A 71,678-nucleotide genomic window follows, 5' to 3' on the forward strand; every position below is an offset into this window, starting at 1 on the left:
CAAAACACTTTCTGAAGCAGGTCTCACAGCTGGCAAAAAGGAAGAGGCTGGATTTGTACTCAAGATGTTGAAGGCAATGGAGTTGTTCCTAGCTGTTGTACAAGTATCCTCTGCAAAGCTGGCAAATAATTTAAACTCATCTTTATGGTATTGGTCACTATTGCTTATTTTTTGTTTTCTCAGTGCTCCAGCTCTGATCCCTCAGGTGAAACTCTGGCCCTGCAGAAGCCATCAGGAGTGTCCCCGTGCTGGAATCCAATTTCCAAAAGTTTTAAATGCTCACAGTCCCAGCTGGAGGCAATCGGTGCTGTGGGTGGTTAACCCCTCTCCTGAACGCTGCTCTGTGGCTTCCACACTGGGCACTTCGTCACTGAAGAACCATGGTGCATTTGTTAATTCGTTATGAATTCTGGTCCTAGGAGGAAATAGTCACCCAGGAAATTAATATAATAATACCCATCTGTCTAACAATAATATTATAAAGAAAAATAAAATTCATACATTTTTTCTGAGACATTCAGGTACTGTGGCAGTAAAAGTCACAAAAAAAAAAAAAAAAAAAAGGCTATGAGGAAAAGGATAATTCTGTCCTAAGAATACTGTACAGGAAATTAGGCATAGGGCCATGGTATAACTAATGAGGAGAAGTGGAAATACTGAATAGCTGCCTCATTCACCACGCACTATTCATCCAGGTTGCTACTGGAGGCAAGCAGGCGACAGTAAAAACAGCAGGCAGTAATTTGAGTATGAAGTAACTTCATTAATGATTACTTCATGAGGCATGTATACAGTGAAGACAAATAAAGACAGGCTAAGTTCAACAACTACTAGAAAAACAGGCCCCCCAACCTTGGAGTACTTGGCTTTGCTAATTCTAAACATTCTTCTATAGAATTAAACGGCATATAATTAAACGTTAAACTTAACATATGGTTGTTGCTTTCATAGTATCATGTAGAGTGACCTGTGTCTAATAATACATATTCTTGTACACCAACAAGACCCCACCCAATAAAGGAAAGCATAAAACTTTGATTGAATTTATCAAAGACCAGATTTCTTCTCAACATGGATTCAATTAACAATACATGCAATATATATCCAACACTATTTTCCTCATAAAACCAGAAAAGATGAGAAGGCTAAATATGCTGTATAATAGGTTGGAAACATTCTGCAGGAAAACATATCTGCAACATTATTATATTTTCATGTCATTGTTCAGACATAATTAGATAAATATATGAAATAGTATTTCTCATTTTTTGACTACTGTTTTATTTTCTCAGTCTCTAAAAGCTACAGGCATAACTATGTTGGGTAGGGAGCACAGGAAAATTGCTAAGCCACCTCTGAAAAGCCTGACATGTAGAAGTGAGTTTGCCACCAAAATTACTATTTTGGTTTCCAATATCTAACTGATGAATTTATTTTAAACTAAAGAAACCTGTTGTCAGTATGAACAGTATCTCCCTAATGGGAATTTGTTGACATAACTCCACTGGCAGAACCAAACTGGGACATGTAAAAGATGTGAAGAAGGCTATGGAGTGACTTCTGAAGTCTCTCTAGGCACCACCACAACCTTTTCTGATGTTCAGTGAATTTAGTTCTTCTTCTGCCTCAAAAATTACACCAAAGAGGGAAAAAAGAGGAAGATTATTTTTACATGTATGTCTGAAAAGTGAAGAAGTTATTTTCTGGGAAGATGAAGGAAAACAGCAAGGACAGATCTGAACTCTGCAAAGACAGATTTGAATTCAGTAAGGACACTAGCCATGAATGAAGACTGGCAGTTGGTGACTAGCCCAGAGTATGTCGTTTTCCATCCTTGCAACATCACCGAACACCACCGTTACTTCCTGATAATGCATGCGTTCCTAAAAAGTGTTTTGATTGTTAGAATTATCCAATATTCTAAGTCTCCCATACACTACCCTCCAGATATTTCAGTTTTCAGACATAAGATCCTGTAACATCAGAACTCACAAAGAAAACTTCCTCAGGTTAGACCAAAGGCCCAGCATCCTGTATGAATGAGGACTTGGTCAGATGTGATAAAACTTACAGTAAGTAAGAAAGTAGGCTTGTCTAGGATAATCCACTCAGATACAGACAGAGTTTCCCATGCTTTTTTGTAACAGCACTGTGGTGCTGTTACAGCATTTCCCACAGCACTTTCAAGCCCATATTCTGTGTTGATCTATCCCAGTTCTCTCGGTGCTGGGAGGTGCCAGGGTGGCACAGGGGTGACAGTGACAGACCTTTGTGGCAGAAAGGAGGAACTCACTGGCAGTACCTGGTGCCAGGAGCCCTCCACGATGTGCCCCTTCACGTAGTCTGTGAAAGTACCAATCTGGAGGTGGCGGACTGAGGCCGTGAGGACCAGCCCCACAAGACCCTGCAGCATGGGGTCACAGTTGCCCTCAGGCCTGATGTGCACCTCCAAATCTGACACAAGCAGCGCCCAGGGCCCTCCTGTTTACAGGACAGCAGCTGCAGCAGGTTATCTATCAGATGAGTAGACTTTCTCGTGTCGCAGAGGAATCCCCCCCCCCCCCCCCCGCCAAATCCACCTTGGAAAAGCCGGCGCTTTGCCCACAATCAAGAGTCAGAGCCAGTTACGCTCCCACAGCAACAAACGCAACTCCTACAACATGCCCCAGCTTTTTGGCAGAGCCTGACCTCCTCCTGCCAGGACCCTGCCTCAGACCCTGGCCGGGCACGGTGAGAAGGGAGTTGCTGTGCAACCTGACTGCCGCGCAGCCATCCTCGGCAGCTGGAGGCAGCGCTCCTCAGCTCCAGCACGCTTTGATGACTGGATCCATGCATTTTTGTGCGAGGAGTCATTTGTTCCCTTAGCAGCTAACATTTCTGGCTGGATCTTGTATGTGATCAGGCGCAGTTTCCTTCCTCTCATACCCGCTGGAAAAAGCCGTGCCCAGCTACAACATTTTTGTGTCAGGTTACAGCCAGTATTTATGAACACGCAGGCACACTGAGAGATAAAGGCCAGGCAGGAGTGGTTTAAGGTCCCAAGTGTTCCCTGTGCCACACAGAGCACTTCCTTGCCCTGGATGCCTGTTTGCTTTCTGTTGCGTCTCTTGCTGTCCCCCCATTCTCCGCACAGCCACGTAGAGCTGTCTTCTCCCCCTGCCCCCAAGTTTTCCAGCTTCTCAGTTCAGCCCCAATTATTTCAGGACACCCGCAGTGCGATTTGGGGGCAGGAAGCACAGGACAGCTGCAGGCAGTCACATCTCTGTTTCCTCTCCCTTTCCACTCTCTCTCACAGGGTAGTCCCTTCACATTTCAGCCTCGGCTCTGCTCCAGGGCTTTCTGCATGTGGGGGGGAGCCAGGGTGGACGTCTCGGAGGTCCTGCAGAGACTCCTACAAGGCCTGCGGGGTAGCAGGTTGCAAAACTCTTGAGCCTGTGAAGCCCAATCGCTGAAACAGCTCGTGGCACATCCATACAGCGTAATACCCTCTAGTGATCCGACTTCTTTAGGCCAGTGACCACGCGAGTAGAACTAGGCTACTACTGCGGTATTTGCTGTTCTTGACGGGTAGGGAGGTCACCAAGTAGAACAATAAATCAAAAAATAAAAACGTAACAGATGGAACTCTCCCATCTGCTACGATCTCATCTTTTGTCTTGAAAAATACAAGTACTCAAACGTATTCGGATCACCTCACTGGGGCCCTGGCCATTGCTCAGTTGCAAATCCCTGTGACAGTTATTCCAGGACATCATAATAAACTGTAATATTAAACACAGCCTGAACCCAGTGACTTAAGAATGATTCTTTATCAGATGGAGGGTTTGCACATGACAGAAACTGATCAGAAATGGATAGTAACACAATCTCTGATACTCGGCTCAGCTTTCCTAGCCCATGTGGAACCAACGTGTGTGCACAGAACTCCAAACAGAAAAGTTTTAAACTTTCTAAACCTCTGAGGGTAGGTGCAATAAAGATTAAAACTCTCCCCCATCCATCAAAAAGCCCACAACAAAACCAAAACCGAACCCAAACTAATTTCGGTTTCACTGTGCTTTATGCCGATTTTAAGCGACTGCGCCGGCGAGGCCTCCCTCACAGGAAGCCCAGCGGTGGAAGCCCACAGCCGGGATCTCTCCACAGCCGCCCTGATTTACGCCGACCCTCCCCGACCCCACGCCCACGAAGCCGGGACGAGACCGAACGGCGCCCGCCGGCCCCCGCCGCGGCTCGGCCCCGCCCCTCGGGCCTCAGGCCCCGCCCCCTCGGGCGCCGCGCGGGGGGTCGTTGCTAGGGGAGCTGCGCGAGGTCGCGCACGCGGCGGGGAGGAAGATGGCGGCGCCCGTGGAAGTCTGTCATGTCGCCTGCTGCGCTAACCGGGCGGGCGGCGGGGCCGTGTCCTGGGGGCGGCGGGGGCTCCTCGCCTTCGGCAGCTGCCACGACGTCGTCCTCTACCAGCCGACGGTGAGCTGGGGCGCTGCGGGCCGGGGCCGGGGCCGGGGCCGGGGCCGGCAGCGCGGCCTGACGCTCGGTGCTTTCTCTCCCCGCCGCAGGTGAGGCGGGTGGCCGCCGCCCTCCGCGGCCACGCCGGCAGAGTGAACTGCGTGCGCTGGGTCCGCCGGCGGGACGGCGGTGAGTAGCGCGGCCTTTTTGCCCTCCTTCAGCCCAGCTCCCCTGGAGGGGTGTCACCAGGCGGCTCCGCTCGACTCGGGCCCGCCGAGCCCGGGTGAGCTGCCCGGTAAGCGAGGGCACCCGGCCGGGCTTGCCTCCTGCGGGCCCCGCAGCCGAGGCGGCTGCTCTGGCTCTGACAGATCGGCGGCTGTGATGCTTGTGCTGCCACCGGGCTCTTTAGTAAGGGTTTGGAGTTTTGCGTGTTTTGACTTTGTAAACCGATTTGCAACGCCTCTCAGGAGATCTCTGACAATAAAGCTGTAAATTGCACAGAAGTCATGTCCATGAAAAAAAATCACCTTTCAAGACAGAAAGGTTTGGGACTCTTATGAGGCTTTTGCTTGATAGTAATTCCAGGATTTAAAGCTGTTAGTGCAGGTTTTTTAAAGGCACGTATTCCTGCCCCTAGTCATTTATAGACACACATGACAAAGAGAAGTGGGGCTGTTGATCAGACTGTTAATGTAACGTGCCTGTTGCTTTTTTGGGGGGGGGAAGATCTGAGGTGAAAACTACAATTTTTAATAGTGATGTAAACTGCCACCCTTTCAACTGCTTGCACTAACACATTGTCATCTTAAAATGGATTAAAAGAAATTATTTTCAGGGAACTTGGAAATTAAATTTTCACGTGAAGCTTTGAATTCTCTTTGGTTAGGTTTCTCTTGCTTTATTTTCCTATCCTCCAAACAGACCAAATAGTAATAATTAAAAAAAATATTAAATTACACTGTTGGATTTGAGAATCTTTTTGGAAAGACGTATTTATCACATTTATACAAAACTTTAAATATTCCTGTCTCTTCTCTTTATGTTGTCTTAGAGAATGCCTTTTCTCTTAAGCTGTCCTGCACAGTGCAACTCATATTAGCCATACTTTATTTTGATGGAAACTTTGCTTACAGTTGATACAGGGTATTTTGTGAGTCATAGCCAATATAACTGCTTATGCTGTTACAAAGTAAGTGTTTAGAAAACTCACCAAAACTTTTTTTTAGCTTCTGAAACAGAGTTAATTTCTGGTGGGTCTGATAAACAACTCATTCTTTGGGAATGGAATAAAACAGCAACGTGGAATAATCAGGTAAGCAGGAATAACCTCTTTTTAAAGTTTCCCCTTTCCTCCAGCCTGGTTTCTTATATACAACAAATTGTCCGTTTTGTCTTTATTTCTTATTCATATCTTTTCATTATATCTTCACTATTGAATGCCGTGTGTATCTCCTTCAAATTGTTGGCATTCTGTCATGGTGTGTTATACTTTGAATGTTGTTTCTTCTTTTCTGTAGTTTCTTTTTCAGATCAGCCTTTATTAAGAAATTAGCTACCCAGTCATCAGGTCTGCATGTTGAGCATGTCTAAAAAATCCTGTTTGTCTGTTCTCGAGTCATCAGATTTCTGATCTCAAGTAGCACTTTCCTTTAAACTGCCTTAAAATCTTCAAACCATGAGGTGTTTGAGTTGAGATTTCCTGTACCCTTCTTCCTTGTTTCTTGATATCCATTTCTAGTGATTTCCAGTCAATCTGTGTAACAGTGTAGTGTTTGTATATAGGAAGTCTTACCAGGATAATATACAAGTTGGGTAGGTGTTTAAAAACAAAACAAAACAAAAAAATCTGCAATAATTGATTTTTTTTTTTTTTTCAGAGAAACAGAGAAGTAAGGAGACATGCTAATTTATTATTCATAGTGTAAAATGTAAGGGAAAAGATAGAGTATGGTGTAAAAGAGCCTTCAGAATTACCTGAAATTTAGATAAAAAAATACTTTATTGTCTAACTTTAAAAATCTTACTTATTGGGCATTAGTTTGTGAATGACTATGTAGGCCATCTGAAACTAGATTAGATTTGGCATTTTAAAATGCACGAGAATGCATACTAGGGGGAAATACATTTAGTTTGATGGGGGGATGTTCTCAGAAATAAATGATTTCTGATCCTGATCTATTGTAACTCTTAACGTGTTTATTTAAAATAACTTGCAGATTTCTTTAACCTTTTCCACTGATGTGGTGCACAGCCTTATGGCAGTCTTGGAAAAAGAATGTAGCTAAATGTGCACGTTTTAACGACAGTTCTAGACTAGTGTGCATCCTTGAAATCAGGCAAAGTTCTACATCAGAACAATCAAAAAACCTTACTGGGGCCTACGAGGCTGTATTTTGGAAAGAAATAGCAAGTGTGTTTTATGACAAAATTTGGATGAATGCTAAATGACTTCTGGTCACAGAATTAAAAGCTTCTCATTTCGCTCTTTGTGTTTATGAAGGACAGATTACAAATTGAATCACTTGTATTTATTAATTCATTAAGAAAGTAGGTACTGAAGTATAAATTTAGAGTTTTTGTTTGTCAGTATTTTGAAGGAGTAAAAAGCTGTTTTGATTTGTGAGAACACACTACACACTGCTGCTAGAGCTGCTGTAGCTACTATTTACTCCATTGTGTTCTCTGCTCTGTCTCCTTCACTAAAGTTCTCCAAACTTTTATGAGATGTTCCTTAGGGTGAGGGGCAAGCAAAGGAGAAAAAGGAAGAAAAACTGCTGCTCTTAACTTCTGTGGTGGAATGGTGAGGTTTGTATAGTGTACACAGGAACAATTAATTCCGTTCAGCTTCGAACGAAATCTTACGAAGTTCATACACCTTACTGCTGCGTCCCTCTCTGTGTTTTCCTGGAATATGCTATAGCTTAAGCATAGCTTGGCAGGTGCTCTGCCATTGCAGGTGTATGACTCGTTTTCAGTATTAAATTATTTTATGTCTTAAAATAGCTTTAAAAAAATATCTGGAATAAGTTACTGGAATTTACAACTTTATAAAACTTTCTGATATGTTCAGCTTGTGAAAAGCACTCCTCTCAAAGGCCATGCTGAAGCTGTTTGTGCTGTGGATGCTGTCTACCAGTCAGATGAACCTGATTTAAATCTGCTAATAGCTTCTGCGGCTTCTGACTCTACTGTGAGAATCTGGTCTTGGCATGGTTCAGAAGGTAACTTTTTTTTTAACATTAGGGACAACATACTGCATTAATAAAAATGATGAATGCTTCAATCCATTGAACTACTTGGCTAAATACTAACATTTTTTAATGCAAGTACGTTGATTTCTCTTCAAACTTTGGTACATCAAACCACTGTATTGCTCTTTGAAAGCTGAGGTTTACACTAGTTTAACAGCTTTGCGTCAGACTTGGTCTGCAGAATGATTTATCTTTGTTTTTCATCAGCGTTGTGTTGGCTGAACTTACTTGTTTCCTTTTAATATGTATTCAGGATCTGATAATCTGAACCATTATTTTGCCCTGTGATGTGAGGGCAGACTAGCTGTATGTGTGTGTGAAATAAAATTACTCAATAAAATTATTAATGTTGACATTAGAAAGGTGAGGTTAAACTAGTCACTTGTTATTCTTCACTTGAGCCCAATGAAGTTTGGGATAGTAGTTTGGACCTTCTGGTGAACTAGGCCCTTGCATGGACACATGGGAGAACAGCTCTTTGAAATCCATAAATCTAGATTATCCACTCTATTTATTTCTTAAAGTGTTATTTGCTAGTTTAGTTTTACTGACTGCGTCTCTCAAGCTACTTTCTTCCTGGAGTACTTGAGGATTTCACATTGCCCTGCCTACATGAGAGAAATAAGTGGGAGCTGCCAATCTTCAGTCCCACGTTCTAGAAGGCATTTCTCATGCTCCCAAAGAACACCATGAAGTCCTGTCCTTTCTTTTTTGTCTTAGGGTTATGGGTTCCAGAGATGGAAGGACTAATTCTGCTCCTCTAGAAAGGTTTTTCTGCTATGCCGCTGGTTGTTCTGATCTTGATCGTTTACCAATTTAACTGCTTCTAGGGTCTCAGGGGTGTTTGCAGGTTTTTACTCATCTCTCTGTCTGCTCTTGTAGCAAATGGATTCAGTTTTAGCTTCCTGTGTGGTGAATGCTGTTGCCACATGATACAATTTGCAATATTTATTGCTTCCGATGTGTTACCACAGTAAAGCTGTATTCAGTAGAGAATAGGGACTTACCTTCTAACTCTGGATGAATTTCTGTGGCCCCACAGAAGAAAGCATTATTTAGGCTTCTGAAAAAAGTAGAAGTTTTTCAACTCCTTAAAATAAGTTTGAGAGATTTTAACTACATAACGTAGTAGGAAATGGTAGTGTAACTGTAATACTTAACGATGAATGAGAGATCAACAGTCTGTTCTTGTTTTCCAGCTAAATGCACTGAAATTTTGCAGTTTGGAAATGGATTTGTTATGGATGTCTGCTTATCCTTCTTGCCTGGCAGCAATGGTGAGTACAGCTGCACATCATGAATGTCAATACAGGAGATGTAAAATCTGAGAAATTCCCCAAATAGACTTTCATTTGACAGACTTGTGCCATATTTTTTGTTTTCTGTGGAATCAGCCTAAGCTGCTGCTTGTATCTAAAGATTCTCACTGAACTTTTGGCAGTTAGGAAAATATTAGCTGATTACAGTGTCTTCAAAATGATGCTCAAATGGAGTTCTTTTAGTTGAACTCTTGAGACAGATTGCTTAAAAAGGGGGTAATAGGGCTGTAAGTGAACAGGGTAGGATAATGCTGTTAGTTTTGCCGAGTCCTTGTGGTTCTGCTGTGTGTGTTTGTTCTTGTTTGGGCTGAAGGGCAAGATCCAGAGAGTCTGCAGGCCTGCATCAAAAGTTGCAGGTTAATGAGCAATGTTTATCACCTGTTCAGTCTTAAATGTGAAAAAATTGAGATGCTGCACAATTTTAATCTGACTGTTCAGTGTGGTTTATATAGTTTTCTATTAACGTAAGTGTTCAGAATTTGCAGCCTGCCACAGGCGCTTTTGTCCATTGCAAATCTGTAGAAGCTTTGTGTGTGTTTTATTTTGTTTGGTTTGTTTTTTGTTTGTTTGGGTTTTTTTAAACTAAATGTATCATCAAGAAAGATACATGTGTTGAATTAGGTTTGTGTTTAAGTATCGTGAGAGCCTTTCACCTGGATGGAGGACTGCCAGGCTCCTGGGAGAAAAAGTGCGGTTTCTTACTGTATTTAGAGTTTTCAACTATTTGCTGCATGAGTTGCATGCTGATGTGGTGTTTGACTGTACGCTTCCAGAGCAGTAATACGGAAGCTTATTTTATTCTTTGGCTTGTGATAATTCTGGGAGATACGACAGCTCTATCAAGATGTGTTGTCCCATTTGGAAATGCTAATGTCCATTTCCAGAGTGTGTCTGATATCAAAAGCAGCATCTGCACTGATAAAGAACTTTAAATGCCTCTCTCTAATTTTCCTGTAAATATACTAACGGGTGGTTGTTGAGATGAAGTTAAAAGACTTGAGAGTAAATTAGAATCTTTACCTTCAGTGTGAATTTTCATTAGAAGTGTCTGTAGTGCCAGTTTAATGAGTATAAAATTCATATTGCAAAGCAATAGGTTATTTCTTCATTTATGGTACTGTATAGGTAAGACATTCTCCCTGTAACACTCTAGAGTGGTGCATTTGTTTAACGTTGAAATCAGGTTGTATATGAGAAGTGACCACTCATTTTGGAAAAACCTGAAATGAAGATTATCATATTAATTCTTAAAACTAAATTCTTATGAAAGCAAAATTGCATGGAATGTTGGAAGCTTCTTTAATGTTGGAATAGAAAACATTTTGTTTTGCTGTGAAAATCTCCCAGAGTCCCCAAAACCCAGTGTTGCTTAAAGTTGCATTTAGAGCAGGACAAGCCTTTATTATGGCCTCTTCCTATGCCAATTCAAATTAGTTATCCAAATCAACACAGTGCTAATAACCTGAAAAACAGTACTTTACTTCTCTGAAGATCTGAAATTATTTTCAAATGATAAATTATTTTAAAAAAATATTTTAAATAAATAATAATATTTTAAATTATTTTAAATAAATGTATGGTTAGAAGTGTTTCCCCTAGAAATCTGTAAAGGGGCTTTTAATGTAACATAGCCATATTCTGTGTTTTTTCTCTAAACCTGACATAGTCCGTATAACTGAAGTGGTTTTGTTCAGAGGAGTACGTTCAATCTGAAATCTAAATAAAGTAGCTTAAAATATATTATTAAAAATATCACTGCTGATCATTCTGTCAGAAACATTAATCTGTAATGGCAATTCGGAATTTTAATGAGCTTCAGGGAAAAATGATCTATGATAACTTTAGGAGTTGCTCTGAAATCTTTATGAAGGCTATGTTGGCAGCTATATTAAGATTTAAAGAAGCTTTTCTCTTGAGGACAATCTGCAGTTCTTAAGACAGGAATTAAATATGTAATTACTTTTCTGAAAGTTCTAAACTTCTGAACTAGAAGCTTTTACAGTAAACTAACTTCACCAAGCAAAGGAATTTAAAGCTTGCATTGAAAATTGATTCATATGTAATGGATGCTTTAACTTTCAAAAGACACTGAAGTTCATGATGTCTAGTATTTTAACTGATTGTCCTTGAAAAGAAACGATTTAAAAAAAAAAAAAGTAACAAAGTGTTTTTGTGACAAAGTCAAATGGGGAAAGTCAATAGACTGCTCAAAAACCTGAGCAATCATTTGCAGCTGGAGTATAGCTTAAGCACTTTACTAGCGGCCTCTTTGTTAAGGAGTTTTTTTACAGCTGTGTTCTGAGTCTTGAAGAGGTTCATGTTTGTCTTGTTGCTTTTTGCCTTGCAGTGTTTGCAGAAACTTTGTTTCTAAAATTCTGGGAATAGGATTTACTATTTTATAAATATTGCTGAACTCTTTTGTCATATACTCTGAGTCTCCCTGCCACCTGGATAATTGTGGTGCTGTAGCTTGGCCTCTGACAAATAAGAATTGTCTCCTCACAGCTGAATTGCAACAGGTGAAAAAGATAGTGAGCCAACTTGAAAAGGCTTGGCTGATGACACTGTCCCCATTGCAATTGGACCACAGTTTCCAACTAATTTTTCATTTGCAGGACTTCATCTCAGTCAGAACCAAATTCCAATACTCTAGATCATTTCTGTGACAAACTATACTAATCAGTTTTTGCTAGTTATATACTTCTCAATATAACTCTTTGCGTGAAAGCTTTTGCATTTGTTTGAATAAGCAACTAGATCAATATTCTTTTCTTGTTTTTATTAGTCTAACTTTTATATCATTGCATAAGGATGTAATTACTATAATGGCCCCTAAAAAATATTTCTAAGGAAAGGATGGTACAGACTCCATGAACATACATTGTATTGTATTTTGTGAAAAAAATCCCTCACTGTTGCCCAATTTCCATGGACCTAAAGATCTTTCAAAACGGCTCATTACCTCCAGTCCAAAGCAGTCTTTTTTGGCCCCATGTACAGCAGGGAGGAGGTGGAGGTGAAATGTGATTCAGACATTGGAGAGAAGCAGGTGGAGGTGCAAGAATGTGAAATGTGACTTACAAGTCTGAGTGGAACAGCAGACAACTAGACACAGATTTGGTACAGGCAGAAACAGGAAATTAGCATAGAGCATAAATTTATTATGAATATTCAAGTTGATTTTTTTTGGTTTATCCATAATAAAGATAAAATTATCTCTTTAAAGGGATTACATTTATTTTTTTTTTTAAATGAAGTAGCTTATTTTTGTGAAATTTAATACTTCGTTTTCTACCTAGACTTGAGAAACACAAATGCCTAGCCCTGATAACTTATTTCTTCATAAGTTTCTAATTAATTAATTTTCTTTTGCTATTTCCGTCCCTAGTGGTGGTACTACATCCTTATGACCCAAAAAGAGTGGAGTTGGGATTAACCATTTTTCCCCACCACCTTCTGTAGGAGAGATGAACTAATATGCTGCCTAACTTATCTTGTCTTCCCCTTAGATGTAACTTTGTCTGGTTTGATTCAACAGACTTGTTTTTTGCACACTTTCTAGATAGCTTGTAGAAGTAAACTACTACTCAAGACTTGAGTAGGTGTATAATAATGTTAAGTGCTTCCATATCCTTGTGTACAGTGAGTAGTGGTCTGTCTTGCTTTTTTGGTCTGTCTTTGTATTTGCTGTGTAATAATTATGCTACCTCTGTCTGTCTATATACTTATTTCAGTTGATTCAGGACTTGAACTGTATTAGTTCGGAGTCATTTTGTTTTGCTGCTTGCTCCTTTTGTATTTGGAGCAAGTGCCTGCTGATATCAATAAAATAAACATAATTAAAAATCCCTAATACTTGAACTTCCTACAGATATGTGAGCTTGAAGGAAACTACTCATTAGCATCTTAAGTATTTGTAGATACTATTTACATGTCAAAATGACTTGTAAGTTTTGTGTTCTTGAAACATTAGTTTATTTCAGTGTTAGATGTCTAATTTGGAAAACATAAAAAAGTGTTATCATGCTTACCTGTCTGTTTATATTAATGTATTTGATGATACTATATTGATTTTTGTTATATAAATAACTTTTTATGTCCTAGAATATTGTATTTTGTAACTTGAGTAATGAATACCTTTTTTGTTTCCTTTCCAGTACCAATACTGGCTTGTGGTGGTGATGACTGCAAAATACATTTGTTTATACAGCAGAATGGCCAGGTAATTACAGTTTTTGTCTCTTGCTCAGAACATTAGTCACTACTTCTGCTTCTTTCCATATGTGCTGCTGATTTTTTTGGGGTTCTTCAATAACTACTATCTGTCTCTAGATAGCTATCACATACAACTACCTCTGTTCAAATAGTTCATCCATTTTTCTAGGTAATGATGAAATGTACATACAGAATATTGAAGTTGGATTCAGTGCATTAAAGTGTTATTTCTTTCTTATTTTCTTCCCTGTGTGAATATAGCCTGTATTTCTATTCTTGCTGACATAAAATAGCTATAGCTGTCCTTCTTTACTGAGTATCCATGTATTGAATGGTTCGTATGGAAATTATGTTACTTTCAATCTACGAATTCTTACAGTAGAACTGATACGATTTCTGTGGAATTGTATGTTTGTTGCTAAGTATACCCTTTGTGTTGAATGCTTCTGAATGTCAAGAGCAACCTTTAAAGGAGTGTCTTATCTTCTAAAAGCACACATATTTTTCATGTCTTATTTGGAAGCTGTAACTATCTTTAGTTTTTAATACAGTTAAGTGTTCCTTTGGAGCACTGTAAAGTAATTCTGTCCTCTTGCATCTGTTCAGAAGTTTTCTCAGACTCTAAAGCATGTGTTGAATGACTGACTTCCAAAACAGAAGTCAATGTCTCTTCTTTCTCTCTATTGCTCACTTAACAAAACCCTCAAACCACAAACACCTGCTCAGCAATGCACCCCATTGAAACTAATGTATGTAAGATCCACTTTTCTTTCTTTTTGCTCTTTGAGAGAGAGAAAAGCCACTTTATAGATAATTTTGCCTGTTCATGCTGCAACATACAATAGTAAGTTTGTTGTTTGGTTTTTTTTTTGTCCATAAAATAAATACTTCACCCTTTATCTGTGATGTTCAGTGATTTCTTGACCACTAAACTGGAAAGAAAGGTTGCTTTCTTAGCTTTTTTTTTTTCCTTTTTTTTCTACATAGCTCATGAGTTAAATCAGTTTGACATTCTCTGGGAATTAGCAATGGCAGACTACCACCCATGACTCTGTGTTAAAGGAAGACTTTTATGTCAGTTGGTTTTCCTCATTCAAAATCTGGAATTTGCTAATCTGAACCATACAAGAAAACAAATACTAGGCAGTTTGACTGCCAAAAGTGTTCAGAGATCCATAGCTTATTTTGCCAATTGTTGACTAAACTTTTGAGCATAGCAGCAGTCTTAGCCATTCTTAAATGCAGTCAGTCTGTAAAGGATAAAGGAAGGTAATTGGAATAAAAACCCTCCCATCTTCAGCTTCATAAGCAAATTTATGCTGCTGTCTTTTTTTAGAGTTAGGAAACTTTAATCATGCAAGGGATGAGGAGTTTTATTTTACATATGTTATTTTTCACACATTTTCCTTCAATTTTAGGAAGTATTTTCACCAGCTGTCCTGGCAGAGTTGGGGTTCAGAGTGTCTCTTATTTAAACGAGGTAGAACTTCTGGTTGCTATCTATCTTTTCAGAACATCTCTTTTGACTAAGTAGGGTGTACAGAGCTCAAAGAGCAGAGCCCTAATTTGATTCCTTGTGGAGTAAAAATGTCTGTGTAGTGCATTACAGCTATTAATGTAATGAAAACATCCTTGTGAGCCTTCTGATGTAAATTCCTTTCTAGCTGCTAAAGGGAGGTTCTCCTTTTTAGTCAGATTCTCTCAGATCTGCTGACATCTTTTTATGGCTTCTATAGTTCTACTTTTAGAGGTATTTGAAGGTAATGTTAGTGTTAACCTGTCATTTTTCATAGGAACTTAGTGTAGAAGGGTGAGTAGAATCTAAACATCTGCATCTTTTCTATCTGGTAAGGTCCAGTTAGTTGTGACTCCTGGAAACCTCTTCTCTTAGTTAAGGTCCTAAAAAAGACTATATGAACCCCAGGATAGAATGTAAGTTCATAACGGGACATTTTAATGAAACTTGGAGGGCACTGTTATACTCAGGGAGGATGAGGCATCTTCAGTTAGCTGGTAAAGACTGCATTTTGGTAAAGTAATGAATTTTACAGTTGAAATATATTTATTGATAAAAACTGTTTGCTTTTTGAAATTGAGTGGGCAGACTTTAAATCCTTTAAGACTCTCTACCCAGAGATCCCTTACTGTGTTAAGCAGTAGAGAGAAAATGAACTGTTTTCTTATCCGAGTTCTTGAAAGAAGGTATTGATTTATAAAAGTTCCCAGGGAAAAATCTTTCAGCAAACCATTATATGTCTTGCTGCTTGAGGTATTATGGGCCTATGGAGGGGAAGTAACTAAACCAGAAGATCACAAACCAAAATATCTCTATGCTGAGCTTGATTTCTGAGAGAAGATTTTGCTGTGCATGTTTGTTTCTCCGAAATAATTTGGCCTAGTTGAAAAGTGGAATAAGGGACTCAAAGATAATTCAGGCTAACAGCTGGTTAGAGGAGGGACATCTAGTGTCTGGTGGAGAAAAACTGAGAAGATTTGGACCTCTGTTATGCGACAGTTGCCAAATTTGCCAAACAGTACTGCCAGCTTGGTCTTGAAAGACATGCACCCAAAGTGTGGGTAGGGTTAGCTGTGCAGTGTGCTGGGCATGTCCACAGACAACCAGGCTTCATTAGTTCTGCTACCTACATAACAGCTTTTATTCTTTTCCTAAAAGAAAAGAGACCAGATTGCTGCTATGTGAAAATGTTCAAAGATTAGGTAAGAGGCCTGGGAAAGCCGTGAAGTAGGTGACTCGGACCATAAGTTTTTGTTAGATTCAGCTGTTGGTACTGTAACTTCCAATAAGCTTATGTATCCTGTAAGGAACAAGGAGAAAACTGAAATTGAGAAGGAGAAAGCTAAGACTATAGAAACAAAATCTAAAAAATAGAAGAATGACAGCTCAAAATACTTGCAAATATAACCTTGGCAATAATAAAAACTCTGAATCATTTAAAAATAACGACTGTGTGCATCTGTAAGAAGCTTTAAATTGATGCAGTTTTAGAACAGAATACATCTGAAGAAACTGAATGTGTGATACCAAGAGACGTCAAAGAAGACAGCAAAAACAATACAAAAAAAATGCAGGCAGAGGTCATAACATCAGCAGTACTCCTTGGTCAGTTTCAGTGGACAATTTTTATGGGAAACAATGTCTTGGAAATTTTGTGTGCTTTTACTATAGCCCAAAAGAATTGCATGCTTGACTGAAGGCTAAGTACTGCCTAGAACCCTATTTGGGAAGTGAATTAGAAACCTGGGGTGGTACTAATAACCTCAAAATAATTAGTTTTACTCTCTTGAAAGAGAAAACAAGTATCTACTTTTCTTAATGGTTCCCTTTGAAGTGAGAAGATGAGGGTAATTTAAAAAACCCCACCCAACACCTTGAAATTAAAAGTTACTAGATGTATGTTTAGATTAATATTAAAGTCAAGCTTCAGGAGCTATGCACACTATTCAACATAAAAGGAACTATAAAACACAAGAATGTTACCAGCAGTTCAGCCTGAAACAGTCTTTGACTTGGGAATAATTTTACCAGCTAACCAGCTAACTTTGGTGAATGTAAAATACAGAGCATTATGTCAAAGATCATATAAATGAATGAATAAATAGGTGTTTTATCTATTATCTGAAATGTGAGTTGCTAAAAAGATTTTTTTTTTTTTTTTTTTTTTTAAAGTATTGCTAGAAATACATAGCCTTCAGAAGAATCTGTAAGTCACTGTTTGATCTCACTTTCTGGGCTGTTCCTGCCTTTATTTACGGATAACTAGTTTGATGTTTAACATAAAAATCTATCTGGAATACACATCCAGAAGTGTCAGTGAGTGCAGAAATGACAAGCCAAATGAAACTTAAGAATGAGTTCTCTCAGCCACCTAAGACCAAAACTTTCCCATTTGGAAGTTTCTGTTAAGCTGTTTTGGTCATGTATCTCACATACAGATCGTTCTGGTAACATTAAGGATGGAAACATAGAATGAGGAGAAGCTGAGTAACATTTTTTGATGGGAAAGTGATTTTGGGGAACACCCAGGAAGGTCTACACGAAAGAGAAGAGGCAGTAATTTCTCATTATGTTTAGTTAGCTGTAAAATTGTTCGGATGAATTGCCATTGCTATCTTCTCTGAAGTTGAAGACAGATTTTTGAGAGAGTTTTTCTTGCTGTATTGTTCTTTTAAAAGTTTTTTTTTTTTTTTTTTTTTTTTTTAATTACAGATGGGGAATGAGAACTCAGTTACACTCTTGTGCTGAGAGCAAAGATTTTAATCTTAACTCTTAGTAGGCCTAGGTAAGGGATTTAACAGAATGGAATGCAAGAAATAATGTAGTAGTTAATAAATTGTACTAAACTACACTAAAATTTTTAACTAAAATGGTTATTTCAAACCTTTTAAGTCAACATGGGATCAAAAAAATGTCATGAAGTCAAGCTTTTTCTGGGCAAAGAAAACCAGAATTGGTTTAAATACCAATTAAGCAATAAACACTTCTCCATTACTTGAATCAAAACAAAATGGTAATATACATTTTATGAATTTAAACGTACTACTAGTGAAAGTTCTTACTAGGAAGTATGGAGTGTGTTTGTGTTCATCTGAGCCTGTGTTCCTGCAGAGTTTTCCATCAGCAGATACAGTTCTTGATGTATGCCTTCCTTCGAAACTTAGTCAATAAACTTACAAACCATAGGGAATATTTCTGGCCCCATAAGTAATTCTTAGTATTATATTACAAATTAATTTTAGAAATAATTTCAAAACATCTACTTCTTTTTACACTTGATTTTACCTGTATTCATTTTCCACATCATCTGCGGCTGCATCTAATTCAGACGTGTAATACAAATTATTTACCATGTCATACCTGCATTACGTTGTTCTTTATCAGGCTTATGGTAGTACAAAAAATTAAAAAATTTTTATCCGTATCAGAGAGAGACTATAGCCTCTTGAAGGTAAGCATCTTGAATTCTTACTCTTTCCCGCTCATATATGCGAAGTGCTGTGATGGGACATATGTTTACCCAGTGGTGGCAAAACCAAAGAAGCCTATTTAGAATTTGTCAGTAAATTGCAATCCTTGGTAGCAGCTTAGTTTTCTAGTTTTAAACAATAGAAGCTGTGAACATACAGGACTTGAAAACCCAAAGCTAATTGCTCATATGTGAGTGGTAATTAAGTGCATTTCTATGATATAACAGGAACTTTTATTCAGTTTCAGAAAACATTAATACTCCCTGGCCATGAAGATTGGATAAGAGGCATTGAATGGGCAGTCTGTGGTCAGTATGAAAGATAAATAGAGTACTGGTTTAACAACAGTACTACTGTTTATCCCTCCAACAGATGGTTTTGATGCATGGTAGTGCCTAAGCTCTTGTGGCTGTGAATTTTTTTTCTGAGATGGTGGTGGAAATGTTAAAAATCAAGGTAGAACTCTTTGTTCTGTTAAAATATAAGAATTGTAGAATTGTTTTACAGTTATATTTTAGTTATCGCAATTATGACTACAGTAAGATTGATACGGAACACTCATATCTTCTGTTTGCATTCCTTATTTTGTCTTGTCTGCTTCAAGTATGTACTGGTAGCTAAATGCAAACAAATAGTTTTAGCAACTTGTCCTTTTCAATATGCAGATGTCTGTATCTGAGTGAGGAAGTGCTGGCTGCTTTTTGAAGGGGGGGCAGAGTAGGGGGAAATAGTACTTTTCTTCTCCCCTCCATCTTTTTTTTTTTTATTGTAAGAATAGGAGATTAGGAGGACACTGTTGAGATGTTAGCTAATTAGATAATTCTTGCAATGGCAAAAATAAAATAGAAGGAATTAGAGGATGCTACAATTCTGAAGAAAGAAAAAGTAGAAAGGAGTTACTGAAGAGTATTGAGGATGTCAGAAGTGAAGGCTGTAGGTAGTAAGGAAGTATATGTACAATATGTACAGTATTTACCATGTCTGACAAGCAGGATAATAACCTTAGTCAGTACGTTCTAGTGGAGAGTTTGAAATGGGAGAGTAAGTTGATGTTGAAATAAAACAGCGGTTTATGATACTGTGTACAATAGAAAAAATTAGGATAACACTGTAGTATGTTTGGAAGGATAGTAGGTTAGTCATGGCAGTGGTTGCAATGAAAGCATGGCTCTAATTATATATATATATATATATATATTTTTTTTTTTTTTTTTCTTTTTAAACCAAATAGGTGAAGACCTTTTTTTAGCAAGTTGTGCTCAGGATTGTTTGATAAGGATTTGGAAAGTGTGTTCAAAATCAAAGCCACTTCCAGAACCTGAAGATGATTCCTTAAGACTGAAAGAGAATGTTTTTACTGTCAAAGGTAGGTAAAAGCTGTAAAATTCTTTTATGCAACTTCTCACTTGTGTATCTGTTTGTGGTTTCAGGGTGGCTGACAAGGTGGTTACCATCTAATTTGTTTTGTTTCATGTATTAAAAGAATCTGAGGCTAGTTTTACTTCATTATTTTTATTCAGCTATTAGAAAAAGTGGAGTTATTGTTTTAAAGCTGTTGACTATGTAAAGTTAATGTTGTGTTACAAAAAAAACTTAGTATCAACATACATTGTTACACATATTCTAAGTGCAGTATGTAGTCAGGAGATATATTTGTCCGTGGGAGGTAAGCTGTTGTGCAGTTTTCCAGTTTAATAACATACTTTTCATTTTCTTTTGAATTCAATGCAGTAAGAGGTGCTACTATTACTTAAATCTTAGAAAAACACTGGAGATAACAGATAAGTATGTGCAGGCTTGCTTTTTGGTTATTTAATATACTGTTTGAGTACTGTAACATGAGAGACTCGCAATGCTGACATTGTGGGCTAAATTGTTAAGCAACTTAAGTAATATAATGAAGCTTCTATGACGTTATATGTAAAAAGCGCTCGTGCTACTTGCTGCTAATCCTGATTCATTGTTTGAAGTATCTTAATGCTTGTATTTACAGTCGTTTTGGAGATGTAAATATGCTTAAGTTAAGAGTATGGTTAGAGCCAGTGTCAGAGAGTTTATTTCAAAATTGCTTGAGAGTTCTCCAGGAATTCCATGTTACCGCTCTGAGGCAATAGGCTGACCTCTTAGTGTCAGCCTGGTGCTCGAGGCTTGCAGCAAAGTAAGTTTTCAAGGAGCTGTTCAATGTCAACAGGCTATTGAGGTATTAGTAGATGATGAAAGCAGTTGATATTTTTCACTGTCGATACCAGAAATGATCTGCTCTTTCTTGGCTTTTAGAAAGAAATGTGCTTTTCTCTGATTTGTGGTAGATACTGATACAACATATGCAATTACTTTGGAGTCTGTGTTGGCTGGTCATGAAAACTGGGTGTATGCAGTTCACTGGCAACCTTCATTTTCCAAAGGTAAAAAGCTACGAAACACTTAGCAGTTATGTTAAGTGTTGTATACACAAGAGTACAGTCATGTGTCTTTGTATTGTTTGTTCAGTTGTCACTGTGGATTATGAAAATGTTTACATTCTGCAACTGATATTTTATAAGTAAATGGATGTTTTGGCTGAGTGTGCCACAATAGCACATCTTACAGCACAGGCTCTGTCACTGTGTATTGCATGATGCTCTCTCTTACTCATGTTTTGTTTAATGAATGAAAAAAAAAAAACCTGAGCTGTGCTGGCTTTATTGTAATTGATTTGCTGTTTGTTGAATAAAAATCAGTTTAATCAGTATGAATTAATATTTTACCTTGATACATGTATCTGAAATGTCTGTTCTTTAGAAAGTCTGCATTAATTCAATATCACTCCTTTCTTAGACTAGAAAGGAACAAAGAGCAACAATCAGAAGATTAATCTTCAGTCATCCGTGCATTAATATAACATGCCACAGATTCCTTAAGTATCAGTTTTCTCTAGCTAGCATGTAGCTTTAAGGCATTTATGCAGACATCGGGGAAAAAAATGATATTTACAGTTTAATTCTGCATCTTTATTTTTTTTTTTAAATCCTTAAATTCTGACAGCCTTGTTTGTGGTGCTGATTTGCTGGTGTGTGTTTGCCTGGAGTGTAAGGGAAGGAGATTCTTGATTTGACATGCTTGCACCATCAGAGTGCCATTGTGTATTTGTATTGGCAAAAATGCCTTTTTCTCTGAGGTGATTTAGAATTACTGATGGCAGGTGACTTCACCTGTACAAAGCACAGCGTTTTTCCAGTGTATATACAACATTTAAGCTGTAGAATGCAATTAGAATGCCAGAATACCTGCAGTGAAAAACAGAAGACTTGATTTAGAAATATTGGCTTAGTTATCTATTCTTTCACATTTTTTTAAGTAGCAATAAAAGATTTTGCCTGTTTAAAGTAAGGTTTAGGCAAAATATGATGGCTTTCACTGTAATCTCAAAAAACCTGAACTGTCAGACCATAAAGTTTTCCAGGTGTCTTACATCATGTTTCTGCATACATGCAGCTGCTTGCATTCTGTGGCCTGCCCCGTTTTGGGTTCCCCAAAATAGATTTTCTTCTTCAGTAGAAAGACATTGATCTGAGAGATGCATTCTCAATGCAAAAGGTAAAAGGTTTGGTGTGACGTAAGATACTGTCTCAAGAGATGCCCACCAATGTCTCTGTTCTCAGGAAAGATTCCCCAGCAGTTCTAGGGGAATCTAGTTTCCCAACTGAATGAAGAACCCGTTTCTTCTTCCCTGTTCTGGCTGTTTTGGGCAGTTGTCTGGAGCATTTCACTGCATTTTGGGGAGCAGTCCTTACTGTTGTATGTATTACTAGATTCTAGAGGCTATTGAAGTCTCTAGTGAATCTAACGCTTAAGCTGAAAAAAATACAGTGAATATTGGCCTGGAGATTATTTGGTTTTAAACTGGAAATCTTTCTGTAGAAACTAATTTGAGGGCTAGAATGGAGAACTGCTCTGCAGTCTGCCTGTGAAACTATCTTTTCCTCCAAATTACACTTGTTTCAGTGTAAACTTGGAGTGAATAAACAGGAGGATATGGTTGGTGTCATGTATGTGTTTTACATTTCCTTTGAGAGATTATGGCTGAAAAATACAGCACCTCCTAATGAGTGCCTAGTAAGAACGTAGAGCCTGTTAAGTCTGGCATTTAAGTACTGCATTGTACATCTCTGATGTTGAACAATTTTCTTAGTGTGTTTGGATTTCAGTATGACCAAATTATTTTAGAAAGTATTCTCATCAGTTGTAGGGTAATTGCTCTTCTTGTACTGTAGATGGCAGCATGCAACAACCAATGAGGATATTGTCTGCATCAATGGACAAAACTGTGATCGTTTGGGAACCTGATAAGGAATCTGGAGTCTGGCTAGAACAGGCAAGTGTCAGCCTTTCTCATGATATGTACTGTATTCAAGTTGTACTTCAGCATTGTGTGTGCCCTGGAGGGAACAAAAACTATAAAATGCTGGGAGTGAAAGGCAAAAGCGTTTTTTCTTGCAAAAATACTCATTCTGATGCTACGTTGCAAGGAAAACTATATTTTTCAAAAATGATGTGATGCAGCATGATTTTTATTGCTTGTTTACTTTTGTATTATCCTATCTGGGAGTTTGTGCTCACATGGCATTCATAGTACAGCAAGCCAGGTGCTGCATAGTAACACACACTGTAGTTAATCACTGTGGGAATGTGTACCCAAGCAGTTACTACAGAGCTGCTGACATGCAATTCACAAGCATGGTTCTACAGTCACTTGTTCACAAGCTGTGCCATTAGGGTTTTTCTTCCATTTGAGCTGGATACTCATGTTTCACTATAGTATTTTGAATGCTGTTCTAATGGGGATCATCCTAAATAAACAAGTAGTACAACCAGATTTATCTAGTGCTTTGGTAGATGTCTGTTTTCAGTTGACTTGCTTTTCCAAATGACAGTAGTTCAGCCAAACCTTGTGGTGGGTTATGCCAACTGTTGTTTATGGTCTTCCCAGTGACAAAGAAACTTCTAATCCTCTCTTGGGAGAAAAAAAAGAGAGTGGCAGCAGGTGGATTTAATTTCTCCCCCATTCCACTGAACAGTTATCGTCCCTTTTTACTGGAAGTAAAAATTAGTTCATAATAGGATGATCACATTGAGCTCACATTTGTTGTCCCTAGTTGTAACGCTTAGGTGTGGCTAAATTTACAAGCTTCTAAAAATCAGCTGTGTAGTAAAGCTTGTTGCAAGTTGCTGCTCTTTCTTTGTACATTCCTTTTGCATTGGCTAGACCTCAGATGTGAAGCTTGCAGTTTGGATGAGACATTTTAACTGCAACAATCCTTTTTGCATTGAGGGAGGGAAATGTGAGCTGGAAGCCTGCAGGGTGGGAGGGTGCAAGGGAAACATCCCATTTTCTTCCTTCCATTTTGGTATGATGAATAAGAAGTCTCCACAAAATCATTTCCCTTCTCAGAGGTAAGACTAGAATTCTGCCTCTGGCATGGGATATCAAAGTCGCTTCCATAGGAGGAGTATTTTTTGGAATGTGTGCTAATAAAATGGACATACTAGTCGATGCTGCCATTTAGAGTGAGGTATAGATTAATTTTATTGTGATTTTAAGAGCAGCTGTATAATAATGGGGGAATTGGTAAGAGTCCAGCTTGGAAGGAACTGTGTTCTCATCTCTTGCATAACACTTGAAAATGTAACTATAATAATCTTCTAATGTAATGAAAATCTTGGAAGAGCACTGGAGTAACTTTAAGGCACGTATGTATGCATGTATACACACATGCAAAGTCACAAGGGAAGCACAAAACAGAGGCCAAAATAGGCCACAGAAGGAATGTGGAGCAAGTTGTAGGGATTCATGGAGGAAGAGATGGAAATATAGTAGTGAATCTTGGAAGTTACAAAAGAAAGGTCATGGGAAACTGCTGTTCCTTTGTGCCTTTTTTTTTCCATTATGTGCAACAGAGCAATAGGAAAACAACATATTACAAGAAACTGTAACATCCAACAGACTGGACTGAAACATGGAAAGGTTGGGTTCTCCTCTCAGCTCATCTAATGTAGTGTTTTCCTCCCTTGGGTGATTGAGCGAGATCCTATCCTGAGATGTTTACGAAGGGAGGCTCCAATGAAGTGGCATGCAGCTTTAATTCCCATTATATTTATTTGCAATTAAAATATTCTCTGATTGTATTTTTGTACGTAATGTGAACTGTTGCCTATAGCTCATGGGATGAAAATTTAGATTAGGATGAGTTTATATGAGTGAAAGGCCATTTTCATGAATATTTCACTTATGATCATTAATTCAGGTGCGGGTAGGTGAAGTGGGTGGCAATACCCTTGGATTTTTTGACTGCCAGTTTAGTCCAGATGGTTCAATGATCGTTGCTCATGCTTTTCATGGAGCACTACACCTTTGGAAACAGGCTACAGTTAATAAGGTACGTTGTTTTATTATTATTATTACCTAAAAGAATTACACTTACATGTCACATGAGGTAAGTTATGTTGTTAATAGAAAAGTGTAACAGTACAGTTTAAAATTAATGATTGAAATAGTCCTCTGAATAGAGTATTCTGTAGGAGTCATGCTCTTGCACAGAGGGAGGTTGCAGTCTTGGAGGCTCAAGTACTTGTTGCTTCCCTGTGGGAAGCATGAAGTGGAATAGACTGAACTCCTTTGTGGTTGTTCTTTGTTCAGAAGTGGCAGCTGAACCAGTAACACAAATTTCTTTTAGATTTGAGCAATAAATCAGTGTTTGTGTCTCTTTGGGCACTCTGAGTTCTAATAATTTGCTGTTTTCAAATGTCTTTTTGCTTTCTTAGTAAGGACGTTGATACTTCTATTTTAGTCAGAATATGCCAATCAGTCAATTGAAAACTTCTTGCTTCTTTGGTGACTTTTTTGATAGAAAGAGTGGACTCCAGAAGTTATGATTTCAGGACATTTTAACAGTGTAGAAGATGTAAAGTGGGACCCAGAAGGAGAGTTTATCATCAGTGTTGGTTCTGATCAAACTACTAGACTCTTCGCTCCATGGAAGAGAAAACAAGAGGCAGAGGTACTGTCTTCAAAGATTTTGTGAGCTTGGTAAAGAGGGCTTATCTGTCCTGAGTTTGGAACAAGTCATCTGAGTATAACTCATACCTTAAATTTCCCCAAGCTATGATCTGTTCAAAACTGCTTGTATATATGCTTGGTTTGGTCGTTCAGTATGTGCTGTTTTCACTTCAAAAATACTAGTGTCAGAGTTTTAGCAATCACATAGCATGACTGCTGTTTAATCCTAAATTCACCTGTGCGTTACCTTCAGCAAGTGTTCTCTCAGGGCCTTAAAAATGAAGCTGTGTGGTAATTCAGAGTCCGAGTAGCATCAACACTTGTTGCTGTATGGGGTGTGGGAGAAAGCTAAAGTATCCTGTTGGTAGGGAGAGGTAGAGGGTTGAGGTAGAAATGGGTCATTTGAAGGCATATGTTCAGCATGTCTGAACTCTGAAGAGCAGGTAGGTAGTTCTGTTGCTTATGAAGTTAGATAACTCAGGCTTTTAAAATGCATTACTTTCTTCACCATAGTGAGTTCAGCAACTGAAAAATTACAAGAAGTGACATCTGATGTTCGTCTTAAGGCACAATGGATGGTTCAGATATCTATGAAAAGTTACTATTACAGCTCAATATTCACGTTCTTTTCTCTGTAAAAAGAGAACTAAGTGTTAAATGCAAATAATTATCCCTTATTAAAATATCAATTATGATATTGTACTGGGTTCAGATATCAGAAACAAGGGATAGCGGTCATCTTCAATTTGTCATGCAAATTCACACCTTGATTTTTCTCTAAGAAGCTTATTGTGTGACTTCTGCAGCCCTCTGTCTGTTTTGGGGTTTGGGGCTTTTTCATTCCTGTTGTGTTGTGTTCTAAAAAACACAAAGATGCACCTAGTAAAAGGTAAAAAGGGTTTATTGCACTGTTTTTTTGTTTAATTTTTGTTTTTAAAGAATTAATGTTGTTTTTCTCAGTGGAAAATAATCAAGATCATGTGAAAATATGAGGTTTTACAGAATCTCTCAAATGTCTCATTCACGTTTTATCGGAAGCTTTGACATTTGAAACTTAATTGGATTTTTAGTGTCATATATGCAGTTTAAAGCCAAAATAATGCCTTTCCTTATGCTTGTATGATATCTAGTACAATGTAAATTCTGTTCTGGCTGCAATTTTCCAGGAATTGTAATACTGTAGTATATGTAGTCTAAATGAATTCTAATTGATTAAATTAATTCTAATTCTGTTAGCTGTCAACTCAGAAGTGCATATTGTATTTTTCCAACTGAAGTATCATGTAGGAGTAGTAGCAAATGACACTAAAAAACGCTTCATGAAAGTGTATTTGCTAGAAAATGGAGGCCTTTTTTTTTTTTTTGAAGGATCAAGTTTTTTCATATGTAGAATAAACTATATTTTTAGAAAAGCAATATAAATCATTTAATATCTTTTTTTGCTAATATTCTTTGCTTGGTGTGACTATAAAACTAACTTGTCTATCTAATTTCTGGTCAGCTGTTAATTCTGGTTTTCTTGGGATAATACTTGAAGTGTGGGCTATGACTATTTCTGGAAACTAGAAAAAAAATACTTCAAATGAAAACACTTCTAAAATCGTTGGGATTTCCCAGAGGCTCTTTGATAAGAAGCTATTTTGGTTTTGCCAGTTTTTTGCAAAGCTTCTATTAAATGGTCTCACTAAAATCAAATATTTAAAGAAAGGGGGAAGTAGGAACCTGTAGCCTGCTGACAGCAGCACTGCTGTGCATTGTGAAAGACAGGTGAAGAAAGTGAGGTAATTATCACTACCTTTCTTACATCTTTCAGAGCTACAGCTTTGCAAGTAGTAAACAGCATACAATCCTCCTTCTGCTTAAGCAAATTGTGTCCTCTTCCTGACTGTCTAGCATAAAGAAGTCATAGCAAGTACAGTGTGCCCTTAGTAATAAAGGGAAGCAAGTGTCTCAAATATATCTGTGCAGGGACACAGTTTACTAATTACAGGAATTGTTTGGTGGAAAAATAGGGTTTAACTGATGTATGTAAGCATACATCAGTTTTCTGAATGTCAGGAGAAGGTTGCTATTAACTTTCCTTTGTGTTAATAAAGTCAGGAAGTAAAGTAATAGTACTGTTTCGGAACTCAAAATCTTGCTGCTTCTCTGGTTAAGAATTGTGTTTTAACTGTGTGTCTGTTCATTTAGGTAACCTGGCATGAAATTGCAAGGCCTCAAGTACACGGATACGACATGCGTTGTCTGGCAATGATCGGCCGGTTTCAGTTTGTGTCAGGAGCAGATGAAAAAGTGCTTCGAGTTTTTCGTGCTCCCAAGAATTTTATAGAAAACTTCAGTAACATCACTGGTATTCCAGTGGAGAAGCTGTCCTCCCATGTAAGTGTGCTAAATATATACTAAAAGAAGACACTCCTCTTATGTAAATAAAATTAATGCTTTAGGAAATGTTAAATTGCACTGAACTCCATAAAAGTTATTTTAATGGTTCTGAAACTTTAGCCTTGTTTTCTTTCCCTTCTATTTCCTTCCACGTGTGTTGTTTTGTATGTTTTTTTTATGGAGTTGTCTTACAAAACAGGTTGTAGTTGAAACTAAACAAGACCTAGTGTCTGAAGATGGCAGAGAGTATGGGTAAATTTTTAATAAGTCAGACTAAGTAGACAACTGTACACACTTGGTGATTTGCAAGCAAACAATAAAGCCTGGGAATGTGATTCTCCTTAATTTAAGGGTGTAGCAGTCTTGTCTGGATGTAATTATCGTTGTGTGGTTATGTGTTAGTTTTTTTAATTGTGTGCTTGGAAATAGCGGAAAGCTTTCAGCACTGTTGTTAGTTGTTACATATAAATATTTATAATTATGTACTTGCTCATGCTTTATTTCCTCTTGACATTGAACATTTTCTTGAGGCCTTTACAATCTCATTCTTAGTTGTTAAGTATACTTTCCTACCCTGTGGAAAGATAAGACTGCAGAGTTGCTATCCTTTGCTCCCCGTTTGCTTTAAGATCTGATTCTCATTTCCTCTGCATTCTGTAGAGCAGACCTTATTCGGCATAGCTGCCTCTGTACAGTTCCTTGCATGCTCTTTGCATTTCTGGCTCTGAAAGTGGTGTTTTCATGCAGCCTCTCAGAGACAGATTAGCCCTTCCATTTCATCTAACAGTTGAAACATCTGGGAAACAAATTACTTGGGTTTGGTAGCAAGAAGTTACGTAATTAGCTATTTAGTGCTTTAATTCTGTAAGACTTTGTAAGCATTTGTGTTAATGACGTTGTACAAATAACACTGTGCTTTTGTAATGCTGGCAGATGTCATTATTTTACTTTTATGTAGACTTTACTTATCAGCTCTTCCTTTGAGTGCTGTTTTTTGATCCATGATACCACAAAGTGTTTCACGTGGGCTTTGGTTAAAGAGGAAGGCTTTATGAGCTCTAATGATACAGCTACTCTTAAATAGCTTTATTGAAATTGTTTTCTGTGAATGCTTTTTTTCATTAAAGTGGGTAAGCTTTTTCTTAATTGCACTCAAACGCCTTCCCTAAAAAAATACTTAAAACCAAAAAAGCCAGCTTTATATTCAGAAAGGGTTGAATAGGATTATATTCAGTTCAAATCCATAGGATTGTATTATACTTTGGGTTGTAATGAAGAACTGTTTTTGTTTTAGAGGCTTTAAACTGGTTAGTGTGTCATCCATTTTCTCATCAAATTATGAACACTTAAATAAAGAACACAGTGTTTTGAAGCTGTCACCTAAATTATTCATCCAGTTCTATAAAACAGTCTTCCTTTGAACTTTACAGACACTGTAAGGAAGGGGTTTTACAGCTATTAAATCTAATCTTTTTCTATCCCTCCACAGAGGGCCCCAAGTGTCTACCCTAGAATAAATAAAATTGTGGAAGAAAACCTGTAATTAGGGCTAAAGACACATGCTTTACAGCAAAACCTTTGAACTGAGGCTTTGGAAAAGATGCTTTTTTGTTTGTTTGTTTTTTCCTGGCAGAGTACTTATTTTGTCCAGGATATGTTCTCGGTCAGTTGGGAATTTTTCAAAGTGCCCCCCTTCAATGCTTTAGAAAAGTCACTCTCTTTATTACAGGGATTCCTTAAACTGTGGCCTTTGAAATCTGAAGAATCTTTAAAATCTGACAATCTGTGTGTGTAATGTTGTAATTTTTTCTTTTTTTTTTTTCTTTATTCAGCAATCATCTGATCTTCCAGAAGGTGCAACTGTGCCAGCTTTGGGATTATCCAATAAAGCCATTTTTGAAGGTACAGCTAATGAGAAATAATGATGATGGTGTTTCATGTGAAACTTTTTTTTTTAAATCATTATTCTAGTGTACATCTTTTTGTTAGGTCTGTTATTGTAAGCTTGACTGCAGGTTAGGAGCCTAGAAATAAAATTGTGCAAAGCATTTGTTTATTTCTCTGGTAGCACCTAGATATGGTGCTTAAAAATAAAAGCACAAGTGAGAATCTTTCCTCCCTTTCTCTGCCTTTGGCTTCTCACCTGTGCATCCCCTAATGTTTTGTGCAAACCCAGCATGCTCTTTCCATACCGTGTCCCACACCCCTGTAGGAAGTGACCCCACTCAGTCTGCGCAGTGCTCCCGAGAGCCTCTCCTGTTGACAGAGCTGGAGGAGTTTCACGTGGATGCAGGGCTTCCTTGCTCTCCTGTGATGGGTCTGGGAGCAGCTGGGACAGGGTATTATTTGAATTCCCCCACCAGCCATTGTTCCTTTGTTTTCTTCATGCTCACTACCCGTGCTGCCCCTCCCTCCCACCACCCCCAAGACTGATGACTTTTAGCCAAAAAAATTAGTATTGAATAATGGACTGTGAAATCTAGGTTGAGTTGTTAAAGCAGAACTAACTGTTCCTACTTGTGGTTTCTCTGTAAAAAACCTTGACCTCTGAAGCTATATTCTGGAGTCCTTTTCACACTCTCCTCAAATGTTAGCACCCTTGCAGAGGCTTATAGAAGTAATGATGTTTTGAGAGGGTTCAGTCACATTTTCTGTTCCGGTGAAGAGAGCCATAAACCTCCAGATAAATGATGCTTTGTGAAAGTATTTGGGAGGGAAGAATTAGTTAACCAACAGTAACTAATGTTCTGTCAGTAAAGACTGGTGAGGCACCAGATTAATTTACTGGAGAGGTGGAGGGGATTGCATTGTGGGGGAACAAGGAAGGAAGGACAAACATCTGTCTAGAATGATAAAAACAACTGAGTAGTGTCTTGAGACAGGATGGAACTGCTAATCTGGTGTTTAATAAAGCCTCTAGTAAAAATGCACTTACACTGGAGTTTACAAATTAGGTCAGACCTGATTTTTTTTTTTTTTCTCTGCTTAAAGCTTTATCAGAAGGTGTGAATTAAAAAAAGGAAGAATTTTAATAAGCTTTGTCTCCAGGGTCTTCAATGGCAATGCAGCTAAATTTTCCTAAATCTTCTGTTGGAGAAGAGTAGCTTTGTTGTACCTGAAGTAACTCATAAAATATATTTTGGCTAAAACTCCTTTTCCTGCTTTCTCATGAGTTCTGCTGAGAGGCAGGGAAAAAACTTCTCGTAGAGTATCAACACACAGAGAATACCTAATTTCTGTTGATTTCATGTGGCACACCTAGAAGCAGCACCACGAGTAGAAAAGCTGTCAAGTTTTCCTGCATTGTCCACCACTGCCCACCCGATGCTGTCAGCACTGATGGCTTAGGCTAAAGCCCCACAGGCCTTTCTTGCTTACGCTGCAGAGGAATGGTGAATGATGATCAGATAGCGGTCACAAATCAGATAAAATGTTGCTAATTTCAATTTCAATTGCAGTCTTTCTGTTCTGCTTTTTCTGTACCTGCTTTTTTAAACTTCTGTATTTGAAACGTGCATTTGGCAAAAAGTTAGATTCTGTCTGAGAACAACTGTTCCCAAACTCTGTACCTTTTTCTTAAATAATACCTTTGAAGTGAAGGACAGAATTGAAATTTAACTTAAAATCAACTGGAATAATTTCAGTTACTTCTGGAATTTTTGCCTAAAGCTACGGACTGAGCCCTTGGCAGTTTTGCCAAAGTTTGCAAATTGTAGATGGACTTCTGCAAGTATGGATTTCTTTATTTAGGGGTCTACATTAAATTTAAGAGTTCATCACTTGTATCTAAGATTTTTGCCTTAAACATTTTCAAATAAAGAAGAAAAGGTTTACTGTTGGGGAAGCACAGGTTCAACTTCTGGTGACTGCTTCTTCCAGATAAATCAAAGTCTCTTTAAGAATCTATAACAGACTGTGCTGATGGAGTGGGATCAGTCTCAGAATGGAATTAGTCCAAAGGTTATATATGCTTTTTTTTTTTTTTTTTTTAATTTTATTTTCTACTCTTGGTTCCCATGTGCATTGAAATAACTAGGTTTTAATACGCATGTTGTTGTAACTCTGGAAGCAGAGAATCCTGATTTTAATTACTTACATTGTAAAAACAATAGATGATTTTTACTTGTATAATAAATGCTTATATTTTCCCTCCTGTCAAGTATGTTCTCACTAGCTAATGAAGTCCTTTCTTTGAATAGGAGACATGGCTGCTCAACAAGCTGAGGATGAAGAAACATTTAATACCATTTCAAACCAGTATCCTGAGATTTATTTTCAACCCATGATCCTTACAGGTAAAAGGTTCATTTCTGTTGTACAGAGATAGAGAATTAGGGTCATTAGATATAAACTTGGAACAATATTTAGCTGATTTTATATTTAGTACCATGTTTGAGTACGTTGTACAAATGTCTTTTAGAACCTCCCCCAGAGGATCACTTGCTGCAGAACACCTTGTGGCCTGAAATTCAGAAGTTGTAAGTTTAATTTTTTTGTTTCTTCATTTAATTTGCAGAATTTCCAGAAAGCTTATTTGTCACCTTATTTGTTCCTTAAAGATCCCGGTAACATTAGGCTACACTTCCACAATCTTCAGAGTTTTAGTATCAGTCTTCAAGTACAGCACAAAGAAACAAATTGTTTCAAGGCCTTAAGGGTTTATTTATCTGAATCTCCTGAAAGAGCGATCTCAGGCAGGAACAAGCAGAAAGTTGAACCTTTGCTGTTGATTAACAGCTACCTTCATACATTACCAGTTTTGTGACTTCAGTTGGAGGGGATGGGAAATAAAAAACCTTTGGAAAAACAGTTTGCAGATTGCTTTCATTTGACCAAGCAGGAGGTTTTGTAGGAGCTCATCTTTACCTTCAACTGGACAGTTAATCTTCTTTGCATGCTTTTAAGCTCTTTTACTGTGTTTGGACTCAAAAGTGCTTCTAAGAGGGAAGCTGGTGGGTATTAGACCATATCTGCATATTTTGTAATTTCCAGCTGTTACATTAAATGCTTCTGTGCTTGCTATGGCCGCTAATGCACCCACTCGCAGAAGTAGTTTGATGAGGGATCTTTAAGTAGTGAAAAGGTGCCAGGGCCAAATTTTTTTTTCATTTGCCTTTGACATTTCTCAAAGTCTACTGAGACATTAATCTTTGATATTCTGCTACAGGAGTACTGCCTATCTGCTTTTATATTCTGCGTTAATTAAAATAACTGCATTTTATGATGGTCATCAAGGGACTTACCTGAGAAATTTTTCCTGTTTTTAGAGATACTGCTCATGACAGAAGTCCTTTTATGCAAGGGCAAGAAGATGTAAAGCATTTGTAGACTTTCAGTTTTTTTTGCTCAGAATAATCTTGAAAGAAGTAACATGAAATCGCATAAATGTAGATTTCAAGTTGCCATAGCAGCAGAAAAGCAGTGTGAGGAACCGACTTGCTAAAAATAGCTTGTTTGTCATTGACATTTGTGTATACCCAGCTCTAACTTGACACTGAATTTTGAAGGATTAGTGTCGGGTTTTGAAAAGCATTTGCTTGAGTAGGTTTTAGTATGAAGAACTTGCTGAATTTTTTACATAATCTAACAACTTTAAAATAAAAGTATGATAAATCCTGTGAGAGAATGCTAATCTTTATCCTCTTGGAAAGTCACCATAGAGGGTTTATATGCAGCAGGCTGAGATTAAAGCCTAAGTGTTGACATAAATATGTATGTTTATATGCATGTACATTTCATATAATACACTTGGAAGTCTTGAGAGATACTGTTTGACACTAGAAAATTACTGTAATCATTTGTCTGGACACTTTGAAGGTCCAGTCAGTTTACCTGTGCATAAAAAATTGCTATGAATTGCACATTGCTAAGGCAAAATTGCTTGTGGTTGAAAATGCAATTTCATTATTCATTCATGCCATTGCTTCTCTCCATTGCGAAACTTTTTTGGGTGTTTTGCTTCATAATGAAGGGATTGGATTGCGTGTATGGGGGCAGGGGAAGGGATTGTACTTGAGCTTCTATACTTGCAAGGCTCATACACTATTATAAACAGCATCTCCAGTTGCCACTAGCTACTGTCTTTACTGGAGACAGCACTGGACTCTGTAGGCTGTTGGTCTGAGCTGTGATAGTCCTGCTTATGTGACTTTGCAAAAGACAGTATTTTGGGTTTTATTTTAATTTAAAGAGAAAGATTACATTTTAATGCTTCTGTTTAGCAAGAACAGAGTTGCATGCAGAAGCTCGGAATGTTTCTGTCAAGTGTTCTTCAATACTACATTTAGGAGATAAAACCAAAGTGACTGAGGACTTGTGAAACAAGTTGTTCCACAGGTGATTTTCTTCCTTCACTGAAAGGAAATTTGTACTTTTTGTGGAATAAATACTTTTCAGTTTTAGAAAATTGGCTTTCAATGGTTTTCACTACAAAATGGTCTCTAGGAATATGCTTTAAAAGTAAGCATTATGATAAAACTCCTGCTGGTGACAGATTAAGAGGAAGACACACAGGATTGCCTTTATCATTTTAAGATACAATCAAATTTGCAAATTAACATCCCAATTAAGCTCAGCCACTAGTCCCTCTCCCCCCTGAAGGCCCAGGCACAGTTACTCTTCATTAAAAGCCAGTTCATCCTCAGACTTCAGACATGAGTGTGGCGATCTGTCTATGGGATGTGCCCAGCAACAACTCTTCTGGACCCTGTTCGACAGACACAGGCAGTAATTTGTCATTTAAACAGATGGCTGCTTCGGCAGCAAGTGAAATCCCATGAACATCAATCCCATATAAGAACTTGTTTGCAACGCTGCTGACCAAAAGAGTTTATTAAGATAACTGACCATCTCTTCAGAGCTGGGAATCAAAGAAAATCACCCCCCTTCAATGGGTATTTAGCTGTTAGTTGTCCACTGTTTATAGATTGCATCTCCAATTTTATTTTACATCCGGTCCATTTTGTGACTGATTTTAATTTGTGTTAGTCTGTGTGGCATTTCTGCTTATTAGCTAAATCCCAATCTAGATATGTGAGCTTGAATTCCAGCAGAACTCATGCAAAGACTGATTAAAAATCTATTTCTGGAGAAAGCTAGAAGTTTTGGGTTTTTTAGAATGTTGTTTTCCTTTCCCAACACGATTCTTGTCCTCTAGTTCAGAAATCAATCTTTCAGTATTTCACAGAACAGGCATCCCTTCGCTGGGTGTTTGTGGTGTATTTCTTCGGTGATCTTCAAATATGTGGCTTCTGATTTTTATTGGTGTTAAACTTGCTTTCCAGGAAAATAAGAATACATTCAATGCTGCTTTAATCTGCTTTGTTAATCATTAGTGTAGCTTCTGCTGTGCTGATGCTTCAGGACTATGGAATGGGCTGTAGAGATTGTTCTGTAGTCAGTTCCTAAATGTGAAAATTTATACAGATATTTAAATTGAATGCTGAACTTCATTAGGAATTATTTGGGACATAATACTGAAACAGTGGTGAGAAGCTCCTGGCAGGTGCCTTTCGTTTTTGCAAGGGGATTTAAGTTAGCATAAGAAACTTGATGCATACTGCAAAAATGACTGTGATGTGTCATAATATCTTTTCACTTTTATTTCAGATATGGACACGGATATGAAATTTTTTGTGTTGCTTGCAATAATTCAAACACTGTAATTGCCTCAGCATGTAAGGTAAGAAAAGATTCTAGCACCATCTAGTGAAAAGTGCCACCAGATTTCTAGGGTTGACAGAGCAGGAGTTGGAATTCAGTTTGGTCTGAATTCTTTTCTTTCACTTAAATGTGAAAGATTTTGTATCGATGACAGTTGCCTTGCAAAGGTTATAGGGAATGCAGATAAGTTATTATTCATAAATTACAAAATATTAATTTGAAGATATTAGTAAGATAAATTCTAACAAAGATGGGTATAAAACATTTTTTTACTCAGATATTGTCAGCATTAGTAGAAAGTAGTGAAACTTCCCAGCTGGGGGAACTTCCCGGGGGAAAACTTGGTCGCAAGCCTTAAAACAAGCCCCCTAACATCTCAGTATTTTGGAACGTGTGACTTTTATATTTGCTTTCATTAACTCTCACTGATATTTTTTTCCATCAATACAGGCTTCCAAAAAAGAACATGCAGCGATTATTTTGTGGAGCACTACTTCTTGGAAGAAACTGCAGAGTTTGCCATTTCACAATCTGACTGTTACTCAGCTGGCATTTTCTCCTAATGACAAATTTTTATTAGCGGTTTCTAGAGACAGGAATTGGTCACTGTGGAGGAAACAAGACTCATCAGAGTCAGGTCAGATACGCGAAATGGATATACGTGTTTGAAGACTTTGCGGTTTGTTCAGTATTTTTGGCTTCAAAATATTTGAAAGAGAATTGGTAAAATATTTTAATGGATGTTTTCCTTACAACTTTTAAGAATTAATAGCGTTGTATCCTCCTGTGGCTTTAAGAAGTGCAATTAATGGAGTATAGAAGAGCTAGAAAGGGAATGAAAATGTGGATAAGAATATAATCAGGCCTTAAATGCTGTTTAATTGATGGATGTAATGAAGTCTGATGTTCGTCCTCCTGCCTTCTACTTGTGATTGTATGTTTCAGACTTACTGAAATCAAGTATGCATGCTGGAGTGTAATGCCTGAACTTCAAACTAGTATTCTGTCAAGGAAAACCTTCATCCCGGTGTTGTGTGCAGGCAGGGCTGGAAGGTTCATTGCTACACCCGTGTCCTGCATAGAGCTGCCTTGTTCCTGTTTGCAGGGCATGACACTTGGAGACTCTTGGCAGGATTAATACCTATCTTTGGTGTGGCTTTCTGGTAATCCTACACAATTGATGAATTTGACTAGAACTGGCTCTGTCTGGAAAAGGAGCTGATAGTAAAGATTCAGTTGACTTTCTCATTAAGACTTTGAGCCTTGCAAAATCATGAGGAGATTGCTTTTGAACACTTTAATGGATTCCTAGAACAGATGCTTGTGCTGAAAATTATCATCATTGCACTGTTGGCTTAATAGCACATAAACACTATTGGGCTCTATAGTTTTCCTAGAGACTTGGCAGTGTGATTTGGCCCCTTCAGACATGTCCAGTTGTATCCTGGCTTGAGATTTCTGTTCTATTCAGACTTCTATTCTAAAGCCTGGCATGTTGTCCACAGTAGTTACACAATGTTTCAGGATAAGGAGTGTGAATTCTCATAGGAAGTAGAGGAAAACCTCTTTTCATTAGTTCATCAATAACTTTTCTGTCTACAAAGAACATCATTATCAGTGTAAAACAACACTGCTGATATTTGCATCCCAAGAAGTGGTTGTTCAAAGTCTGTGCTCCAAAATAACAACCTTTTCTACTTAAAAGTATTCCCATTTACTGATCTGATCAGGTTTATTGCCTGATTGTATGCATATTGAAATGGCAGCTTGTCTCTTTGGGACCAGATTATTCTTTACAATTAGATCATTCGGATTTGAATTCTTGGGGCTTTACTGGTAAATGGAAACTGTAGTGAAATTAATGGGGATACGTTTGCACGTGGTAAATGTTGCGCTATACTAAAACTTCAGAAAAACTTGTATAGAAAGAAGCTGCAGGTCTTATACTGGGACTTAAATTCTTCTGAAACAGATATGTGTGTAAAAGATCAAACTGTCCTACTGTTTTAGTGCTATAAGGGCTGACTGATGTGGTCTTGAACAGGTGCTCATTAGTATAAGAAGTGTTGGAAAAAAAAAACATTTACGTGGTGCTAAGTATTCCCAGTTACTTTGAGGATGAGTGGAATAATGTCAAAATGTTCCTGCAGTTCTTACATAGAATTAAATAAGTGTAACAATTACTTTTAATATGCAAAGTAGTTGAAGCAAGGGTTTTCCTCTATATGGTTTATTCCAGGACCAGTCTTCAGTTGCTGTGCATACACAGACAAAAATACAGCCATTCACAGTCGAATAATTTGGTCTTGTGATTGGACACCAGATAGCAACTATTTTATTACTGGCAGTCGGGACAAAAAGGTAATTAATATAAAAGGAATTTAAAAGCCCAGAATTATTTTAAATGTGTATTAGATCAGTAAATGCTGTGTTCTAAAGGGCCCATATTCTATAAATACACAAAAAGCTTACTGTGTGTATTACCACAGAAATCGGTGAGACTTTCATATGCTAAATAAAGTGCTTGAATATGTATGTACAAGACTGGTCTGCCAGTTGGACTTCTGCTGTTTTTTCATACAGTAAGACAAGCATATGTCACATAACTCTTATGGGTGTCTGAGTTTTCCTTCAATAACAAAATCTGGTTTTGTTGTCAGGATCTTTAATGAAGTCAGACTGTCTAAAAAGTTGAGTCTTTCAGGTAGACATAGTTAACTGTCTTCCAGGTCATCCACTTTGTGCTCCTGGAAGTATTTTAACTCAGTTATTCCTTATGTTTTTGTAAATGCATTTAAAATTCCTAGAGGATTCTCTTTCTTACAGGTCATTATCTGGGGCCAGTGCAATTTATCTGTGACTACTGAAGGGAATATGCTGGATTCAGTCAAGCCTTGTTCGACAGTACTAGATGCTGGGGATTCTGTTACTGCTGTTAGTATCAGCCCTGTGGTTACTCCTGATGGAAGGTATTGCTGTTTTTCTGTAATGTCATGTTGTGTTTAATTTGAAATTAGCATTTTTTCCACCTTTTGTCAGTTTTCTGTGGCTAAACAGCTCCTAAAATTTACCTGTCAAATATTTTGAGCATTCTTTGACTGAATGACCTCTACTTTTTAATTTCCTAGCCTTCTTTTCAGGTGTATGGTGACTTCTTGAAACAGTGTAACAAGAAAGAAAGGGGAGGAGGGCATGAACACACATGAAATACATTAATTCTATCTATAATATTGACTTGATCTGATGTTGTAATAACCTCCGTATTTTTTTCCTCGCCAGATATATTTTGCAGGTTTCTGCTCTGCTCGTTTTTTATGAAGAAGCATGATTTAAATCGTGATATATTTTTTTTTTTTTAAAATTTCTTTATTTTCATGGAACAGCAGATATTGATTTGAAGGGCTAGATGCAACACAGTGTTAGAGTGCTAGTTCCTTTTAGCTTGCATTAGAGCTGGCTTTACTGAGCTGCGTACTGAAATGTCTTTCAGAACTAATACATTTATTATCTTGATAGGTATATTGTTGCAGTAGGCTTAGAGAATGGGAAGATTATCTTGTACACATGGAAGCAGAGTGGGCAAGAACCAGCACTAGCTGATTGGACCATGTGTGTTGAGATGGATAGCAGGTATGTCTTTTGAAGTAAGTTAGGAGCAAGGAAATATTATTCTTGAGAGTAATAGTGCTGGAGTTCTGTTTTTATAGTATAAAATCCTATGAAACTGGTTCATTTCTAAGACAAAAATTGTTATCCTTTTAGGAAAAGTTTGAAAAGTCTGAAAGTCTTCAGATATCTTTAAGCAAAACCTGGAAATAAAGATACTTGTTATTTAGATGTATTAAACCCCCCCCCAAAAAAACCAACAACAAACCAGAATGAAAACCAAGGGGGGGTGGAGGTTAAACCCCCAAATACTTTGCTATGCAAATGCTTAGAGAAGTATTACCCTTGGCCCCACGTAAAGCAAAGTAAGATAAAATAAAAAGGCTTTATTACCTTTAGCCATAAAATAAGGTGATAGAAAACACTAAAGAGGGGTGGAGAAGAACGTCTGTCTAAAAACGTCAGCAAAACATTTTGGAGTGGATGACAGCAAACTTTCAAGAGCAGTTTTAGCAGAAACGAAAGGAAAAACAAGCTATATGTGGTGCTGCTGGAGAAACTCTCTGTAGAGAGACTTTGAGTATTTCACTTGAAGCACTCTCCCGGATTCTTCTTGCACTTACTGGCATTGGTATGTGACCAGAAATGAAAGCTGATGGTGGCTGTGGCTTGTGTGTGCTTGAAGTGAATTGGAAAGAGACAGCAGATAACAGGAAATCACAGGCTGAAAGCCAGGGATCTGTCATATCTCAGTAATTGAGATGCTCAACCTGCAGCTTAATGTGGTAAAACTTGAAATCAATAGCTTTTTAAATTATTGATGAGTGAGAAGATAAAATGTCATTAGTGTTAATGGTCCTACTTATTTTAAGAACTTAATACCTGCTGTTGTCACAAGTCAGTTTTTCCTCAGTTGGTGATGTTAACAGAAGAGTACTAATTATATAAATGTTGATGTTTACATTCACATGCCCAACTGTGTTTGACATTTTGCAGTTATGTATGGATGTCTTATTGTTGCAGCCAAAGCCATGCTCTTGCTGTGAAACGTTTATGTTGGAGACATCATGCGGGCAGAGCTGGACATAATGATCAGAACAGCAGTGAGTGGTTGCAGCTTGCAAGTTGTGGAGCTGATCATTCTGTTAAGATATTCAATGTCAACAGATCTGCTCTTTAGCAAAGGCAGCAGGCCTGTGTCTGCAAAACAGATTCGTAACACTTTATTTCAGCTTTTAGCTGATTTGGTGGTTGAATTTTCTGTTTTTTTTTTTTTTTTTTGCTGTGGAAAGCAAAATATATGACATGTAACTTATTAAAGCAACTTTTGTGGTAGTTTGAAATGTCAAATATTTTTCTAATTCTGCAGTTCCAGGAATATGAAGTATTTTTTATATGTTTTGGTTGGTGAATATCCTGGAACTGAGGGGTGGGAGGCGGGGTAGGGCATGGGAGAAGGATAATGAGACACCTTTGTTCACTGGGACTCCAAGGGCAGGTGGGAAGCTGCCGGTACCTGGGGGCTTCTGTGCTAGGAATTGCAAGTGGAGTACTGATTTTTTTTTTTTTTTAACTCCTTATTGCTATTAAGTGTCAGTTGGCTTGCTGGTGCTGACATTGAATGTTTAAGCATGTACAGTTAACCAGAGGTCAGAGTTAAATATACAGCCTTCTCCGGTTGCCATCTGAATGTGTACTACAGTCCTGGTCCAAGTGTTAGACTGCCTTACTTTAGAAGGAGTAGTTTGTGTTTGCATGCTTGGACAGGCCTGCTTGTTTCTTTTTAATTATTTTTTCTGCTGTGCAGAGCACTGGGCTCGTGCTTCTTGGCCACGTGGGGCTTAAAGCCTTGCTCACAGACCCTTTAAACCTTCCACTGTCTCCCCTGTGTACCTGTGAGCCCTCCCTGATCAGAGTGCTATAACAGAGCCACCTCTTACTCTGCTTGAGGGCTCTCCTCTACAGTTTGGTCTGGAAAACCCTACAAATATCACTAGGCAGGAGCTAAAAGGTGGCAGCCATCCCCTACACTGCCTTTGGACTCTGTGACTTTTGAGCTCCTTATCTATTCTGGTGAAAATAGGTTAACTTTGTTGTCAGATAGTGTTGTAATTTAGAGTGGTAATAGATGGTGAGTACTTCAGAAAAAAGTGTTTACCTCAGCAGATCTGTATCTGATTACAACATCTAAGCTAGAAATGGGTTAAACCTTGGGAATTAACTTATTTTTGTTCCAGAACCACTTGCTACCTGAACTGATAGTGCAGAAGTAATTGGAATTGTGTTTAACTTTTTACTGTGTTGCATCTTTAGATAGAGTACAGTTCTTTCAGAGTGGGCCAAACTCTTTTCAGAATAATTATAGTTTGTTTTAAAGGTTTTTATATTTTAGCTTTTTATTTTCAAATCTGTTTTTCAGCATTAAAAAAAAAAATCTGTACCGTTACTTGGGGGAATAAAAATGTGATTTCTTAATAAAGATGCTTTGCTCCATTTAACTTGTACCCAGTGCTTTCCTTACATGTGTACTTTAAGCATTTTAGTGTATTTTACTTGTCTGGGAATTTTTGAACCACCACAGACTGTGTCCTGGCAAAAGGAAGACACAACTTATCACTCATGAGGTTTCAAAAAGCTGCCAAAAGTGGAACTTCTTTCTGTGTCACAATTGTAATTTGGTGTCTTACCTACAATTTTGATGATAATCGTGCATAATAGATTCCAATACTAGTATGTCTTGCCATGCTGCCACTCTTGCATATGGGCAAAAGCGAAACATCTTATTAGTTGTCCCTCTCTTTTATTTTGTGAAATGTTCTCATTAAACAAGCATCAGCTATTACCTGATTTAGTAATCCATTCCATTACCCCAGGGTCTTCTGTGACTCAATCACATTGAAGAATATACTTTATTGTTCCAACTTTAAGTACATCAGACTAGTCTGTTGATTTCCCAAGTCTAAATGTTTGTAATAGACACTTTTTATTTTCAATTAAGTTAGAGGTTGTCAAGAGACATCTTGACACATAACACCTTACATAAAAAAAAAAAAAAAAAGAATTAATCATCTTTGTTCACATATCACTTTGCTATGCCTTTAGTGGGTGTGACTTTATTACATACGCCTTCATCTTCTCAGTAAATCCACTAAAGTCTTTTCAAATCAGCATGTAAATCAGCATGGGGGAAACAAGTCAGATACTGATTTCATTATCTCAACTAATACCAGAAAGTTATTTGGATCGATGTAAGTGTGATGCCAAGGAAATATCAGTGTAATTATGGAGATCATTCTGGGGGTAGCGCTGGCTGTCTAATGAAGAATAGAGTTCTTTAAACAAGCAAAATAGTACCCTTTAAGATTATTATAATGAGTCCCTAGAAAATTTGGTTTTTTTACTTGGTTTGTTTTAAAAAATGGAGAAAAGCAAGCAATTGCCAGACATTTGCTAACATTTCTGCAGTATTTGTTTGATAAATACTGCTGGAATCAAGTGTCATCTTGCTATATTTCCTTTTTGGTTTGTTCCCTAAAACTGTCTTAATTAGGTTTTTATCTGAAAGAATCTACTTTTTTGTCCACTGAATGGCTATCACTTTTATTTTATTCCATGTGCTTTTGTTTTGTATATACTTAGTCAGAGAGACTGTGTTTAATTCAATAAAAATAGTGCATACGTTAATGTAGTATTTCATGCATTAAAAATAATAATTATGGCTTCAGTCATGTATACCTGACTGACTTGACTATAGTCCCATTTACCTACAGTGGTGTCTAACTGCTACATGTATCCATTTTTATTTCTCTGTTTTCTTCTATGCTTTCCTGGTGCTCTGTCATTGTTATCTCTTGTGAAGTGCCATGCCTCTTTCCATTCCTACCCATCTTTTCGTTTTTTTCCTCTAAAAATGTGATTTATTTTTCATGGCCTCCCTTCAGTGAAAAATCTAATTGTGCTCAGGTGTATTTTGGAAGATAGAGTTACCCTGTATACTTCACAAGTTGCTTGTATTGCTCTTTTTATAGTAGATAGTTCAATGTCATACAGTAAAATCAAAGTTGAGGTAAGTGTAATCTTATTTATTTCTCCCCATTCATCTTCAAGACTATCAAATAAGCCCTGCCAACTCCAATCTTGGGAAGCTCCAACTTTTCACAACACAGCCCCTGATATTGCATTTATTTTCCCTTTGCAGTGTGATGCAAGACCATGTCCCGTGGTCAGGGGTGAAAGCTTGCTGTCTAGACTCGCGATGCTCCCAGCTTTGCACTACCCTTTCCTGCCAGTCCTAAAGGGCAAGGACAGTATTCAAGTGACGAAAGCCCAGAGGCAGACAGTACACAGCAAAATGCAGCCGAATCCCCTGCATGAATTTTCTAACTCTAGTCGTATTGCTTATTTCTGAGTTTCTGTCTTCGTTTCTGTTACTGGTTTGGACAAGGGCAGCATGTTTATATTAAGCCGCTGTGATCCAGCAGGATGCAAAGCTGATGCAGCATCGCCTGTAACCTGAGGCCCCCCATGGGGCTCGTTACACTTTAGGGCTTTTTTTAACCAACTTTTGCAGCCAAAACACACAGAACTGGGTCTACGCAGGTTCGGTGACCCAAGGTGCTTGGTGCCCCTGCAGCCCTCAGGCACCACTTGCTGAAGGACCGTGGGCTGCTGGACGTATGTGCTCAGGTACCTCACCACTAAATAATAGCGGCTGTTTAATTAAATGGTGCCGTCAGCACTGATGCAGGTGAGGCCTTGTTTGCCACGGATTCGGGCCCTTTGCAGATTGTGTGTTTTCATTAGTTTCCTTGTGGTTGGTTGATTTTTTTACAGCTTGCTTTTGTGTGGATTTTCACCTCCAGTGCGTAAGCTCAAGGTGCAGCTTCTTGTCTAGACTGATGGAATTTTTTTCTATTTCAAGCCTATAAAATCTGTGGAGTTTTACCTTTGAACACTCTACCTTTCAGACCAACCTGGATTGAAACGATCTTGTTGATTAAAATGATGCATAAGGATGTGTGCTCATGTGTGTAAACTGAGAGACAAGGTTGGTGTGCTCTTGTCCTTATGCAATTAATGCTTTAATTGTGGGTTTTTTGGTTGGTTGTTTTTCTTTTTTTTTTTTTTAATGATGGACCAATAGATGTAAAGCTTGCATGGTACCAAAAGAAAAACAACACAGAACCATCTATCTTTAAACCCAGTGTATTGTTTTGTCCATATGGTTGCTATGGGGAAATATCACAATAGTGGTATTGGGTTTTATCCTAAAATCTCACTTCCAGGAAGTAAATTGCTTCGTGCACTGCGGTTGGTGGGTAAGTTTCCAAATCTTATTTATTTATTTTTTTTAATTTTAGAATATGAACTCTTGCATCTTTCTGCATCAATTACAGCTATAAATATATTTTAAAAGCCTGTAATCATCCCAGTCTGAAACTTTGTGGCATCTGCTTTCACATACTACACACCATAGAGTTTATTTCCACTCAAATTTACATTGCTGCTTTATATCCCCCCACCTGAATCAAAGGCAGTGTAAATAAGTTAGTGCCATTAGCCTCTCCAAGGTATCCCATTAAAGACCATCTGGAAAATGCACCATTAGGAAGGAGAGTGTCGTGTTCTACAGGGGGAAATATCAATTGTGGCATCTTTACATGGACAAAAAAATAGTCTATCACTGAGCAAAGATGTTTAAAGACTTATTTAAGCTTACGATTTAAAGAGCTAGTATACAGGAAAGACAAAAAGATAAAACAATTTGTAGTTGATTGGAAGTTTTTTCATTTGTTTCAGTGAACATATAAGAGCCCTTATACATCTGCTACTGAAAGTGAAGCTCTAGAATTATTTAAAGATCAAAACTTAAAAGACTTGACAGTAGTCAACTAAATAACTGAAACTTATTTTTGTATTGATTATAAAACATTATGCGTTAGAAGAAAGTGTAATAAACTAGTCATTTGGACTAATCTGAAATAATACTTCAAGAAATGAACTGTTGGCAATGTACGTGGTGCTGTGAAATTCTCTGCTCATTGTACAGTGCCATTGACAGTGGAGTTGAAAAAACGGGATAAACTACAGTTTTGCAAAGAGTATTCTAATACGTTTTGGTATATTTGAGGTAAAGCCATCCCATCAATATTTTGGATGCACACTATCAAAAGTATTTTACTGGTTTTATGCTTGTTTTGAGGAGACTTCATGGCCAAGGATATGAACAGACTGTTTTACGTAGTCAGATTTAAAGCAGTATTATTGTCTTGTCTTACAGTAGAGGTATTGGTGAAAAAGCATGTAAGCAAGAAATGGCACGGGTATTGTTGTTTATTATCTGAGATCTATAACCAAACCCAAATGATTATTGAGATTATCCAAAGCCATCTTAAATCTGTCAGTTCAGGATGTAGGCACCGAAAAGGCGTGCTGACACTGACTTTAGTGGCGAGGGTGCTGTGGAGTCCCCTGGGATCTGGAGGACAGAACGAGCTCCTTGTGTAAACTGGGAAGATGGGGAAGATACTGGCATTCAGCCCTAGGAACACCTGCCTGGGCTCCATGTGGCAGGCTTGCTAAACACTGCTGCCAGCAGCGAGCTATTGATTGTGCCCATTTTTCAGTTATGAAATGGGAAAGAAGGAACAGTTTCCATGTTATGCAAAGCCTTAAAAAAAAAAAAAAAAAAAAAAGTATAATTTGCTGTCATCTGTCTTGTGGGCTGGGACTCCAGAAGTAACTAGAAGCTGGTGAAAATTTCAAGGAAGTCAATTATTGAGCTCTCAGCTATTGAAAACATTACTTTGGCAACTCTGAGTAATCTCTGTTTTCCCAAATATTTAACGGGAAGAAATGAGAATGCTCCGAGACTCACTGCCGATTGCAGCTATTGCAAAGATGAGGGAAGAGGAGGAAACAGCTGTGTCCTCATTTAGACTTGAATCTCACTTTAAAGAAGTGGCTGTTGCAAATAAGGAAACTTTAAAATAACTGAAATGGGCAGCAAAAATACTGCTTGCTCTGTTTTAAGGAGCATCTGGAGCTATACAAAGGATGAGACAAAATCTCTGACAGTACAAAAATTAGAATTTGCCTTTAGTGCATTAGGAAGCTGTTGGAGGTGGGAGTTGCTGAGCACAGTTTAGCAATGCTCTACTACTGCTATTTTACGAGCAGTACTTAAGCAGGACCTACAGCGGTCGTTTTGAGGCGGCATGTTTTCCCCATGACTTTCCCAGCCTTTGACCCCCCCCAGCCATTCCCACTTTTGCCCTGTGTGCCAGCACATCCTTGTACACTTGTGGGACCTTCCTTCAGATGCTCCTCTTTCCTGGGCAGGGGCTGCCTTTGGGCCCGTGCCAACCACCAGATTCCCCGTATCCTGCTTCTGCCTTTTCTGGTAGAAAGCCTGGAGGGCTACGGGTTCTTTTTGCCGGTCTCTGATCCTCGCGCTCAAGCACAGCTCCTGCTCTTGCCTTGTGTGACCGGCTCTGGTGGCCGTATTCGAGTAGCTTGTGTTCAATGGCATTTTTAAACTTTGCTGCTATCATCGTTTTATTTTCTGCAGTAACTCATCTATGCTGTAGTGCAGTAATAAAACTAAAAATGATCTCTCGCTCTTTCTGGAAGGAATTTGGAGTAGACCGTATGACAAAGCCTGGTGCTGTACCATAATAACAGGGCTAGCTCCAGTACCCCAGGGTACCTGTACCACCCAGGCATGCCCTGGACTTGAAGTCCTCTGAGAGCTGCTCCATGTAATTGGTGTTTGCATGATTCAACCAGCGTTACTGCTGTACAGATGAGAGGAGAGGAGGTGTTATGCCTGAGGTAATTGCCATGTTACAGTAGTGTCACCCATATATAGACTCTAGCTGATCCCAACTGAAAGAACAAGGGATGCAGCAACCAGATTTTTTACTGCAAAGGAGCCATTTCCCCTTGAACCAAGAGCTTGTGCAAACAAGGATGCCTGTTATGTTTTTTTTTCCTAAGCCTTTTCTCTTTTTACTCATCCACTCTTCTTCTAAGAAGACATTTTGCCTTCTTAGTCCCTTCTCCATTCTTCCAGGCCCCTTAATCCTCACGTAATCAATCCTTATTTTCTCAACATTCTCTTTTCCTATTGTTCTTGTAAGATAATCCTATGCTTTTTAATACATGATCTTAAGAGAGTTTATATGTATTGAATATATCATCCCCTTAGTATTTTTTTCCTCTGCCTTCTATGTCTCTGTGTCTGCTTCTTCCTTTGCAGGGTTTTGGGCTTTTGGTATTTACACAGGCTGTCTAATCTCATTACCTCCTTTTTCCCTGACAGCAAATTACTGGCGTATGTGTGAGCAGCATACCCTCCCTTCCTTGCTAAAGCATGAGTTGTCTACCTGCCACTGGGGGGAATTTTTCTCCTCTACAAAAAATGAATTGACTGCAGTCTCCCCAAGGGAAGGTCTCCTAGTGCTTTTCAAGATAAAGCAATCGTTATGTTTGCCTTTCTGTTTCATAATCTTGGAGAGCCTCCATCCTAGGAGTTTTCATATAAAGATGTGCCTCTCTGAGAGAGTAGCTGTACTCCACAGACACTTTTTAGAGCATAGGAGCCTTCTGCTGTTTAAACTCTTTGCTTTGACATGGCAGGCGGTTGCCTATCGATTCTCTGGGTGCCACAAGTCTTCACCACTGTCCACAGGCAGCGCTGAGCTGCGCCACGCGTTTCTCTTTCTCTGCAGGAGAGGTTCAGCCAGGGTGGATGGAGAAGCTGCAGCTCAGGGAAGCGCCTGAGATGCCTGCAGGTTGCTCTCCGTGGGTCTTCAGGGTGGGTCTGTCTGACCTACACCAGTGTTAAGGGTGCAACGTAGGTACCTACCATGCATGCTTTGCTCCAGCTTCAGCTTCTTCGGTGCGTGCAGACAGTCTCTCTGTATCGCAGACACCGCCGTGCCCTCAGTAACAGTTCCAGTTCATTATGCCTGTTGGTATTAGCTGAGATGGGAGCATCTCTAGAGACAGTGAGCATTGATTCAGGCTGGTAGGCAGCCCCTATAGTTACAGCAACACGAAATGTTATCTGGTAAAGCAAATAAAAAGGTGTAAGTGCTGGTTTTGGTTAGCTACTACTAGGAAAAGGACAGCTTCAACTTTTTCTACCCATCAAAAAGGATTTGGGTATGTTTTATCATGTAAAAAGTATTATCATAGCTCAGAACAGCAGATATGTCTGGGATGTAAAATTCTACAGTTCCCATTAATTGTTTAAGAGTGCATTTCTGCAGGTTAGTAGTACTGAAAATTATTAGCGCAGAGCTTTTGTTAACTGAAATAAAACCAGATCATGGTTCACAGAGTAATGGGATCACGGGATTATTAAAATTGGAAGGAAGGTCGGGAAGTCTCTGGTCCAAACTCCTGTTCAAAGCAGTGTCAGCTGTGAGATCAGACCAGGCTGCTCACAGCTTCATCCACTCTAGTCTTGACTATCTAGAAGGGTGGAGACAGCACAGCTTCTCTGAGCAGCCTGTTTCACTGCTGATTGTCTTCACGGTGAAAAAGGTTTTTTTTTCTATCAGCTCTGAACCTCTCTTGTTTCGGCTTACGCCCTCTCTCTCATCTTCCTGCAGCTCACCACTGTGAAGAGCTGGGCTTCATCTTCTCTTCTTCACAGTGTCCCAGATACCAGAAGGGCGCTACCAGGTGTCCCCAAAGCCCACTCTTCCCCAGGCTGAACAAGCCCTGTCTCTCTGGCTGTCCTCATAGAGAACTGATCCAGCTCCCTCAGCACCTTGGTGGCCTTCTGCCACACTTGCTCCAGTTTAACATCTTTCCTGTATTGGGAGACCCAAAACTGGGCTAGTACACATGGTCTCATTACAATAGATCACTTTAAATTCTATTGTACAGTTTCCTCCCCTGTGAAGTCCAGGTCTATAATGATTTCTTCTTTAAACTAGCCTTATCACGTCCCTTTCCTCCAATATTCTTTTGTGTGCACTTCACTGTGTGTGGTGACAGAGCTGGGGCCTTCCCTGTACCCACTGTGCAGCATGCTCGGACTTCTCTGTGAGGTGTGAACTCGGGCATCGCTCTGACCATGTGGCAAATGTACGGGCAGAAGAAAGAGATGATGGTTTGGCTCTGGCTGGAAGCTCTGCTCCTCTCCTGCCTCCAACTGAGTGCAGGGCACCCGCCCAGGGGAGCACGGCACCCAGCCCAAGAGGCTGTCTGGACTGGACTGCACCGCAGAGCTGCAATCCATATTAACCATTTCCCTGTGAGATGGGGGGGGGGGGGGGGGCAGTGAAGCTATTTATTTAGATAATCAAGAGCTGACTACACTACACACAGGAACTACCATATTGGTGGTAAATCCAAACAGACCCTCACCCCTAAAAATTCTATACTAAAAAAGTATTTATTTCCTATCTCAGAGGAAATGAAATGGATGCTATTTTAAATGCCTAAACTGTGGTCGTTTCCTGAAAAATTGGTGTGTTGCTTCTGTATGCCTAGGACCACCAGGTGGCAATATAAGAAAAAGGATAAGCGCATGTCTCCAGCACCTGCCATGTATACCTGAAAAATCTAAATGAATTACAAATGTATTCAAAGACAGGTATTTGGTCTCCTCTGAGTTGTTTAAATGCAGTGTTTCAGCAATAAGCATTTTTCATCATGAAATGCTGATTTTTGAAAGCATTCTTTCTTCTGTTTTTGTCCTGCAGTTGGGAAACTCCCCGTACAACTTCAGAAAACAATGAGCACCCCCTAATCACACAGGGTCTTACTGTCTGTTGTATACGTTCTCCTTCACCCTGACGTTCAGACCCAGTCTGAAAAGGATATGAAAAAATGTGATCTTACTTTTACCTTGTTGAAGTGTAAAATGGGACTTACTTTCTTGCATCTGTTTTGCTGTCTCTGTGCTTTGTACTCTGAAAGATTGTCTAACCATGTGGATGACTCAGGAAGGGTTTAAGCTCGTGGAGTCCCATGCACCTCCTGAAGGCAGCTGTGATTTGTAAGTGAAGAGTGACGATATGGGATCGTATGATGAAACTCTCGCAGACTCCAGTGACGTGTGTTTCAGGAACATCTTAAACCCCAGGAAGCAACCTTGTGCCTGTTAGCTACTGATGAATTCCCTTTTCCTTCCATGGGTTTGTCCAATTGCTTTTGAATCCATGCAAACCCATAATTCCCCCAGTGATTAGTGGGAAAGAATTCCCCAGGTTAAGTCTGTGCCAGTAAGAAGATGCATCTCTTTTTCGGTTTGAACATTTAATACCTCCTTGTTATTGTATTAGAGAAGAAAAGGATTAGTTGGTTTTTACTGTCTCCTTGTCATTCCTGATTTTATAGGCCTCTAGTATTTTCCCCACCCATGGATTTCTTTTCCAGTCTGAAGAGTCCTGCTGTAATTAAATGTCCCTTTTATGGCAGCTGTATTCTTCCTCTCATCAAACATCTGGCCTCTTCCCCAGCACTACAATTTTTCTCCCAATAAATAATTTATTACTCTTTTTGCACCTTTTGTTTATTAATATTTGTCTGGGAGTGCTTAGTCAACCAAATGTTCATTTAAAGTACTGGCAGATAATTTTCTTTTTTTGTTTTGAAACAAGTAACAACTTTATCTGAAGCGTTTAAGGCACATGATGCTGTCTTTTGGGTATTTGTGACAGACTGTAGCTTCTCGTCTTTGGACTGTTCTGTTCCTTCCTAATTTAAGTCATAAATTGATTTTTGTAATATCATTCTGGTCTGCAGTGAAAAGTTGCAGAGGCCTCAGAATCACTGAGTGGTGTGGAATGATTAGCACTTGCTGTTAAAGGATAAATCTAATACTAAAATAACAGGGTAGCTATGACCCAAGACTTGAAGGTACTGGCAGCATATGTTTGGGATGTCTGTGCAGCAGCTGATATTATGCCTTCTGCGTTTTTGCAGCTCTGTCAAAGCATCAGTCAATCACGGTAGTGAGAATTTCCTTTATTGACTCAGTAAAAATAGAGGAGGCTAGTGAGTGACTTGTGTGGTTCGGTGAGAGCCTTTCCAGCAGCGTCAGGAGAGGGGTTTTCACACTGTGTGGAAGGCCTCCCAACAGACATGGCAGATGCTGGAAACCTTTTCCAGTTGACCTTGCCAACAAAATTAGCAGAGAGGAAAAAGTCTCCATAGGATTTTACTGGTTTAAAAACAAGCAAATAATTGATTTTTTTTTTTAAGTCCAGAGGAAAGTGCTGTAGCTGTTCAGCTTGTCCTTCTGCATAACATAGGAGGGAATTATTGTACCCTGATGAATTACTAAGCAGTGAAGTGACTTGTTTTTTTTTTTTTTTTTTTTTTTTTACATGTCAGCATTTTGTTAACCAGGAAGATCTTTTAAAAAAGAAATGAAGTCTGAAACATCTCCTTGCTCCTCCACAATTCATTCACTATAACGTGGCTAAGAAAGATTCACCAAAAGCAAGGAAGGGCTTGCAAGATTATGCTGTTGGTCTTAGAAACTTGTTCTGTTATGATGGTGGTAGGGTTGACCACACCAAAATGTAGTCTACTAACCATTAAGAGAAGTCATCTAGAAAGGTAGTACCCACTTGTCTCCATATGTCTTGAGGAAGAAAACGAAAGTTAGAAAAGCATTGCCTAGAGTTGTCCCTATCCCTTCCTCCCTGCTTGGCTGTTCGATTTAAGGGTGAGAACTGGTATCCCAGTCGCAGGCAAAGAGCCAGCCCAAACCAGACAAAAATGCCCAATTTCAGCCCAAGTACAGCTTCAGTGTGGCAGAACCACAACAAATGAAGATGTCGCAGAGTTCTGAGATTTGCCCAAAGAGCTCAGTGGTTGCAAACCCCTTGCCTGTGGCGATGACTATGATGTGTGTGTGGAGCCTGTTCTGCACCTTGTGCTTCTGCGTAGGTGTGGGAGAAAGGTGAACATATGCTTTTGAAGAAGCTCTCTTATCCCCGTTTTCTTCTAAAAGTGGCATATGCGCTCTCTGAGTCACTGGGACATAGTTTACCCTGTGATAGGAGTAGCTCTTGACAGCACTGCAGATGTGGCAGGCTCAGAGGTCAATGCGGAGGTTGAGGTGATTTTGGATCTGAGATTCATATTCTGCACCATCCCCTCAGCTAGTGGAGGTGACAAGCCTGGTCTTCCTACAGCTGGGCTGCAGGGGCTTGGGGTCATTCTTTTTTGGGGTCTTTTTCTTACAGACATCTTCCCACCTTGTACCTCAGCCTGGTGGAAACCCTTTTTTCGGCACGTATAATATTTTGTCAACAGAGTGGCATCTGAAACTGGCCAGAATTATGACTTTGACTGTGATGCTGTTCCCTCGTTCAAATCTCAAAGCAGTTTGACATGTCTCATGGCAGTGTGTCTGCAGACGACCAATTCACCTCAGCTTCATAAAGCACACCATGTCCCAGGCAGACGTTCCCTTTTTTGTCATCAGCTGTTGGCTAATATAAACAATATTCACTTCCCAAGTGGCACAGATATGCAAATGAACCTTTCATAGGATAATGGCAATGCGAAGCTTTGCTAGCAGGCATTCACGACATGTGGAGGCATGTTGGTGCCAGATGCTTGCAGGGTTTTGGCTGTGCTATTCTCTTTTCCAGTAGGATAGTCAGTACCAGGCTATTTTGGGAGATCCACTGCCGGCCCAGATCAGTGATTGGTGCTTTTTTAAAAGCTTCAGGCAATAGCACTCTCCAGGTTGCCACAGGATTAGCTGGCCCCTACACAGTGTCATTCTGTTTCCTAAAGCCGTTGGCTTGTCTAGCTGCTGTGAAGTCTTTTACAAGCACTGAACCAATGTCATGTTGCAACGTCTCTGAGATGTGGTAGTCTTCCATGACACAAACCGAATAATGCATCATTCTTGGTGAAACTTTCTGGGGAATCATGTTGTGATAGGATGAGTAAAGGTGTAACAAAATCGTCAGAGTCTTTTGTCTTTTCAAACTAGGGTAAAAACTTGTATCACTATATATAGTCTTTTATAATGAGGCAAAAGCCAGTCATACGGGTATACCCAAAACTATACAGTTTTTGCTTCTTTATTTGTCGTGTTAAAAGACTGCCTGATATATTGAGGTCTGTTTCTTTATCAGATACAGGAAAACATCAACCTGCTTTCCCTTTTTCTTCTTTGAGGCTTAAGGCTCACCTAAAAAAGTTGAATTGAGTTTATAGCTTGGTCAGCAGGTGCTGTACAAATGAAATAGTTCTGTGGCTGGTGACCAAGCCAAACTCAGAGTTTGCTTGCATTCAAGTCACTTCAAAAAGTGGCAAGGTCCCACTCTAACCGTGGCAAGCCAGCACTTCCATCCCGCTCACTATAAACGTTGCAGGGCAGCAGCCATGGAAGGACGAGACAGCTCATTGCTTTGGGACTCCAGAAACTGGAACTGAATCAAAATGCCCTCTGCACAGATCTTCCCCTAATGCCCAGTACTGTGTATTGGGAGGGTGAAAGTGGTAGCAATTGTGATGCAGTGTGGTCCATATGGGCTTCCTTGGATGGACCTCTGACTTTCAGCAAGTTTGTTGTCAGGAGGACAGGGACAGCCCTTGTCAACTGTCTTACTGTTTGAGTGGCCCCAGAGGAGTTGTCCGGGGTTTCACCTTGGCATTTTGCTCTGAGCAAAATGGAATTACAAGAGGCAGCAGGGACCGCAGGGGAGCCAAAATATGTTGTGGGTGCCACAGCGGTTTTCAGTCTCCAAAGATAACTACAGCTTTGGACTCTTCTTCATTCTGCTCACTGCAGAGCTAAGGCTTGCAGGCTAAGGCTGACAAAAAATTTTCCTACATAGAGATCTGTGCTACATCACCGTCTCACTGGGAAGATTCCTGTCCTAACACCTCTGGAGCTGGAAATCCAGTGCTTTGCCTGTTTCTATATGGGATTGGTAGGGGCAAAGAAGAGTCCTGAGTGGTCTCTTCTCTCCCCAGCCCCCCTGCACGTCCTGTTGTTGGGCAGCCAACCTGCTACTGCTTGTCCGATGGTCGAGTCCTTCACAAGTGCACTGCTAATACCAGCTTTTTTGTGATTAGTTACCCATTCATGCCTCGCTGTGCTGCTTTTCACTAGATCACGTTTGCTCCAAAGACCTCTATTTTAAATAGACCAGAGTTGACTTCAAGTAGACAGAATGTTCGAAGGGCCTTTACTTGCATTTCTGACAATGCATACGATTATTCCAGTGCCAGCATGACTGTTTTGTTTGCCAAATGCTGATCTGATTTATCTCTATACTAGCCTGAAAAGTGATATAGCTAATGACAGTCAGCTCCAACGTATTTTCCTCATTGCCTATTATTGTCTTGAACCAGATTAATTTTCTATTTTCTTTGCTAAAATTGTAGAAGGGGAAGAAAAGGTTGTTTTAGTGATCGTTTTTGGACTATTGAGAATAGCCAGAATTTAATCTGCCATCAGGAAGGCAGAACTACAGCCTCGATTCTTGGTAGTGACTCACTACATAAATTAAGCAGGATGGTCCCCAAGGCTTAGACTTTTCATGCACTCTGCATCATGCTAGAAACATTAAAATATTAACAAACTTTGATCCCAGTGCAGCTTGATGTTCACTCAACTCTGTTTTCAAGCTAGAATGCACTCCATCTTTGGAGTCTGTAGTAAACTTCAGAAAACAGCCTGAAAGCCAGAGCATCACCGTTCAGCAGCATCTAAACTCCCTCTTCAATTATTTAAAAGCCATTCAGAGAGCCTCTTTGGAGTCGTGTTACAGATATTTGTTGGTATTACATTTCTTCATTAAAAGACACATCTCTCTGGCCCTCACCAGTTCTTGTGAATAAGATCATTACCATTTCTGCATAGCATTTCCACCACTTCACTCTCCCTAATGTCTTGAAACTACCAATGTCCTTCTTGTGTTTGTGTCACGAGGATGAGACCTTAAATGTCTTAAAGGTATTACTAGGTAACTAGTGGTTCTCACACATGAAAACCACTGAGATCAAGATTCAGGGAGTGAAAGAGAAGAGGTGTTTAAAGGAACATAGCTTCTTCTTTCCCTGAGTATTTCAATGGGAGCATCAGGTACTTCATCAGGTACTAGAGCATCAGCTAGCAAAACCTTCCTCTTTCTCCCATGCACTTCTCCCTCCCAGTCCCTCTTCCAGGGAGCTCGGTGGTGGCTGCAGCGAGGAAGCGCCTGTGTGAGGAAGGCAAATTAAATCAAATCACTGCCAGCTCTGCCTCCTGCACTGAGCTGCCAATTCAGCACTGACGGTGTTTTCTTCACAGGCTCCCGCAGCTTCGTTGCATAAGGCTATCATCCCAACCACATCTGGAGGGCCCAGAGAAAACTGGCAGCTTGCAACAGCAGCAGTCTTAGTGCCGCTATTACCTGACAAGTGAGTAGTGAAAAGCTGGAAAGCAAAGGAAGGGGGTACTGGCCTGTGCTCCATTATTTTCTGTAATCTTTGCCTTCTCATCCCCCCAGTCAAGGCTGATTGAGCTTTGCCTAAAGAGTTTTGGAGTATTTCCGAAACTTACTTCATTTTGAAAAGGTCTTCTGAAAATTTTCTGCCAGTTACGGCCATGTGAAATCACATATCAGAAAGAGCTCCAGTGCTGCAAAATGACATGCCCATCGTCTCTGAATGTCTTCCAACATTTCTCCTTTAAACTTCAGCAACATCCTCACACAGTTTTAATTGTTGCTTTTCTTTGATCTTTGTGCAGAAAATATTTTTCAGACAGCTTCACCAGAGGAAGCTGAAGTATCACCTAAGGGTGATGGAGAAGGGGGAATAAATGCACATCTGGAGCAAGCACTTAGGAGGAAATAGGTCCCGCTGGTGTTTGGGGGGTCCTTAAGTGACCAGTAGCTCTGGACTATTCCTTATGAGGGGCAACTATTTTCACTCACTGGTGCGAATTTCCAGATTATCAGACAGATATTGAGAAGCCCTTCTCACTGTGCACTGGCTGTGAATTGAATGAAAATGAAATAATAGTCAAAATGGGCAATCCTGAGTCTTTTGTTGTTGTTGGCAATCAGGTTACTAGCAAGTGGCTTTGGTGACCCTGAGACTGAGAGCCACCGAAACTGGCAAGATAATTAAGGAGGAAGGAGATGTAGAGGATAACCCTTGCAGACCTCCAGTAGGTTGAATTGAATACAGATGACAGTTTTGCTTTATTTGACTTTTATTCCATCAGAAATTTTCAGTGTGTCACTAAACTTCTGTTCCTCAGTTTTCCCCAGACAATGTCCCTGTTCCTCCATCAGATTTCTGCTTCAGCAGAGGGGCTAGCTGATTGCAATTTTGAAACACTTTAGATATTTATTTTTTTAAGTGTTTACAAGATGCTTTATTTAAAAATTATGACTTCCTTACTGTTGGTCTTACAAACAGACTTGATTGTATACACAAAGGACACCTTCTACCCAGAGAGAGATGAACAAGCAAGTTAAAACTGCTTGAACAAAGCAAGTAATATTAATTAAAATATAAAACGGACCTTAGGAATTTGACTAAGGAAAAAACACCTGAAAGAATAAAATTGCTTTCTTTCTGGTTAAGCAGCTAGTCTCCGTTCAGTTCGCAGCAGTGTGAAAAAGTGCATTTCCCAGCCTGACTTGGTTTTGTTAGTAACTGAAATCTAAGACTGATCACAAAACCATAGGTGACAGTGCCATGTTCCTGTCATGGGCAGAAAGACGCTAATGGCAGCAGATGAATGAAAACAAAGTGGTCTGGCCCGGGCAGGCAGCACAGCTTGCTACATACGTGCTGTAATTTGCTGACAAAGGTGCTTGACATGTGGGATGACTCCAGAAAGGGCCAGGTGTACGTGCCCAATGGATGGGTGGTACGTGGAGTGCGTCGGACATTTAAATGCAGCACGAGGGTGATCAGCAAAAGGACAAAGCTGCCGTGCAGAATGTGCGTAAGGGAAGCTGTGGCTCGGGTGCTTGGGAGTCTGGCTGTGAGGATGCCAGCCACCACTTGTCTGTGTTTGGCCAGCAATATGCCTGCCCACCTGCCACCTACGTAGGTGAAGAAAACTTGAGGGTGATTCAGGTACCGCGCTGAAATCGGCAGGGCTGAGGATCCCTGGCTACAGGGAGAGACGGACTGCAGAGGAAAGAGAACAGATGTAGCTGCAACAAAAGTGAACGTGTGGCTTAAACATCTTCCCCAGGCTCAGCTTTTCACAGTACTTTCCCCACAGGGCCCCTGTCTCTCTGGTGAAGTCGTGCTGACTTTGCTCCCCGGGAGATGGCAAGCATCTGTGGGTTAATGAGTGGAACTTGCCGCTGAAATTAAGCTGTAATGGTCCTGCATTTCTATGCAATGCTGGGTTACCTGACTGCAGGGTGGTTGTGGAGGTGTTGCTTTCCTGGGGAGGTTCTAGAGGTTGCTGCAGACTTTGAAAGAGGAAAAACCTTGTTTATCCACTAGGTAAAGCTACCAGAGGGCAGGCAAAATCTGTGTGTTCATTAGGAATACGGAATGTGTAGGGTGTTTCTTGTTGTAAGGTTTTCTGTGCCTAAGCATCAGCTGGGAAGTCACTTGTGCATCTAAGAAGCCCGATGTGAAATGGGGTTTTGAAGAGAATTGAAGCAATGAATTTGGGCAATTCAGTGATTTTGAGAATGGTAGGAGTGGGCAGAAGGATTACATCTTGGCACTGCTATCTTCTTTGTTCTGGAATTAGGATAGTCACTTAAAGTCCCTCCCTAATATAGGGGGACAGACAGTAAAGGTAAAAGAAATTGGTATGAGAGTGCATTAGCAAATAATTTGAAAGCCGATATAGTGTACCTTTCTAAAGCATATTTTATGCAAACAGTGGCCCAAACTGTTTAAAAAAAAAATCAATATAACTGCAAAATTAAGTGACAAAGAAAGTTTACTGCTAGGAGAGCGTCCTATTTTTGGCTTAAAAGTTGATGCACCCTGATTGCTGCTGCTGTGTAAGTGTTTTAGCTGTCCTTCAAAGTCAGCAGATGAATGAGTGTTTCTGGAAACACTGTTAACTAACTGAGGAAAGAAGCTGAATATTGAGGTTATGAAACAATTAACGTTCTTGTAGGAAAGTACAGAAATGTTTCAATTTGGAGGATGAAATAAGTGCCTGGCTTTTATTTGACTTAAACAGATGTATTGAGTATGCACTTGCAAGTTCCTAGTAGATGATGTTAGACGTGAAGCTGAAGTCCTGGGTCTGCAGGGTAAAAAGCACCGGCTGAATTTCTACGCTGCTTAGGAGAGGTCTTCTTTGCTTCTTTCCCTGTGTTTAGAGAGAGGGCAAACTGTCCTGGATCCCAGCCTGTGAGGGAAGGGAGGGAAATCTGCCTCTTGCTGGGACAGCTGGTGACAAGTGAGAGGAGCCACAGGAGCAGCCCGGCACTGGGCACGTCGGAGCGAGGGGACAACCTGTGGTAGAGGCTGATGGCTGGTGGGGAACTGGCTGTGATCTTCCCTAAAACCCTCCACTTGTGGTGGGACTGGAACCGATAGAAATCATCTCAAAGTGGGGCTTTAAAGCACCCGAATCTGGCCGCAGAGGGTGGACATGAAGCCGAGCCGGGGGTCCCCGTCCACGTGAGGGCCGAAGCAGCGTGGTGAGGCATCAGGCCTAGGACAGGTAGCTGCAGCCCTTTGTCTTCAAAACAAGTCTTTCCTGACAAAATTTTGTTCTGTGTAATTTAAATCTGAGGGTGGTCACTGATGGTTTTTGTGGAGTTTAACCATCAGGTGGTCTCGGGGACACTGGCAGCACCTCTGTGCTTTGCTGCCCATATTGCTGCCCAAGCACAGAGTTAAGCAGAAATGTGGATGCTATGTGGAGTGGCTGTGCTATTAGCAATTCCCATCTCCTCAGTGGTGCTTCTTGGCAGTGAAATTGTCTTGCTCTCCGACAACAGAATCGATCAGCAGGCTCCTCTGGGGTCTCATCACCACCTTGCTACTAGCACTACATAAACCGATTTTTAATACTCTTACTTCTTTATTCTGTTTTGCTGCATTATATGTAACAATTCTGGTTAGTATTAAAAATGAAGAAGGTGTTTTTACAGACCACCTGGACAGCTACAGTCACTTATGAGCCCACTTCCCTTCCGATCAGATGTGCCATAGTAAAAATCCTAGATAATCAGTGTGAAACCACATCAGGGTTATCATCCAGGCGGCAAACCTATGTTCATTTAGGTGGAAACAAGTGTTTTCCTGAAAGATTGTAGAAATGCAGATTAGAAGCCTGTATCTGAATTACTCTACACCAAATTAATTGTTCTGTTTTGCTTTAAAAATATATAAACAGCCAAAGTACACCACAAATCTTGCTTCCCTAATGTGTAGTCAGGGATCAGAGCTGGCTATGGCTGTACCTATGCTCCAGAGTGAATGAGAAACGTAGCAGTTAAATTTTATTTGGGTCACTTGTAACATTTCATTTTCACAGCCAGTTTGGTTGGCAGAATATTTGATTTTATATTTTTTGCATAATGAAGCAATGGAAATCCACAGCAGTCCTCCTCAATAAAAGGCAGTGGGATGATACATATTTTAAAAGTCTGCATGGGCTTTCCTGTAAGCGTGAGGCTTGGGAAGGGAGGCTTTTTCTCCTGTCAAAGCCAACGGAGTGGAGCTAGGCCTTTTCAAAACTGTAACAGCCCTCTAAGGAAGGAGAGAGATGTAAGCTACAGTGATGTGAGGGAGGCAGAAACTGGCATGCCCCCCCCCCCCCCAAAAAAAAATATGCAAGTGTATAAAGGCATGTGAGAGCCAGTCCTCAGAAACAGAGAACAGGCAGGATCCACCTCTTTTGCCGGTGGAACAAGAATGGATTTACATCTCATTTGTGCAATCCTCTAGGGCAGGAATCAGAGCTAAACAAAGGCATCTTCTGCACGACAGAGGAAGTCTGAATTATTTTATGTAACGGCTAACGGCTAAGTTTTATTCTTTGGTACAGAAGACTCGACTGCACTGTACCAGCAGCCCAGGGCCCGGTCGGTCCGGGTTGCATGGCACTGGGGAAGTGCAGCAGCCGGTGTGCCGTGCCGTGCCGTGCCGTGCCGCAGCGGCTGGGGTCGGCTGCCAGCAGCAGCTGAAAGCATCTCACTTGGCTTTCCGAGTCTTTGGGGTGGGGGGAAGCAGAAAGCAAACAGGTTGTTTAAATTCACAACAAAATGAGTATACTGATATTGCAGCACTTCTATTTCTTCCTTCTGAGTGTGGGCATTAAAAAAATACATTTTCAGTAGGCAGGGAGTGGGTGTGTGAGAGAGCGGAATGTTTGCTCCCCATTCCCACCATCTGGAAAAGGGTGGACGTTTCAGGGGAAAGGATCCTGACAGCCAAGTTCATCTTTGATTAGTGCATCATGAAGAAGTGACACACTGAGTTGCCCAGTCTTAAGTGACTGTAGAACTGATTATGGATGGAATAGACAAAACGAGTATTATCAGATCACCAGGACTGGAAGATATTCACCCAAGTCTCCTAAAGGAGACTGTAAGAATGCAAGAGCAGATCTGCATGCAGTAGTGTGCAACCTCTTGTCTAAAACTAGTTTGCTGTTATAAAGCTCTTACAAGTATGATGACAGTTTTTAAAAAAGGTTTCCAGGGGAGAGAGGGGAAATTGTAGGCTGGTAAATTTGACACTTGTGCTGGGAAAACTGATGGGAACTGTAAAAGCAAGAGAACTAGTGGACAGGCAGTAAAAATGACAAACAGAAATGTTAGTGTGACTTTGTGCTGAAGTCCTGTCTCATAAATGTTTCAGGGTTCCCTGAAGGTGGGTAAGGCTGGGCTGCTCAGTATAATCCTCTTGGTTTTCCTAAAGACTTGTAAGGACCTGAGTTGCTTGGGAGTAAGGATAAATTCACCCCTGGTAGCCTTGAACAGTTGGCAAGAGATGGTGTGGCTGATGTGAGGGTGCAGCTAGTAAAGGAGAAGAGACCGTGTAGAGGTGCGAGTGGTAGGGTATGGGGAGGAAGGCGTAGCAGAGTGGGGACAGGCACTGAGTGGGAATAATCCAGGCAACAGGACAAGGAAGGAGACTGGGGAAGGGAAAAACACATGTGGGGATGCAGCTGTGTCCTGGATTTTTTTTTCTTTCTAATTAAGAGAAGCTGAAAATGCAGAGGGATGGTAGGAGCAGTGGTGACAGAAGCAGCCAACAGAGTCTGCTGGGGGCCATGTACAGGTGTCACTCTGAGGACACAGTCCCCTGCAGCGACGCAAGCAAGTACCCTTGGCACAGCAGAGGCCTTGACTCAGTATGATCTCCAGAGGGAGGATTCTGGTTCCCAGGGGAAGGATGAGAAGCAACGGGCACAAACTGAAATATGGGAAATTCCATTTATACATCAGAAGGATCTTTTCTGTGGTGAGGGTGGTCAAACACAGGCACAGGAGGACCCAGGGAGGTTGTGGAGTCTCCCTCCTTGGAGATATTCAAAAGCCATCTTGACATGATCCTGGGCAACTGGCTCTAGATGGTCCTGCTTGAGCCAGGGGGGTTGGACTAGATGACCTCCAGAGGTCCCTTTGCACCTCAGTTGTTCTGTGAAGAAGAGGATAGTGCTACTGTTTGTGGAAGACCAATGGGAAGAGGATAAAAATGGTGAGAGTAGGACCCTGCTTCTTCTCCATCTGTCAAAGTATATTTTTCTTTGGGACCAGGACAGAGAAACCAGGGACAGCAAGTCTACTCTCTGCAGGCATGAGCAAGTTTCACTGTAGTAAGGTCCTTGGAGCCCTTTGCTTTACCATGTCTGTGGTTTAATGATGGATGAAGGAAGAGAAAGGTGGTGGCAATGACCGTGATGGTGACAATAAAGGACAATGGGAAGTTGGTGGTGGCTTCAGTGGAGATCAGGTTACCACCCTCCCCGTGCTGAGAGAGGTGGGGAAGGGGGTGCAGGAGCTTTGCTGCTGCAGCAGCAGCTCTCACCCACAGAAACAGAGTGGGGTGCTGACCCTGCCCCACTGAGAGACCAGGTCCTGGGGGAGGCACGTGTCAGGCTGGCACCCTGGGACCATTTTAAGTCAGTATTTCTAAGGTGGAGATCTCAAAATCCTGATGTTCTTGTGGACATTTTCATTTATACAGATACCCAGTATGTACCCATCCCCTTCCTGTTTGGGCTTGTATTGGGAACTGGTGTCTAATCCAACAATCAGGCAAAGAGAGTAATGAACGAAGAAGAAGATACCCTTCTCTGTTAGACAAAGAGAGATGAGGGAAGAGATGGAGAGAAACTGTGGAGGTCCTGGATGGGGAAGATGGAAATCATACCTGGCTAGTCTGTACACCTTCACCAGGTGTCAGCAGGGGCAAGGTGTGGGTCAGGAACTTGATAGGGCTGACCTTAGCAGTTTTCCGTTTTACATGGGTAGAGGAACGTTCCTGTGTTATTAAGTGGTAAGCGACCTCCTGTTTCCATGTGGGAAGCACTTGTGAGAGAACCTGCTTTGGCGGGGCCTCTCTTTGGTGAGGAAGGGAAACCGTACCGGGGTCAGTTGTCCTCCCGCAGCTGGGAGGGCTGTGTGGGCACTGGGGGGAAGCTGAACACATGAGCAGTAACCCGTCTCTTTTCACTCCTTGCAGAGTTCAAACCCTTTCTGGATATCGCCTCTCCCCTCTGTCCTGGGGTCTTTGCCTAGGAGACTCGGGGCTGTTTGGTTCAGGGGCTGCAGCGGTCTGTCCCCCCTGTTCAAGTCACTCCTTAGGCCAGGTTGTACCCAGTGTGCCTGGAGGTGGGCTAGGGCCCAGGACTCTTTTAGTCAGTGACAGCAACCTGCTTGCCTGGGAGAAGAAGCCTCAGGAAAAGAAGTCTCCAAGAGGGATCTTTACTCTTTAAAAGGAAGAGAGAGTTGGAACTCAGAGTCTCTGTGTGGCTTTCACAAGAAGCATAGTACAGCCCATCTAAGGAACGGTCTGGGATTGTGGTCAGCAGTGGCCCAGCAAGACAGAGCAGCAGAAGTAATTGGAGTGCAAGATTTGTGGCTCACGCGCTTCGTAATAATAGCAGCAGGTGTGGCCAAAGTAGTCCCAGCCAGTGATGGACAGATCAGTCAGAGCATCAAGATTAGCAGCCTGGAGCATCAACTCTCTCACCTAGCTGGGAAAGGCAATATGTCCTTTATGCAACAGGTTGTTTTGCCCCTTATGTGGATTACTTCGTACTTAGGAATTACAGTGAGAGTGTGATACAACCAGGATTAGGGCGGAAAGAGGACATGGTCAAGACTCTTACTGCTGTCCTCTAAGATATGAATGCTCTGGGGTTTAGGACTGATTCAGGTTTTCCGTACTGATGTGTTGTCTCCCCCGTTCTCCCTTTCTGATTGTTTAAAGCTCATTTATATAACACCATTTCTGCATTCAGCTTGTTCTTGAGCTCCCAGAAAGTACAATTTAATTTCCAGATTTCTTGGTGTAAGCATTTAGTGAAGATCTCTCAGAACTGATCCAGCTCTATTTCTTGTATTGTACCCAATACAAGAGTTTTAGTCTTTCTAAAAGTCATTAGTTATCTTGTTTTTCCGAATACGCTGTTCTACCTTGTGTGAACGACCCATCAGTTAAATTGTGATTAACCCCATGTTCTGCATTACGTATGACCTTAAATTAATTTCTTCTTGTTGCAAATTGCAGTACTCCAGAAAGCAGTTAAAGTTCTCAAATATCTTAAAGGCCAACTTACTCTTGAGTTATTTGGTGACAACTACAATTGTCTGAAGCATTAAAGCTGACATCTCACAGCTTAGCTGAAGGAAGCCGAGACATACGGTATTTTCAACAGAAAGCATCTTAACCTTGGAAATAGCTCTTATGCTTGTCCTCCAGGGGCTGTATTTGTGCATCTGAAGGTTTTGCTGTAAAATCTCCTGGGTGAGAAGAGTGGGATAGATCAGGAGAGGCTGATGGGTGAGACTTACTGGAGTTTATAAATGATTGATGATGGTGGACATTAGCATATGTGTGGTTATTGTCTTCTTTTAATATGTCTTACCTTTGAGCACAGAGGTTTAGATGATTTTTTAAATACCTATTTTATGTGTAGTTTAAAAGCAGACATCTGTGTCAGTAAGTCATTTAGCTAGAAACTTTCTTTAACTCCATAGTTAAAGACACCATGTGGTGTCTTGTTAGAAAGCCTAAACAGAGTTGATAGGAGCTAGGTAGGACTGCCAACATCTTTGTATAAAGAGAACTTATTTTCCTAAATTAGAAAGCTATCTAGAGACAGCACTTCCTTCCTTTCTTGAGAGGGAGACCTCCTGCCTTAAGTTTTCAGAAATGATTGGTGTTTTGTAGATACCTCTCTTTTGCATGTCTGATTACAGACTTACTCTAAGGGTCAAGTGATTTTGAAAACTGAAATCCCTTAAATATATTTTGGGCAGTCAGGCCCTTCAACTGGTTTTCTCATACCTGTTAGCTTTTCCTTGTGCTGAATAAGTCACTTTCTCTAGGTTTGTGCTCTGTTCTTCATTGCTAGTTCTGTCTATGGTTTTACAGGGGAATGGTCTACTTCTTACCACTGGTTTCAAAAGTACCCAAAATAAAGAATACCCCTGTAGGTTTGCAATATCTAGCCCACTGCCTCCAGAAAGCTACCTTTCTGAAGCCTCAAACGACCTGTGAAAGTCACCAGTGAAATAACAGTGGAGACACAAACAAATAAAACTGTGTTAGCAACTCTCAGGCCTGGTTACCTGTCTTCCTGCTTACGCAGCCTCTTGCTTTGAGGGTGCCGAGCACTGCCAAAGCAGCCCCATGCACGTATGCTCCAGCAGATTTGTAATTATGTGGAGAAAGCATTGGCTGTGAAGCCATCACCTGAGCATCTCCTGCTAGCTAATACTTCTTGATTAGAAGCGGAGTTAGGTTGGGGGAGGGAGGGGAAATGCTTTGGAAAACAAAGGGTACAAGGCACTCATTGACCTTTAAGTCCCTCTTCCATTTGGTGTTTCTCTTTCATTAGTTTCACTGGCTGTTTCTCATCCCCAGCAAAGTAGCTGGAACCATTGCACTCTTCACCAGCAGCTGTTGAAGGAATTAAACATATATGCTGTTATATCCATTGCGGTAAGAGTTCTTTTAAAATACAACAGAAGAAAACATCTGGGCTCACATTTATCACAGCAAACATGAATGGATGTCTAAGGAAAAACTACTTCAGTAATTCATTCAGCTTTCACTGTGCAGTCAGACTGTTTGTTGGGGTCTGCCATCGTGTAGAGCCCTCCCATCTGGCTCATCCTTTTGGTGTAGACTTCTGCTCTGTTCCCTGGATTTGGCCGCTCTAAGTATCTGTGGTGACAGAATCTAAGACTGGTATTTTCGTGTAATTTAGAAACCTTCCAGCTGTCTGACAGACTGTTACAGAGGTGAGGATATGTTATAGACCTATAAATATACAGTACTCTTGTAATAACAAGAGAAAACCTATATCAATTTTATTCTCCCATTTGGCAAGACTCCAAGCATCTGCTGTCTAAGAATATCAACTTTTTGTAGCAAATTGGTATACTGAAACAGAATAGGTCAAATTTTCTCATTCCCTTAGCAATTGCAAGAAAACCCTGAAAAATTGCTACCAGACAACAGAAGATAATGAGAATTATGAGGTCAGATTTATGTTCCTTATAACATGCCTCTGGTAATAATACAGGCATCACATTAGATTTTATTAAAAAAAAAAAAAAAAACAAACCAAACAAACAAAAAAAAAACTATTTGCTTTTTCCTCCTTTAAAGTGAATGAAAATTAGGACAGATCGGGAACAGACCATCCAACTTGCATTTTGGGACACGTTTGTTTGCTGAGTTATCAACATACACTAGAGAAACTCATTGTACCCAGTGTTGGAGCTGGAAAGGTCTTGAGCTTCAAGAAAGGACAGGTTTAAAACTCTTTGGGCAGATCTGGCCCTTCTTATCATCTGGTCACCTGGTCTCTGGTCCTGAGGCAAGTTACCACTGCTTACTGCTGTCTCCCTGAATGTTCCTGATGCTGAGAAGCAGGCAGGGATCCGTGCCTCACCACTGAGCTAGGAGGTGTGCTCCCCAGCCATCAGCATGGCAGGCAGAGGCAGAAAGAGGGCGGCAGCTCCCAGTGGCACATTGCTCTCTGGGTGTTATAACAATCTCTTGAGTTCATTGAAGTGATTTGCCAGAAGGCTTCAGCAGTGGAGGGAAAACAAATCAAGCTGGAAGCTGGCTAGTGGGGCAGAAGAAGAAAAGGGGCAAAACATAAATTCTGTGATTTCTCCATGTAGCAGCAGCTAAGCGATTTAGGACAGAGTTTCAAAACCATGGCTGATTGCTTAAGTCATGCCTTTTGGGGACTGCAGCTGAGGCCAATGATCTAGGTGATCACCAGGCTTCAGAAAGAGATAGCAACAACAGACGTATGTCTCACTGCTTTTACCAGGGCAGACAAGTGGCAGAGTGACCTGCCTGCTGGACTAGCAGTTGCTGCTGCCTGGGGACTCTGACCTTGCAGTAGCAGGAAGATGTCCTGTTAACCCTTCCTTGAGGAAACGATGTGGGAGGCTCTTTTCACCTTTCAGCTGCAAGCTGAGGAGGAAATTGTTCGGAGCTGCCTAATCTGGTATCCAGACATAGGTACAGAGGCTGCTGTGGCTCCATGTCCTGTGCTGCAGGCAGCAGCGAGGCTGAGCAGGTGTGCCCCGTGGGCATACCTGACACCTACACATGGCTGGCTGCCCAGATCAGCGTGGACAGGAAACACAGTGCTTGGAAAAACAGACAGCACCAACAGCCTCATCCTGTTTCCCTTTCTGACTGATCAAGCTGTAAGTGCTTTAATGGAAAATATAGATACATACACACAACACAGACCCTTCCAGTAGCTGGGCTTAGACACTCAGTCTGTCCAGACCTGGACACCCAGGTCCCGCCGGCTCCTGGCACCTGGACATACGAGACCCTGAGACCCTCAGCCCCGCCCCAGTTGGTGCTGCTCACACAGAGACACACTATGGGTCTCCCCAGTCACTGGCCTTAGACCCTCAGCCTACGCAGTAACTGGCCCTTGTGTCCTCTGGTCTCCAGTTGCCTCAGGCACACACACACACACACACACACACACACACAAGCAAAGGGGTCTTCTCAGCTGTTCCCCAGGCCCTGCAGTCTCTCCCATAGCTGGTTTTGGGTTCCTGGTCCCCCCAGCAGCCACCATTCAGATCCTCTGCTCTCTCCGCTACCTGTTCCAGACTTCTGGATGCTGCAATACTTGGTTCCCAGGACTCTTACACTGCTCACCAGCTAGTCTGGCTCCATTTTTTATGATGAGGGTGGTGAAACACTGGCACAGGTTGCCCAGAGAAGTTGTGGATGCCCCAACTCAGGAAGTGTTCAAGGCCAGGTTGAACAGGGCTTTGATTAACCTGGTCTAGCGGAAAGTGTCCCAGCCCATGGCAGGGGGATTGGAACTAGATGACCCTCAAGGTCCCTTCTGACCCAAACCGTTCTATGATTCTATGTTTGCTAGTCATGACACAGCAATGTACACACCCATGCATGCATGCAGGCATGCCAGTTTCTCCAGTTGCTGGAGTTACAGACAAATGAGCTTTGTGACTCATGGTCCCTGTCCTGGGTTTGAGTGGGTGGTGGGGTTTTTTGGTAGCAGGGGAGGGGGCTATAAGAGTGGTCACCAGGGAGAAGCTTCTTGAAGCTCCGTCAGCTCCACCTCTGCACCAAAACTGAGCCAATGGGCTGCGCCTCTGCAATAACGTATTTAAGAAGGGATGTGGTGAGGAGAAGTAGGACTTGTGGAGGAGTTGTGGCAGCTGTGTGAACACCAAGGTCAGTGGAGGAACGGAGGAAGAAAGGAAGGGGGAGGTGTGCCGGAGCAGAGACCCCCCTGTATCCTGTGGTGAGACGGCAGGGCGCCCCCCCTCCGCCACCCACGGAGATCTGCGGTGGAGCAGACACTGATTTATGGCCTGTGAGGGGCTTCACATGCTTGACCAAGGTGACTGTGCCTGAGTAAGGCCAGGATCTTGTGGGAAAATTTAGCCCCCACTGTTGTAGTTCAGTGCTGGGAGGATTGCAGCATGTGGGGGTGTCCCACGCCGGAGCAACTTGGGAAGGGCTGCAGCCCGTGGGAGGGATTCATGTCAGAGAAAGTTGGTGTCCCACGCCAGAGCAGTGTAAGGAAACGCTGTGGCCTGTGGGAGGGACTCACGTCAGAGAAAATTTGTGGAGGACCATCTCGTGAGAGAAGAAACCACTCTGGAGCAGGGGGAAGAAGTTCCAGAAGCTCCCCTCACCAAAGATGGAAAAAGCGGCAGCACTGACTGCACCCCCCATTCCCTGCCCCTGCGCCACTGGGGGAGGAGGTAGAGATATTGGGAGCAGAGCTGAGCCCGGGAAGAAGGGAGGGGTGGGGGGAAGGTGTTCTCAAGGTATGGCAATGTTTCTCACTGTCCTACTCTGCTAAGTGTTTTTAGTGTCTGTAATAAATGTCTTCTTTTTTTTTCCTTCCCCTAATGAGTCTGCCTTTTGCTTGTGACCCGAATGGGTGATTTGCCCCTCCCAGTCCTATCTCAAACCCCAAGCCTGGCTCTCTGTCCCTTCTCATTGCCAGAAGAGAAGGGGGAGAGAGTGGATGCATGGTGTTTGGCTGCTGATAAGGCTCAAACCATGACAGTCCCCCACCCCGGCTAATGGCACTTGGACCTCCATGCATGCAGAGCAGAGAGCCCCTCACCCAGGAAAATAGTTATAAATGGAGTTTAATGAGAAGACAGGACAGCTTGCAACAATCAGGCACAGGGCATGGCCAGAGAAGTGTACTGACCTGTTTACACAATATCTTTTATCTCCTTTCTTGTCTTTTTGTTTTTTTTTCTATGCTTATTCATCCCAAAACACCTTGATCCCTCACTGTCCCTCCCTCTGGTCCTTCCTCTAAACAACTTTTAGGAAGTCTTGCAAAATCCCCAAGGCCTTTTCCCTTGCATCCCACAATAAATCCCACACTCCTTAAGGCAGTAACCCCCTCTCCATCTGTGAGGTGAGCTGGACAGCCTCTCCCACCAAAACTCATCTCAATAATGGGTTTCTCACCAGGACGGTGGGCTGAGCATCTGTCTGTGATGGATCTGTGAGAATCCAGGTAAGGATGCTCCTCTCTGTCTAATTAGGATATTGGGGTTTGGTTGCCTGTCATCACTCTTCTTTGCTCCTTTGTGTTGGTGGAGATGGACCTTTGGTGATCTAACTGCTCTCCAGTGGTGCCTGGGCAGTAGGAATGTCAGGGTGCTCTGTTTCCTTCACTGGGTTATTGGGGGTTTCTGGGGATGTCCTTGTGGGGATGATTCTTTAATTGTATAATGGAAAAGAAATGACACAAATCCAGGCTTGCTTCTGGTATATCAGTTGCAAAGCTGAGTTTTGATAGCAAAAAAAAAAAAAAAAATCTAGATAGGAGAACTTGAAATATTCTTCTTTTGTAGGAAGTCTGCAATCCACAGCTGTCCTTGCAGTTAAGGGGAGGTGAAGCTAATTAAAATTGCTCAGGGTTATTGCCGGTAAAATTACATGGAAACACTGTATTTATTATTTAGTAAGCTTTGTGCTCTAGACTTTACCACATAACCTCACTATTATAAATCATAGTACATTCAAAAAGCACATAAAAGGGCTTGGGTTTTGCCATGTGTTCATTTCTCATTTGTTTAATTCTTGACTCGTGAAGCTATTTTTGTTTCACACTCCTAAATTAAAAATGAATTGGCCCAAGGATGTCAATTTGAAGTTAATGATTAAAAAACCAACAACAGAGTAAGGAAAATGTATAAAGGCAGGACAATGAAAGCTATTGATGAGGTTAGCTATAAACCTTGGCATGCTGTATAGTAACAATACAAAAAATTGTAGCTACTTGCTGGTGTTGTTCACCCCACATTTCTGCTTTACCAAAATAGCAACAATTTATAAAAAATACATGAGCCCAGAACATCCTGTCAAAAATTCCTTACATGATAAATCAAAATAATATTTATGTAATATTGCTTATCAGGTCATGAATGTAGGTTATATTAACGCTGCATATAGGACTCCAATATTCTGAATTTGGAAGCAGGGAGGTTTAGTTCTGCAGCATAAAATCAATGTGCTTGTACATACACAACTTGTCAATATGTCCAGACAACAGTTTCTGAGGTAAAGCTTTGATTGGAAAAAAATGTGGGAACATTCTATATTTCTTTATAATTTTCTGGAAAACTAACTGATTTTCTGAAACTGCTTTTAATATATGCATCCATGCATATGTTTTCCCCCCTTCTCCAGACTCTGTTTTGTTTTGCAGTAAACCCTCACCCTGTTTTATAGTTTTCCATCTGCGAAACCATATGAAATAACCATGGTTCAATATTGAATCGTCTTCTCCCTCTGCAAGTAATGCTTTCTGCCCAGTGACTAGTTGGACCAGCATAATGACTCAGGGAGGAGGGATAAGCAAGTGGTGGAAAACTCACTGTTACCTTATTTTTTTGTAGTGTTTGTTTTTCTTTTTTTTTTTTTTTTTTTTTTTACTGTTTTTGAAACGTTTCTCGGGTCGATCTAAAAACTGAGTGTAAAAATGTTTTCTCCCAAGGAGAAAGAAGGGAGAAAGCTTTCTTCCTTCTTCATGTATTCCCTAGTTATCTTTTTTTTTTTTTAATTTTGGTTTCTGGATACTTGCCCATGTTTAGAGTGTTGATTAAAAAATGATCATAATAAGGCAACAGTCTTATCTCCCTTATAAACAAGATGAACTTGTTTCAGTAGAGTAAACCTAAGATGAATTTATAGCGACATAAATACTAGAAATAATGGTGAGTGCTGAGGCAGAAGCAGGGAAGTACTTCTCGTTGCTGTCAGCCTTTTTTATGACAATTTCAGAGAGCACTGAATCATTCAGTTTATGTAACTCTGAGGATATAGACTTGTTTGTACAGAAAATACCTTGCATCTCACATGAGCTATTGAAGTCCATGCTCTCTTGTTCTCTGCTGCTAGTGCCAGGGGATGGGAGAAGGAGCAGCAGACACACGTTTTTTTCAGGTGACTGAACACCTTGAGATGAAAGAAATTTCACTTTTTTCTTTGTTGCATTAGACCCCATTAAATTTTTGTGGGCTTTTGTGCATGCCTTTCCTGTGTCCTCCTCGGCCCTAAAGGTCAACGGGGCCAGATTTCCTTTAGAAGAAAGGGTTCATGGTGAGCTGTTGGTCACCCAAATTCTTCACAAAGAAGAGTTCAGTGGTGGGAGTGGGCTCCCTTCCTCCTATCCTGGGGTGGCTTAGGGTGGTTATCTTTGTGTCTTCCTAAACAGCCTGTTTGACCACTCTTGCTTTTTGGTGAGCTAGCTAGTTATGCAACGATCACTGTGTTTTCTTAGACCTTTACCATATACAGTTAAGCCTTACCATTGCAGTCAGCTTCCCGCTAAAGGAAAGAACAAATTAAGCAGTTGTTCCCAACCCTTTAGTGATTCTGCAGCCATAACGAAACTGAGATCAGAGGTGCCCAAAAAACAACACAGTAAGTCCTGATAGCAGCATCATCACTTAGTAAATGCAGATAAAGTAGCCCGCCACTAGCAATAACAACACCAATCATCTGGTTTATATCTTTGGCAGAGGCTTTGTTCTTGGGATTCATGCAATTTCACCTGCAATAGAAGGGCTCAGTCAGTAGTCTAAAAAATTATTAGGTGGTCAGATGATC

At 40.4% G+C, this 71,678-nt stretch overlaps 1 protein-coding gene across 2 annotated transcripts; it reads left to right on the top strand.

Moving 5' to 3' along the window:
* Positions 1 to 4,298: 4,298 nt before the first annotated feature.
* ELP2 (elongator acetyltransferase complex subunit 2) lies at positions 4,299 to 41,401 on the top strand. Of its 2 annotated transcripts, none has more exons than XM_042798197.1 (22): positions 4,299 to 4,467; positions 4,557 to 4,635; positions 5,673 to 5,758; positions 7,517 to 7,667; positions 8,897 to 8,974; positions 13,174 to 13,238; positions 18,459 to 18,525; positions 19,449 to 19,583; positions 20,527 to 20,622; positions 22,471 to 22,571; positions 24,502 to 24,633; positions 25,105 to 25,254; positions 27,444 to 27,632; positions 29,468 to 29,537; positions 31,835 to 31,930; positions 32,056 to 32,113; positions 35,244 to 35,316; positions 35,748 to 35,934; positions 37,537 to 37,658; positions 38,124 to 38,266; positions 38,814 to 38,927; positions 39,900 to 41,401. In XM_042798197.1, the coding sequence occupies exons 1-22, from the start codon at positions 4,336 to 4,338 to the stop codon at positions 40,081 to 40,083; spliced, it is 2,508 nt and encodes an 835-aa protein (XP_042654131.1). In that variant the 5' UTR covers positions 4,299 to 4,335; the 3' UTR covers positions 40,084 to 41,401. The 2 variants fall into 2 exon arrangements, with proteins under 2 accessions (XP_042654131.1, XP_042654132.1); XM_042798198.1 differs by having other exon boundaries at positions 39,927 to 41,401.
* The last annotated feature ends 30,277 nt before the right edge of the window (positions 41,402 to 71,678 follow it).

This window comes from Tyto alba, unplaced genomic scaffold, assembly GCF_018691265.1.
Source record: "Tyto alba isolate M040663 unplaced genomic scaffold, T.alba_DEE_v4.0 Super-Scaffold_27, whole genome shotgun sequence".
NCBI classification, from domain to species: Eukaryota; Metazoa; Chordata; class Aves; order Strigiformes; family Tytonidae; genus Tyto; species Tyto alba.

Bases quoted from the DNA above. Each gene is read 5' to 3' on its own strand.
- ELP2 (XM_042798197.1), top strand. From the start codon at position 4,336: ATGGCGGCGCCCGTGGAAGTCTGTCATGTCGCCTGCTGCGCTAACCGG. The intron at 4,468-4,556 runs GTGAGCTGGGGC...TCCCCGCCGCAG, and splicing joins TCGTCCTCTACCAGCCGACG to GTGAGGCGGGTGGCCGCCGC. The intron at 4,636-5,672 runs GTGAGTAGCGCG...ACTTTTTTTTAG, and splicing joins GGTCCGCCGGCGGGACGGCG to CTTCTGAAACAGAGTTAATT.